At 40.0% G+C, this 72089-nt stretch overlaps 2 protein-coding genes and 1 pseudogene across 2 annotated transcripts; all 3 read left to right on the top strand.

Annotated features, from left to right (window-relative positions):
• The first annotated feature begins 7731 nt into the window (after positions 1–7731).
• LOC147439786 (uncharacterized) lies at positions 7732–8450 on the top strand (annotated as a pseudogene).
• A 36345-nt stretch (positions 8451–44795) lies between these two features.
• LOC147439785 (uncharacterized) lies at positions 44796–45433 on the top strand. Its single transcript, XM_086485551.1, has one exon. The coding sequence runs from the start codon at positions 45000–45002 to the stop codon at positions 45426–45428; it is 429 nt and encodes a 142-aa protein (XP_086341677.1). The 5' UTR covers positions 44796–44999; the 3' UTR covers positions 45429–45433.
• An 18-nt stretch (positions 45434–45451) lies between these two features.
• LOC147439784 (uncharacterized) lies at positions 45452–45899 on the top strand. Its single transcript, XM_086485552.1, has one exon. The coding sequence runs from the start codon at positions 45452–45454 to the stop codon at positions 45746–45748; it is 297 nt and encodes a 98-aa protein (XP_086341678.1). The 3' UTR covers positions 45749–45899.
• Positions 45900–72089: the final 26190 nt, after the last annotated feature.

Here is a 72089-nt window from a genome sequence, read left to right as displayed (position 1 = left end):
TGTTTCTCTCCCTTTTGACCCAAATTTGCTCATTTTTTTCCAAAATTGTACTTGGGGTATGTTTTCTTGTGTATTCACTACTACTCATCTGTAAAGTTTCTCGTTAAGTTGTCAATATGGGTACATGGATCACAATCCATGTTTGGAGCCCAAATTGACTTCTCTTGGTACCATCAGATTCAACATGATTAGTAGGTCCTATGGTATCATTTTTTTTGAAAATGGACCTGTGGATTGAAAATTATGTCAATTTTGGCACTTACTCAGCATACTTGGTACTTCTGGGCTTTTGGTTTGGTTTTTTGTATCCAAATTCAGTTTTGAAAATACCACTAAACTCCTTGTGATGTCCTCTACCTATGGTGAAAATATGGTATCAGGCTGTGACAAAGGAACATGGATCGCAATCCATGTATCTATGTGTCAGATTGCATTGAACTTGGCACAGAGTTTCCCCTTGGTCTCCTGATCCCTGCTAAATGGCTTTTGTGAGATTTGGACTTGTTTAGGTCAGGCAAAAGCCTAGGTCTAATTTAGGGTCTTCCTCTTTTAACAGTTTTTTGCCCTTTCCACCCACTTTTTGAACTTTTTTGACCAAAATTCTTTGGGGACTTTTGTTCACAATGGTCTATGCTAGATGCTGGAAAAGTTTGTGTCCAAAAATTCATCAGGGGTACATGGATTGCGATCCATGTTCCACCACTTTTGGACTTGATCTTTGGTGTGCTGATAGCTTATGATGTTTATTGCTTGCTCCATAAATCTTTTTGAATTTGGATCAGTTTTGCCCTACACAAAATTGACTTCTACAGTCTGCTGTGATAGTTTGACAATGTTCTGTTTTTTGTTCTTTCAATCACTTTTTGCAAATTTTTTGCATATAGTTCTTTTGGGAAAAGTGTTTGTCTACGTCTCAGCTACCTACTGCTCACTTCTCAGCCAAAAAAAATTCAAAATTTTTTCATGAGGTACATGGATCGCGATCTATGTTCCATCACATATGAATACGAAATTTGGCTTCATGATTACCTGCAGTGTCAGTAATCTATTCTGGACACCACTTCTTTTTGAATTTATACAATTTTTTCCCAGTAAGTAAGTTTTTCTGACTACTTTGCGATTTTTGACTAGTTTCTGTATTTGGCTATTTTGCCCAAATTTTTTCAATTTTTTGCTATGGTCCCTTTTGGCAAAGTTGTTCCACTAGTTATCTGGACTGTACTTTTTTTCCCAAAACTGTTCTCTAGGGTACATGGATCGTGACCCATGTTCCTCCACAAAATCCGGCCAAACTTCTTAGATTGCTTCTAGAGAGTATGTTGATGCCTTTGATCTACAAATTTTTGAATTTGGATCACTTGTAAGGTCTCTACCATCAAATATTCATAATTTCAGAGTTATGGTCATTTCCACCAAAATATGGTTTTCACCCTTTTTTCTCTGAATCTTTTAGCCCAAATTTGATGGTGGTAGTTCCTACTTACCCTACTCCTAAGTACTGCTATGAAACATGAAAGAAAAACAAAGAAGTGATACAAAATAAAGTCAAAACAAAAAACGGCACAACACTCTAAAATCATAGAGTAAATTGAAGAATAAAATGCTTTTGGCTATCTCACTCACAACTCATTGGACGTCTACAACATAACTTTTTGGTACTCAAATATTGTCAATACTCAGGGAAGTGACTCGGATGGGGCACGGAAACTCTTTGAGATTGTCAATTTCAAGAAGTGAACCTTAACAAGAGAACATGAACAACTCTACAAGCAAACCAACACTCAATGATCAGGGAAATTTGCCTATGTCCTTTCTCACATCTCTAGGTCATCACACCATTTTGGCACTCGAACGGACTGGAAATGCAATGAAACTTTAGGAGGATCTCTAGGAAATCTAGGGGCACTATCCTACCAAGTCTGGTCGCAATCCAACAAGGTACAAAAATCACGATCCATCATGAAAAAGATCATGAAAATTGCAACAAAACTATCTAGAAAGGTCACCCTATGGTCTAGAAACACTCTCCTATGGTCAAAACAACTAAGATAAATAATTTAAGCAATCAAATTGAAGATTAGTCTCACTAACACGTAGTCGCGAACCTCAAGGAAACTGAAAATGCTTACACTTGAATTAAAGAGCAAAGAGAGAGGAACACAATGCGGCTAAAAGCAAGGGATGGTGGTACAAAATTGGTTGTCCTTGACAGTACCTTTTGATGGTACTTTGACAAATCTTTGCAATGCGATTTATCCAAGTCATAAAAGAATTTAGTTATCATTGGATACATCTTTAAAAGAGGAACATCAAAATAGAATGTCGGACAAGTTTTGACACAAACTACAAAAATTTTACCACTCCCTACTTTTTCAGTGGTACCAATAAGATGGAAAGAAAATTGGTCCTTTTTTTGTACCGCCATCCCTTGCTTTCAGCCATGCACATTTTAGAATTGAAAACTGATTACCCAATCGCTAGAAAAGTTGATTACAAGTTGGAACAGCTTTGTAGTTGGAGCGTACGTACAACAGAGCTCTTGACCTTTATACCTGAGGATTTCTAAATGGCTAGTGACTGGCTCACATGGACCTTTACAATTATGATGACATCATTACAACTCAGGGAATTGACCTGCTACTCTGAAATCAAGATTTGCCTAGAGTATCACTACACTAGCTCACCAAAATAATTGACTACAAATGTGGGGTCCGGCTAAGTGTACGGCCAGGTGGATGCCCGTTCAATCTGTCTCTTAATATATGCCAAAATGGTTGGTGGATACTTTGCATGATAGTAAATTGGACGCATCTATGTCTAGTCATACTCGTTTAGGTTCTCGCTATGCATCTTATGTGTCAGATTGTTATGCTTTGACTGTGTCTAGTTTATCTGATGTGGAGGAGACTCTGTCTTTTGATGAAGCACATAATTCACAAAATTGAATGGTTGCCATGCAATTAGAATATGATGCACTTACAAAAAATGACACATGGACTATATTTAATTTATGTCCTAGGAAGAAGGTTGTTGGTACAAAGTGGGTCTACAAGTTGAAACATAAGCCATATGATGAGATTAATCGCTACAAGGCTTGACTTGCTTCAAAAGGTTATGCACAACAGAAAGGAATAGATTATGAAGTGACTTTATCTCCCACTTGTCGTATGATTATTGTTTCATTTTCTAAGTCCGACATTGATATTTCTTTCTTGAACGGTGATATATTTAGAGGAACTTCATGTAGCACATCTTTGCAGTTTTCTCAAGAAAGGACAAGAAGACAAAGTGTGCAAATGTAAGAAAGCTCTCTATGGGATGATACAATATCCTTGTTTTTGGTATGCAAACACTCATGCTGATTTGGTTAAAGGAGGCTTTTGTAATAGTCCAACAGAAAGCACTTTGTCTGTCAAGCATGATGGTGATCTAATTCTCATTGGCATTCTATATATAGATGATTTGCTAAAGTTACTAGCCTGCATGAGACACATATTACTCAATTTAAGGCTGGTTTGAATGCTACTTTCAAGATGAAAGACTTGGGACTTTGCATCATTACTTGGGCATAAAATTTTAGGTTCATAGAGACATTACTATGTAATTTTGGACTTGAAGATTACAAACCTATTACTATTCCCATGGAAACAAGTTTAAAATTGAGTCTTCATGATGCTGGTGATCCTACCGATATTGTCACCCTTATTGTCACATTATCTATGTATACAATACGACGCCCACTATTTAGTATATAGTCTTACATGTCAATAGATTTATGCATAGCCCAAGGTGTAAGCATTAACATGCTGTGAACATGACTTTTTCTACTTGAGTTGCACTTTACATCTTGGCTTGGTTTATCCCAAGCGGGGATCATTGCCTCAGATTGGGCTAGTTTCTATGACACATGAGTGTCCCCTATGAGTTTTTGTTCCATGCTTGGTAGCTCATGCATATAACGGTTGGTCAAGAATCAGCTATTTTAGAAAGTTCCAGTAGCGAAGTTGAGTATAGGGTAGTCTTCATAGCTATGGTTGAGTGTGTATGGCTCAAACACCTTATTGACAAAATGGTGCCAACATTGTCTACATTGAAAATCAAAGTGCATTGGCAAATGCAGGGGAACCATTTTTCATGGTTGCACGAAGCACATTGAGGTGTATTATGAGTAAGTTAGAGAGAGACTCTCAATAGGAGAGATCAGCTAGGCTTATGTGAGAATACAGTACAATCTTGTAGATCTATTCACGATTGCATTTCCTCATAAGAAGTTCAAAGCTTTTTGCAAAGCTTTGTGCTTGCTTTTCTTTGTGGATTGATCATGGCCTCAGGGCATGACACTTCCCTATAAACTATGTGCCAGCTCTAATTCATTTCATCTCTCCAAAGGGAGATTTGATACCATATATGTGTGGCAGTGATGTGTGTGAACACACTTGAGACTGTTGGGACATTTCCCCCCTCACTAGGAGGTTTTCCACGTCGTGCATTGTATATATGCCCATAATCATAGGGCTAACGTATGTTTCCATTTTGTGCACTAAGAAATATACTTTCTTATGTGGTCCTTGAGCTTCTTCATCCTCTCCAAGATGTGTATGTTTTCCTGCAACCCTATTTCCAATAGGTGGATGGATCACAAGCGTCATGAAATTTATGCTCATTTGACAACCGTGCATCCCACCACTTGGGGTTCATTCAAGGCCCTACATTATATATTGCTTAGAAACTTCCAACGTGCAAGTAGATTCTCAACCCTATATGCATCCTATTTTGATTTTCCTTTGATATATCTTTTAGCTTGTATTCAAGCACAAGACGTAATAATCTACCTTAGCTAGTTTAACATACTATAGAGGCATTATGAAGGTGCTTATGCTTAGCCTTTTATGACTAGATTGAAAATAACCATTTAATTTGTTAAAAGCTCATGAGTAGATCAAAGTAGGCACAAGTGAATTAGTAGGAGAATAAAATTTTCAAGAGCTATTTGTGGTGAGAGTTGTTAGACTCTCAATACATATCTGCAAGCGGTCTTTTGTTTTTTTATCTTACTAAAAATTGTTTTCTAAACAAGAATTGCTTATATATGTGATCTAGAGCGTTCTTTTAGTAAGGGATGGCTTTAAATCTACATTGGCAAAAGTAGCCTTTTGTTTTTTTATCTCACTAAAACTCTATGCTCATGAAGAGCTTGCCATTTGGAAGTCTATCTCTTGCATTGCAATTTTTGCAAGGCATCAAGCTCATGAAGAGCTTGCCATTTGGAAGTCTATCTCTTGCATTGCAATTTTTGCAAGGCATGTCCAACTTGGCCAAGCAAAAACATCCTCTAGGTTGTTTTCTTTGGATGTAGAAAGTGGGATCCTTGCAACTTGAAGCTACGGGGGAAGTGAATCATTTTTTGGTAGCTAAACATATGTATGCATATGAACATAGGAGACATTACATGTAAGAATTTTCCGTATATAAAAAATGTTATAGGAGATCTATCTCAAATCTTATGTACTCTTTAAAGTACCAGAAGCTTTTTAAAGCTTCCTATCTCGTATGTAGTGTCTTAGCATGTAGTGATTGTAGGACATGTCTAACAAGGGCAAGGCTAGGAAGCAAACGCCTCTTTTGACTGAATGAGAAGTGAGGATTTCTTTCTACGTCTCTTCTAGATGCAATCTTCTATGCTTGCAACTTGAAGGAGTGTGGCCTTATGCTAGAAGTTAACCTTGTCTACAAGCACATTAATGAATAGATTGTTAGTCACTCATAGGAAACATATTGACACGTATGAGAAATGCGATGTTTCATGGAGTTTCATATTCAATTTGCTATCCATCCTCTTTGAATGAAAACAAAGTGAGGATTTCTTTCTAGATCTATTCTAGATGCAACAATCTATGATTACAACTTGAAGGCATGTCACATGCTACAAGTTAACCTTGGCTACAAACACATTTATGATCAATTTTTGGTCACACTTCATATGGGGGGAAAAATTCGCACGTATGAGAACTAAAATGCCTCATGAGTTTTCTATTCGGTTTGTGATTTGTTAAGTTGGAATGCAAGTGATATATGCAATGGCGCTAGTGCAGGAAATACAAGGTTCTTTCCAACAAATGTGGAGTGAAGGTTTTTCTCTTGTGGGGTTTAACATCCCAGAGGTGCACCTTTCAAAATCCTCTATATCATGTGTGATTATAGCTTCGTAGAAAAAATGTCTTTACATAGTTTTGGATTGAAATAATACTACCCCTCTTTCTTTATGACTTTTCTAAAATTTGAATAAAAATGTGCCTCGTGTAAGTGTAAATATGCAAGTGACATGAACTATAATATACACTCCTATTGAGTGAATTTGGTATACCTACATACCTTCAAGATGCACCCCCCAATGTTTACCTCTAAGCATTTATCCATAAAACATGCATTCAAAGCTTGTTCTAAAAAACTCTCCTTACTTACATGCTATTCATGAGGCGATAAAATAATATCTCTTGCATGTTGAACGCAGCGGGGATATACAAGACTTTGACATAAGCAAACAAAATTATGATAAGATTTTTGGTTAAAGTCTCTTGGAGAGCACAATGTCATTGGAAATGCTTTGGTCAACATGTATGTTGCAACTAGTGTACTTTTAACTTATGTTTTTTAATGAGCTTCCTATTTGAGCCGTGACCTTTGGAGTGCAAGCGATGTATACAAGGTAGGGAGACTACATGGAACATCATGCCTGAGGTTGACTTAACTTAACGTGATAATTATATGAAGTCAAAAGGAACTGGCCTAGAAGGACATATATGCCAGTCTTTTTTTGAGGTGGTTATTAAGGGGAATCTCATTGGATTCCCTTACGGCTTTAAGAGAAAAAGGAACAAAGGTGGCATGTGGAGAGAGGAGATAGATGTACAGGTCGGAGCAAAGAGAGAGAGATAGAGATAGATAGATAGAGAGAGAGATGGCTTTAATTGCACCCACTATTGTTCAACCCTTAAAGACATGTGGGTGTGGGTGAGTGGACACAATCTTGTAAAACTAGTCGAATCGAAGCTTTGAACGACAAAAGAAAAACAAAAACGTGATAATTTATGATGACATCGTTAATCCAAGGCTCATGCTTCAGTCAACATGTATTTAAAATCTATTGTACTTTTGAAAACACAAAACATTACGGTGATGAGAGTGTTAGCTATAGGCTCTTAGAAAATGACAACCTAAGGCGTTATGGAAATAATTGACTTGGGCAAATAGACTTATCAAGCGATTCAAAGTCAACTATGCCTTACGGAGGTAAAGCTACAAATCACTCGAATACTTTAGCATCCGTGTATAGAACCTTTGATTTGGGATGTTGCATCTTGGACGATACTTATTGAAGAGTATGCTTAGCAACATGGGTGGGGTCGACAATCTCTAGATGTTTTTCATCGGTCTCTCAAAATGCAAATTAGTCTTAGCTTGCATGTAGCTAGCATGGGTGTCCTTGTGTGTGGTTGTTTAGAGTGTGCGGTGTGTATGTGTGATCATGTATTTGCCCCTTTCTATTTCTGTCAATTTGTAAGCCACTTGGATCGTGATCCATGTATCCTTTTTTATTTTTTTGACAGAAACCGGGATAGACTAGCCCACATGTCTTAACAACTGGTTTGAATCACTAGTGGTCCAAAACTCTCGAGTTTGCACACCTAAACTTCACCAAATCCCATGAACACACTCATTATACTTTTGGGAGACATATTAGAGTGGCACGTGTCAGACTTTGCAATTAAGAACTAAGTATAATTATAACACAAACTGCCTAATTGCATTAATGCATGCTGGCAATATTGAACATGGTAGAGTGGATACAACTTACAAGGCATGCTGATAATACTGACGATTACAATGATACATTAACGTAATGATACAATGATCCCCATACGATTATAAGGTAGTTAAAATGCATGGTGAAATTATAAAATCATCAGGCAAGCAAGCGAGAGACTTGCAGGTGGAACTGAAGGAAAGCAGCTAGGCGCCGCCGCCAGTGGAGGTACTGGAGGAGGTAGCGTTGGTGGAGGACTCTGCAGTGGTGTTGAAGCTGGCGGCTTTTGCAGCGGCCCTATTGCAACGCCCGTAGCTTCTTTGGCAGCCAGAGCCGCAGTATGCGCTACCAGAGCCGCAATAACCAAACTGGCTGCAGCACTGCCCGGCGTTGCAGTAGCCCTTGCCACCCTGCGGCAAATTTCCGCAGCAGGGCTGCGAGCAGGCTTGGCAGTCCACCATATCCAGCTGCGTCATCATTATCACAGTGGTCGAAGCCACAAGCAGCAGCACAACAGCTGCGTGCACATCATAGAGGGCCATATTGGCTTACTTATTAAGAATTAAGCCCTAGTAAGTATCTGCTGCAGATCGCTAGGGCTCGCTGGTATTAATTAAATCACGGTTTCTGATTCTATAACTAGCCGCTTGAGCACCCTTTATGTACCCTGCTTCTCACTCTACATGCAGAGTTATCCAATTTGTAGTGAGATTGATGTGAACGTTGCAGCTAATTATAGAGCGGCTCCACATTCTCCATGTAAAGTATGCATCCTAGGGTCCATACATGACCTCCTTTTACAAAACTAAGCTTTCCATCATCCAATCAATCAAGTACCCATTTACATTATTATGCAGAGTTTCTAGTATAGTGAAACACCACTGCTAATGTAGAGCTCTCAAATATTTGATCAAGAGACCCATGACAACACTTATATCTCCACTTACTTGAAAGAACTCCCCCCCATCTTGGATGTGATAGAGTTCAAGGAAAGAAACATCACCAAGGTGGAGGAGTCTATCCATATTCGAGAGGGAGAGCTTGATCCCTTGCTGTGCACAATAACCATGGCCACCTATAAGATAAACATTAAGGAATATTTGTTGCTATAGGATATACAAAATCTAAGAGATCACTACTGCCTTGGTATTTTGGCAAAGTAAACAGAGCATGGAAAATATTTTGTGGACTGCAACACACTATGCCCATTGTCATTGCTTGATATAGAATGTGAAAAGCTTATTGATCAGCCCCATGTTGGACAGCATGTACTAAATGTTGTTCAAATCTCTGAAGAGCAAAGGATGCACACAGAAGAGGAGCTCAAACAAATTTAGAAAATATTAAAGATTGAACACATAGGAAAAGAAATTCCAAGAGAGAGAAGAGAAATTAAACCAAGCTTTTTCATTGACCTCTGGAAAGAGGACCTGTTGGAAGATGATAAAAATCTTGTTGGACCTGTTTGCGTCGCTATACGCGTGGATATACACGTCGATATACGCGTGGAAAATAAAGCCTTTCCACGTGTACATCGACGCACACTGCGACGCGTATATCGATGCGTATAACGACGCTCGCTAATTACGTCGATATACACGTGGAAAGGCATGGCCGTCGATATATACGCATCGATATCTTCATGTAGTGTTGTAGTGGGAATGCCTTTCTAGCTGTCATAGTCTGGAACTCGTCTGCATCCATTGGTCAGTTTCCCTTATCCAAGATCTTGATGATTCCATGAGGTTTCATAGAGAAAGATGACCCCTGATGTTTATGGTTCATGGCTAGAGCCATTTCGTGCCTGGTTCCCTGCAAGGCTAGGGGTCGAAGGAGGCCGAGACACCCCTTTATTGAGAGGATGTGATGTACCATGAGCGGGAGCATAGGTAGAGCGGTATTTTTCTAGTTCACCAAAGGGGTATTCCCACTGACAGGTCGAAGGGAACTAGGGGATTTAACAAAGATTTTCTCCCGAGGGACCATGGTCTTACTATCGGGGTAAGATGGGATTAATTCCCTTGATGATTGGGAGATGGTTGGTCAATTCTTGGAGAAATGCCCCAATTTGTTACAGTGAAAGCATGCCCCTGCAAGAGACCCCCATTTGAGATACAACACCTTTCTGCCAATGGACAGAATATTGTTGTCAATGGTTTTAGGGAACTGGTTCTTGGTGTTCCAAAGTAGGCAACCTTTATTCCAATTGGGTGAATTACTAGTGGGGGAGTACAGAACTTGCCCTGATGTAGCAGTTATGTTGTTGATACAGGGCCATAGAAAAGAAGGTAAATAAATGTGTCAACCAAAACCAGGCGGTACTGAGATAGCAATGCTTCTTTTGATCATCTTTATAGGCTTCTAGTCCAAGACATGCAAGACTTGGCCAAACAGGATTACAATTGGCTTAGATAGGAAGGCGACCTGATTTGGAGGGTTTAGAAACAGGACCTCAAAAATCCCCTGCCCTGAATATAAAATTTTCTCTATAGCCCGAGAACCAAACCCCTGGTCTGTAGTTTGAGCTATGTCAGAGATTAGTGGAAGATGACCAGTAAAGAACAAAACAACCACCTGTGACATAAAAACAGAAACCTGTTGCCATATTGTCTTGGTGTCGCGAGAAACCTGATGATCCCACTTAACTTGAGGATCGATCAATGGTGATGTGGTCCTTCAAAATTTTAAACAAATCAGGGGCATCAAAATCCACGGTGGTATCTACTCGGTCATGCACAAGACTCCGTGCTTCTTCCGTGGGGTCAACTTTGAAGGCTAATGGGAGAGCATACACGGCCATTGTAGCGCACAGAGCCCGTGGAAACCAAACCGTTTGATCTCGCAGTTGGGGAGGGTAATCACCAACTTGTGATCTCGTAATGCCTGAAAGACCTGTAGTAGATGTTCTCTATGCTCTGCCTCATCCTTGGAGAAAACAATGATGTCGTGAAAGAAAGTGCCAACAAATAGTCTGTACTCTCAAAAAATCGTGTCCATCATCCAATTAAATGTCGCAGGAGCATTGGTTAGGCCAAAAGATTTGTACTCTCTCGAAGAATCTTGTCCATCATCTGGTTAAATGTCGCAGGAGCATTGGTTTGCGTGAGGTTTTCTTGAGCTGGGGTGTTCTTGAATGTTGAGACACTTTTACTGATACAAGTTGTTGGAGTATCCCCTTTTGGTATCCTTGTCATAGGCCATGTGTCTAGAGGAAAACCTTTGCTTTTGGCGGTCACATGACATTTTGTTACGTCACTCTTATGCCTAGTGGTTACTTTTTTCCCTTTATGCACTGATTTTGTACTGTCGGGTTTTTGAGAGTTTGCTCCCCATACAAAGTAGACTCTGCTAGATTTTTTCCAGAAGCCGACCATATGTGTTCTTGCCACATTTGAGTACCTATAGTAGTGACTTTGCTACTCTTTGTCTTGAGGTTCTTCAGATATTTTAGGGGAAACTCTGTCAAAAATTTCCCACCATTTTTTCCATGAATCCTTGGTAATTTTGTCTTTGCCTTCTTTGCCTTCTTCTTGGGATACATTCAATACTGCGATTAGTAACACTGCACCAGGTGCATATATGACAAGTGGCCATAATCGCCATAGGCAAAGAGGTGGACGTAGTTGTAGCCACGATCATTCACAGGATCGTAAGGATTGCCAGAATTGTAGCAAGAGTCGAGGTCGTGACTACAAAAATGTAGAATTCCATCATTGCAGCAAGAAAGTCCATTTATAGAAATATTGTCGTGTTTTGCAGCATGAAAAGGACAAAGCTATCTGACGCTCCACAAAGTAGTTTTAGGATAGAGGAGATTAATGTGGTTGAATCTCCATTTGCAAAATTTATTCTTGACATGCAACAGTCATCAGATGTGCTTCTTTTCACCTTTGATTTGAGTGTAGATGCTTATTGGCTCTTGATGTGTGTTATGCACAAAATTGGATCATTGATTTGGGTGCCAGTTTCCATGTTACTTCCCATAGGGAGTGGTTCTCCACAAATACTGATGTGCATGGTTCAGTCAGGCTTAAAGATTCCTGTGAGCTTGATAAATGCAGTACGGGAGATGTCAAGTTATGCATGACAAATGACATTGAATCTATGCATCGTAAAGTTAAACATATTCCTAACTTGACTAAGAGTTTGGTATCAGTTGGTCAGCTTGATGCTCTAGAACTCAAATTTAGGAATTCTGGGAAAAATTCACTAAAATGGGACAATTCTTCTTGTCTCTAGCTTTTAAAGAGAGGGGAACTCGGTCCAAGATGCACACTTTTCTGTCTCCAAATCTTGAATGAAATGTAGTGTTTGGATGATGCACTCACAAGTGTTATTTGTGGCCACCACTTTATATGCAAACATGCAACATCTGTCAGACATATATTACATTTGAAGCTCAAAGGCTCGGTTCCACTTCATGCTTCTAGAAAGATCCTTCTTTGGTAGCTTGGAGGTATCTTGGAAGTGCATTTGTCATGAGTGGCTTGGTGCAAGAGGAGCAGCCTTGCCTGCTAACGTCTCTATTGGTAAAGGCGTCACCTTTTGCAACAATCCCCTGTGGGTTGACCAATTTTGATATCTGCCATTGTTGGAACTTCTTTGACTACGACTACACATGATTTCTCGATGAATCTTCTCCCAACTTGAGGCAGCTTAAGTTAATCCACTTTGTGTCAGCAAAAGAAAAAGAAGGGACGTGTTTTCATGAGGCTAGCATCGAAATAATCAAACAAATCTTCAATTTTAAGGCCATGCTTCTCCCAAAACAAACATTGTAACAAACATTTTCTTGAGGGTGAAAATCTAGGCTACAGATCCATGCAAATGTATCAGTTTCAAGCTTCTGGCTATTCTACTTGTCTCAAACATGGAGGCTAGCATGTTGGGTTGTGGGTTGATGCACCTTGCCAATGTTCAAACCTCAAACTTGAGGGTAAGGTAGAGGGCTCTAAAGTCTAGCAGAGAATCACTTGTGTCTAACATGGAGGTTAGTGTTCTCTATTGTGGGTTGAGGCTCCTTGACAATGCTCAAGCCTCAAACTTGAGGGTGATGCACAAGGCTCTAAATTCTAGACGAGAACTACTTGTGTCAACCATGAAGGGTAGAGAGTTGGGTTGTGGTTTGAGGTTCTTTCCCAATGCTCAAGGCTCAAACTTGAGGGCCGAGCACAAGGCTCATCAAAATTTAAAAACATTGTGGTGGTGCCATCATGCTCCAAACATATACCGAAACATGACAAAACTCAAATTTTGAAATGAATAATGACAAAATTGAAAGGGAAGGTTGGTTGAGCTGCCTTCAAGGCTCAAATTGCACTTTAATTTGAATTTCCACTTTAATTTGAACATGGAGTGGCTTCAAGCTGACGACCGTCAGGAGATCTGACGTTTAATGGATGATCGTCTGACAAGCTCAAGCCATGAAGGGGAGCAGCCTGCCTCTGTGGAGAGGCTATTGCAAGCGCTCAAATGAGATCATGAAGAGTGTGAGCCCTCAGGAGAAGGTGAGGTCATGTAGGCTCTGAACTTGTAGGAGGAGCGACGGGACGACATCCTGAGGATATTTTGAATAAAAGCTCCCTTCTTTCTAATGCTGGCATCATACACACCACCAATGCAATAAACTAACACCGGGGCAAGCCTTGTTTGCTTGGATCTGTGGTTCATCGCGCTTCAGCTTCTTCTACTTCTCCTCAACGGGTGAAGTGCTGGCGGTGCCCACCTCAACGAAGGTGGCATCCTTAAAGTCGATGAGGTCCAACCATATCATCATCACGCTTCCAAAAGGTGTCGCTTCCGGATCAACTAACTGCTTCCACCTTCACTGAGGAGGGCGCCGCCAGCTCCTCACGTGATGCTGCTTCCAGATCATCAGTCCGCTTCTGCCAAGATTATTTCATGCCGCAAACGCACCGCCTAAGATGAGTTGATTAGGCATCAACCATGGCCTCAAGATGGATGTGTGAGGCATTGACTACCTCATCCACACATGTGCTCTCCCACACCTTCCCCCTCGCCTCCAGGATCGTAGCTCCACCGTATGGACCTTGATCCAAACTTGCGCTGTTTGAAATCGTCCCTAACTCTTCATTACCACCACCACCAACTTGTCAAATGTAACTTGTTATCACTCATCACATGTGACCATCATCAAAATCGAGGCCCTTATGTATTGTTAAACCCTTTTCTTCTTGGACTTTTGAGAAAGGTCATTTAAATGGCCCTTCTCAGACGTCTTATGTAGCAGCTCCTTTGAGTTGAGATAGCTTCTTCACGTGCATAGCAAGATGAGTCATGACAACTTGGTCTAGTCTATAGCATGTCTCTTTACCCAGCACTAATTGTTGCTAGCTATGCGGCTTATGGGGATCACTATTGTCTAGTGCTTAATATCCTAGATTAACAGCACGTCTTCTCTCAACACCAATCAGTTGAGTGCCATCACCAGAACACCATTTCATACCAACACCATAGTCTTCTAAAAGCGACAATAAAACTTAGTGACACCAAGAATAAGTATTGGGTCAAGAAGGAAACATCTAGAGAAGAGCACCTCTAGATAGAAAATTCGAGAAGATCTCTACCCTTTGGTAAAATGTTTTGAGCTAGCACCACCCCATGAGGGTGGTTTTCAGGCCTTATAATATCTTAACTTAAACCAATCAAGTTTGGGATTGGTACCTATTAGCAAGCATGGAGGCTCGATCTTAAGTTCGAGCCTCCCTGCTTGTTCATGCTCATTGTGTATGTAAATGAGGGGCCTATTGGATCTAAACCTATTTGAAAGCATGGAGACCTTGGGATCTAAACCTATTACCAAGCATGAAGGCTCGAACTTAAGTTCGAGCCTACATGCATGTTCATGCTCATTATGTATATAATGAGAGGAAAGCATGGAGATTCCATGCTTGTTCCTGCTCATTATTTATGTAACTGAGAGGGAAACATGGAGGCTTGTGGGATATGTGCCACCCAATAAACATGGAGGCTCAAACTTAAGTTCGAACCTCATGCTCATTATGTATGTAAATGAGGGGGGAGCTTGCCTCATGCCTGGCCTCATGCCCATCACATACTTGAATGAGGGGGAGGCTTTTTCTTAGGGCTTTAGATGATTCTTTAAATAATATCTCTCTATTAAGGCTCAAAATTCATACAGTTTGCAAGAAAAATGGAGCTCATTTGCAAACTTCTAAAAGTCAAGGACTTGCATTTTCCATATTTTGACCCCTAAAGTAGGAGAATGATATCCTTTGTTCTTCCAAAAGACCCCTTACTTGTGAGCAGTCAAACTTTAGCATGTCAAGTTTTGACTGAATTAAAGCTATTTTTCATGTAGCAATGAACAATATTGGTAAAATGATTCCAAAATGTACTAGAAGTTTCTTTCTATGCATAAAAAGAGGATAATTCAATTATACTAAGTAGAGGATCCTATTACATGGTTGGCTCTTGTATATTGCCAAAATACCTCCAATTAGATGAACCATTTCAAAAAATGGGTCTTGAATTTTTCCCATTATTCCTAAATAACTGGTCTTCAGTAGGCTATACTACTGTTTTTGGCAATGGTGCTTCGATGATGCGTAAGGCAAATATGGTCTGCAAGATTTTTATTTGTATGCACCTTTCCTAGCTTTAGCTGTCCCTCTTCCAAAAGAGTGCGTATGAAGTGATATCTCACCTCAATGTGGTTTTTCCTTTAATGAAAGGCCATGTTATTCGCAAGATGGATAGCGCTTTGGCTATCACTGTACAAAAAACAATTGTCTTGTTTTCTTGTTTGTTATTCAATCTGTAAATTTTTCATCAAGATCATTTTTTCAACACCCTTCTGTATGAAAAAATGTAAGAAAATTTCGAATAAATTAATTTCTAATCTTGAACCCATGTGATAGGCATTTTTTTTGTAGTGAACCCCCTAAGGTACTAGTATAGACCACTTGGGCCATTATGGCCTTCAAGTGGGAGATTGTAATGGTGCAGGCCATACTCGCTGGGTGCCGTCCATTACTAACCTTATTCATTCTATCATACAAAGAGAATAAGGGGTTGTGGATAGTTGAATCCACTCAGAGCTCCACAACACCTTGTGCCCTACTGCACTGCACTCTGCACTTGCACTCGCACACACACACTCTACATGGCATCTCACAAGGCGGCATGAGAGTAGACGAGGCCAGCCCAAATTTTCCAAAACCAAGGAAGTGTTTTTTGTCATTGTGATAAATCCAAGTATGAAACTACTACTCATTCGACCTCTACCTTCCTCACTGTCTATTGCAAATGATAGGGCCACCATCGCTGTACGGGATCACATTTTTGTTTTTTTGGTTCTTTTACACTCAAGTTGGTGCCCTAGGTTGGGCACCCTACCAAACTAAGGGGTACAGCCTATAGCAAGGAGAAATGGAATTTCATAAATTTGATAAGCATCTACGGCGGTAAGATCAACGTGGTACCCTTGAAGCTTTGCAGCTTCTACATGGACAATTTCCAGTGCTTTGAATTATAGGAAACCAAAATTTTGACTCCTTGGGTGGTATTGTGTGTCTTATGTTTGCTGGTTGACAGCCATGGTTACAAGCAACCATTCAAGGTTAGGTAGCACTATCTCAAGTATGGATAGATCAAGGCCATGCATGGAGGGTGAAAGCCCTTAGATCCGCATGTAGTGGGCGAGATAAGGCAAATCATAGTGTCAGCAAGTTGCCAAAATCCGAAGACAAGGTGCCACAGTGCAAGCATAGCAGATGATAAATTGTTGATAAGAGGTTGGCAATGGCAACGATTACATGTAAACAAGTGTTGAGCCAGCCACATATGCTTTATTCATAAGTTTAAGCTAGATATTGATTGTTGAAATGATATGCTTCCAATATGGTGTAATACTCAGCAAGGTTGTCAATCAACAAGCTTCTCAATTTTCTTTAAACTTTGTCTTGATTGTTTTGACTATAGAATACGACCCCGTACAAGCCTACCCACAAGCAAGGCATTTGTAGACAATTAAAATGTTAATGTACTCACAATTTTTGAAGCTTTTCCCTCCACAAAGAACATGCACCGCACTTAAATTTTTATGTAATAATAAGGCTTTCATGAGAACAAATCCATAACTACATATATGCATTGGGTACATGGTCACTACGAAGAGCAGGTAATATAAATACATGAGACGCATTGGAAGAACATTGACATCCACAACTATGAGCTATGACTTTTGATGCCAAGGGAGGTGATTCTAGAAAATTGGTAAGTACGTTAAATTTAAGTTTCAAATTTTTAATTTATTCAATCTTGCAAAAAAAAAAATAGGATGCCAACTTGCTAAGCAAAGGTTGTCTTGTTCAAGCAGAGCTGGCAGTTCGATAAAGTTTTGTAGATAAGCTTCCTAAGCTATCTCTTTCAATATTGGACAATCTTATGATTCTTAATAAGATGCATGATTTGGCAAGGCTGATTATCTATAAAAAAGATTGACAAGTTCAATTTCTTTTGTTTTAACACAAGTGTGCCAACAGGAGCATCTGTTAGCTGTAAGCATTTAGAATCCATTTTGTCTCATCTTTCCCATGGACTTTTGTAAATCAAGGCTTCACTTTAGGACATATTGCATAGAAGTTTCCAGAGTTCAGAATAGGCTATACGCATATGAAATCAATTGGGGAAACTTTGCAACATAGATGCATGATTTTTTTAATAAGGTAGTATGAACCAAGCCATGAGGGCATGCAGGGTACATACAATAGCTCTAAGCTTCTAAACATACATGACTATCAGAAAGATTTAAGCAAAGACCATTACCCATAGAAGAGTGACTAGGTTAAATAATTTAAATTTTTTCTTGTTTTTCAATATTTTGAACATTGCTTTGTATTAGATCCCCATTGTCCAAAGCAAATTGCTTTGACAAAGTTCACAAGAAGCAAGGCTCCTAATCAATGCCGTTGTACTATCCATTTACTTTGGATCAAGGGCACTAGCATAGAAGTTTGGAAAATTTGCAATGTCAGGATATAAGTTCACATTTTACATATGGAAACATCAAACTGTGATGTATCCCTTCCAATACACATTGTGCAAGGCATGTAGGGTATGGCTCAAATTGTTGAAAATGTCATTGAATTAAAGGGTTTATCACTCTCTTTTTTTGATATGCATGCATGGTGTGCAAGTACGGTGAGATTCATTTCAATAAATCATTGTTGATGCTTCCACTGTAACAGTAATTACTTTGCTCAAAAAGAGTTGCAGTTGATATGTTTGATTGTGATGTATGTATATTTCTACAATGGCCTCAAGGGGTGAATCTTTAAGAAACTATTCATATAACGTACGTCAAAGGGTATTAAAAAAACCTCTTTGCTTACATGCTTAAGGTAATGAAATGATCCCTTTTTCTTCAAAAACTTACGTGTTTTTCTCTAAAATCAATCACCAAACCCTTCTATGAAAAATTTAAGATTTTAGCAATCAAAAAACCCATTCATTTGAACTCACGTGATAGCTTATATGTCTAAGAGGTGAACCCCAATAGATGATGACATACACTTTTACATCATTGGCTTTATGCACAAGGTGCAACCAATACAAATGACAATTTTTATGGATAGCAAGTAGAAATTTCCTCACAATCAAACCACTAATTTTGGGGATGATGTGAATAAATAAAGAGAGCCTCAAAATAGGAAATCTAGTATGACTACCTTCTTTGGGGTGTTGGGAATCTTTAGACTGCGTAAAATCATGTAATGGTGTCTACATAGCTCATGTCCATGGACACGTGCTATAAAAACATGTTGCCATGTTTTCTATACAAGGCTACATTGAATGTCTTTCATGTTATAGAAAAATCTAAAAATGAAAGCTCTAACAAATTTTAATAAATTTGCTAAAAAAATAACCATGCCTCCATTTTCATGCTATGCTACAGGATGATACAAATAACGTTCCACCATTACATGCTTTTACCCTTTTGTTTAGCTCAATGGGGCGATATAAATGTTGAAAATCTATTTTTGAATAGAATTCCAACTTGAGAGGATCTATTTTTATGTGGGAATCTTCCTCTTTTGTTAAATGGGGAGATATGATTACTTCAAGATCCATTTGTGAATAGAATTACAACATGAGAGGATCTATTCTTTAATTTATCACACTATTTGAGCCTATTGGAGTGGTATTTCCAAGGGTATGACCCAGCTAATGCCAATTCACTCCATGAGTGTTGATGATCATTGATTGGCCTCTTCATAAGTATACTTTCAAGGAAATAAGACCTCAATCTACCACGGGGTAGTGGATAGGTTCAGCTTTACAAGTTGATTACAAACACTTTGGGACTCACTAGATTGTGTGATCACTGTTAACCACTAGTTCAAGTAGTTTCCATGTAGAATCTAGTCAAGGGGTTTGGAGTGCAAAATTTCACAAAGGGGTTTTGGTTTCTAGGGAGACACCCATGGTTATCAGTTAAATAATCATCGATTTTCACTAATATCTCATGTAGTGTTTAACAGGTTAAAGAAATACTGGTTCTTTTTAGACTAGAGTTTTTGGTAATGTTCCTTCCTCCACTACAAGAGGTACTTAATGTTAGCGACACTCGCAGTGAAACGCTCAAATGCGAAAAACCACGGCGTCGCTAAGTTACAAGTATCTTAGCGACGCTCATAGTGACGCCTATAGCAACGCCGTCAGGGGTAAAAAAAATAACCGAGAGCGTCCGAAAACTCAGATCTCAGATCTTAGTTTTCGACAAGCGCTCAAGCAAGCAAGGTAACGCGCGCTCTCCCTCTCTCTCTCTTTCTTCTCCACACACACACACACACACACGAGGAGAGGAAGGAGAGCCATGTATACTCCTTCCCTCTCCTCACTGTCATGTTCCCTTCCCTCTTTCTCTCTCCCTCTCTCTCACACATACACACACACATTGAGAGAGGAAAACAGAGAGAGACACAGAGAGAGAGAGAGAGAGAGAGAGAGAGAGAGAGAAGAAGAAGAAGAAGAAGAGAGTCTTAACATCGTAGGAAACTATCCCAAGAGACCTTAAAGATCTAGTCGACGAGGAGTTGAGCTCAAGACCTGTTATTCATGATGGAAATGGCATATATAACCAATCTATCACACTTGGGTTATAGAAAATTTATACCATTTTTCTCCTTTTATTGGCGTGCACACACACACACGCACACACACACCCGAGAAGAAGAGAGTTTAATTTAACGTCATAGGAAACTAATTCAAGAGACCTAAAGATCTAACCGACGAGGAGTTGAACTCAAGACCTCTTATTCAAGAGGGAAATGGCATAACCAATCTACCACACTTGGGTGATATAAAGGTTATATCATTTTTCTCTTTTTATTGGCACACGCCCACACACACACACCAGAAGAAGAGAGTTTTAACGTTGTAGGAAACTATCCCAAAAGATGTTAAAGATTAGGTTAGATGTAGACTTACATTAAATTAAATTTAGGTTTATTTAAGTTAAATTAGATTAGATTTAGGTTTATTTTTAGTTAGATTTACGTTTGATTAGATTTAGGTTTATTTACGTTAGATTTAGATTTACGTTATATTAGATTAGATAAATAGGTTTATTTACGTTAGATTTAGATTTACATTATATTAGATTAGATTTAGGTTTATTTACTTTATTTACCTGTTATTGAAGAGGGAAATAGCATAACCAATCTACCACACTTGGGTGATAGAAAGGTTATACCATTTTCCTCTTTTTATCGTTTAAGATAAGGTTAAATTTAGATTTACGTTAGATTAGATTTAGGTTTATTTAAGTTAGATTAGATTAGATTTAGGTTTATTTTGAGTACACCGAAGGATTATACTGCCTACGCGTTTGAGACGCTGCATCGGGGATAATCCCGTCTTGATGCAAACTCTTGCTGTGTCACTTTGCTGCCACCACCTGTCTGGATTGGTCATCCTCTCCTCCTTGATACCAGAGATGAAGCTTGGATGAGGAGACGCATGCGCGACTACATGAGGGGAGGAGTGGAGGGGTATCAGGGAGTGTTGGGGTATAAAGCCCAATGTGGTCGCCCAGGTAAGTGGGCGGGCCGCCAGGTATGTACACATATTCTTTTGTAAAAACCTAGTAAGAACTCACTATGCTCTACACATTACAGTAGAGCGAGTTCACCATATCATCCTGCTCTTCTTCTCGCACTCTCTCTCGCGTCGCACTTTCGCTCGTACTCCTTCAACTGGTATCAGAGCTCAGATCGAGGCTCGGGGCAGCATTTGAAGGTAGCCAGTCACCTGCTCAGATTGGAGTGAGATTCGACAGGCGAAGATACGGCCCCAAATCCTGTGGGATCGCCCGAAGGGCTTGGTGTTCTCAGATTTTCATTCTGAGGTCATCTCGGCCACCGTTTGGCTTCGACAAAGTTTTGTGCAGGCCAATTTCAACTACGTGGTCTCGGCGGGTGCAGATCGGACTCTGCAAATTTGGGGTTTCGGCCTACGAATACAGATGCTGGGGATATCGGCACTCCCAGAGTGCTGATTTGTGGCTGTCTATACATCGAAGGACGGCTCACAGTTCTTGGAGGCGTGTCATGTACGACACGGGCGCATCTACACACAGATTGTAGGCGATATCCACTAGTTCATTAGGTAGCTTCTGTTTGCTGCTTGATATTCCAGATTTCATCCTGACATTGCAGGTACTTCCACATGGGATGTATTGTCAGAGATGATGTATGTCTGTTGAGGGTTTGCTGGCTGTGAGTCACGCAGCAAACAACCGCCGTAGCGGTTACAACATATAGTGAGAAATTTGTGGATATATGACTTTGTGGGAAGTCTATGTACTGTCAGATATATTGCAGCCTTTGTTGAGGGTCGAGTGAGGTTTTATTGAGCTGGGGGATTCTCGAATGTTGAGATCCTTTCGGTGATACAGGTCTTGGAGCGATCCCTGGAGCACCCTTAGATAGGCAGCTAGGATGTATTGACTGTGAGTTAGACAGTTGGGATTGCATCTTTGCTTTACTGCCGTTGAGGCATTGTCGCAGTCTATGCTTACAAGATAGTGACAGGACAGTCAGAGACAGTACAGGTGCAGGACAGGTTTACCCACGTCTTACAGTGTTAGAGAGACAGTGGTTTTTTGAGCTGTTTTTTGGTCTCTTTTTTCAGTACACCAGAGCCATTTTACAAAGGAGACTCTGTCAAAATTTCTGCAGAATTTGAAGCTTTCTTGGTTCATTTGACAGGTTGCTATTGGTTCAGAGGTCAGTTTACAGGGGAATCTCTCCCGAAATTTTCCTAGGAAAGTAAACTATTGTGAAGCGTAGCTATGGCTGGATCAGAGGACACTGCTCTTCACAATATCAAGAATCTGGATGGAACCAATTTCCCATTGTGGAAGAAGCAGATTTGGCACGTGTTGGTACAAAAGAAGCAGATAAAACCTATAAAGCTCAAGGGGATAAAACCAGAAGATATGGACGAAGATGAATGGAGCGAAATGGATGAATTGGCACTTTCTACCATTATGCTGACTTTGGCAGAAAGCGTTTACTTCAATGTAGCAGACGAGATGTCGGCTTATCAAGCATGGTTAAAGCTGAGCGATCTTTATGAGAAGCAGAGTGCAGCTTCACAAGTATATTGGCTTAAGAAGCTTGTTGACTTGAAGATGAAAGAAGGGACACCTATGTCCAATCATCTGAATGAATTCAACACCATCTAGAGTCAGTTGTCAGCTCAAGGTGTCAAGTTCGATGAACCTGTTAGAGCTATGTTCCTATTGATCACATTGCCGAAAATTTGGGACACTTTTCGCACAGCTTTGAGTAATTCTGCACCTCCAGATGGTTTGACCATAGCAGGTGTAGAAGGCAGTCTGCTTACTGAAGAAACCAACAGAAAGACAATGGACAAAGGCAAAGGAACAGCCTTAGTTGTCAGGGGAAGGACCAAAGAAAAGTACAAAGGTGGAAAGAGGGATCAGTCTCGTAGCAAGTCACGCAGTGCTAAAGGCAAGAGTGACATAGAATGCTACCATTGTGGCAAGAAGGGTCACATGAAAAGAGACTACAGAGAATGGAAAGCAGAAAAAGGCAAAGAGAAAGCAGAAGACCATGGTGAGAAGAACAAGTTCTCAGTGAAGATTCAAGAAATAAATGTGACAAACACTGTTGCAGAGGATGACAGTCTAGTGTCAGGAGACATCTACTTCTTGAAGAATACAATGGACTCAGCTCTTCTTACAGCATCTGATGGGAATGCACTGAGTAACTGGATTATAGACTCAGGTGCACCACTTTTGGACAGAACATGTGGAAGATATCCAAGGGTTCTATGACAGTAGCACATGGAGTAAAGTCTGGAGGACTTTACATGATTTATGTATCAAATGTCTCTAAAAATGTAATCAATGTAACCAAGCAATTGAAGGTTTCTTTGTGGCATAGCCGATTAGGACATATGTCCAAGAAGGGAATGGAAATCTTGTCTTGTTCTAGTTATTTGCCTGGCTTTTCATTTAATGATTTTGAATTCTGTGAACATTGTCTGTATGGTAAGCAAACACGGGATCCACATAAGCATAGAGGAAGTAAAAGAGATACACAGTTGGCACTTGTTCATAGTGATTTGTGTGGACCTATGCCTAACCTATCTCTAGGGGGAGCTTCTTACTTTATGACATTTATAGATGATTACTCGAGGAAAGTATGGGTTTACTTTCTCAAGAACAAGGATGAAGCGTTTAGTGTTTTCAAAACGTTTGTGACACTTGTGGAGAATCAGAGTGGCAAGAAGCTTAAATTCTTACGCACTGAAAATGGTGGAGAGTATGTTTCAAAGGCCTTTCAGGACTTTTGTAAGTCAAAAGGTATAAAACGTGAACTTACTGCTCCTTACAATCCTCCTCAAAATGGTATTGCTGAGAGGATGAATAGGACCATACAAGAGAAGGTCAGAAGTATGTTGTCTAATGCACAACTACCAAATGGGTTTTGGGCTGAAGCTGTATCAACAGCTGTTCATCTCATAAATAGATCTCCTAGCAAGGTTTTGCAGAAGGATTCAGTGGCACAGATGGTATGGTCAGGCAAAATGCCCTCATACAAGCATCTCAGAGTCTTTGTCTGTGAGGCATATACTCATGTTCCAAAGTAATCTAGGAACAAACTTGAGCCAAAGAGTAGAAAGTGCATCTTTCTAGGCTATGGTAATTCTGGTGAGATGGGGTACAGACTTTGGGATCCCGAATCCAGAAAGGTTATCCGCAGCAATGATGTTAACTTTAATGAAGCCAAATATCATTCTAAACCAGAGAGGGTTGAGGAGATTAGAAGAGTTGTCTTCCAAGAAGATGGACCTGCACGTGCAAGACAAAATGTCAGGGCTCAAGAGGAGCAAGGACAGGATAGAGTGGAACCACTGGTTGTGGCTGAGCCTGAGCCACCTATTGTGCGTAGATCTGGACGTATCACGCGATCTCCTGATAGGTTTGCTCCATCTATGAACTATGTCATGTTGACTGATTGCAATGAGCCTTCATGTTACAAGGAAGCAGTGCAAATGAAGGACTCCGGGAATTGGCAATTGGCCATGCAGTCAGAGATGACAGCTCTGCATAAAAACCAGACATGGAAGCTAGTTAAATTACCACAGGGCAAAAAGGCTCTACCTTGTAAATGGGTTTACAAGTATAAGATCACCGCTCATGATAGTCAGCCAAAGTACAAAGCAAGGCTTTTTGCCAAGGGCTTTAAGCAAGAACAAGGCATTGACTTTGATGAAGTCTTCTCTCCGGTGGTCAAGATGACTACATTGAGATGCTTTCTTGCATTGGTTGCCATATTAGATTTGGTGTTGCACCAAATGAATGTCAAGACAGCGTTCTTGCATGGTGATTTAGATGTGGAAATTTACATGCAGCAGCCAGAAGGGTTTGTTGAGAAAGGCAAGGAAGATTTGGTATGCCAGTTGTTAAAGAGTCTTTATGTCTCAAAACAATCACCGAGGGCATGGTACCATAAGTTCCACAAGTTTACGCTTTCTCAAGGCTACAAACGTAGTGAGTTCGATCACTGTCTATATACAAAGAAGGCTAAGGATGGTAGTTGGCTGATACTTATTTTAGATGTGGATGACATGTTGATTGCTGGCAAGCACTTGGAAGAAATTTCAGCTTTGAAGTCAAAGATGGCAAAATCGTTTGACATGAAAGACATGGGTGAGGCAAGTCATATACTTGGTATGCACATTGAGAGAGAGAGATCAAAGAAGTTGATTTGGTTATCTCAAATAGAGTATATTGACAAGGTTTTGCAGCGTTTCAATATGGAGAAGGGAAAGGCATTGAGTGTTCCATTGGAACCATATGTGAAACTTAGCAAACAAGATTGTCCGGTGTCTGAGGAAGAACAGGCTGAAATGGATAAGATTCCATATGCGTCTGCATTGGGTAGTTTGATGTATGCAATGATTGATACTCGCCCAAACATTGCATTTGAAGTGGGAGTAGTAAGTCGATACATGTCAAACCCAGGCAAGAAACATTGGGAGGCAGTGAAAGGAATAATGAGATACCTGAAAGCTACAAAGAGTATGCGCATATGCTATGGGAGTCCGGAGCTAAGTGTAAAGGGTTTTACAGACTCAGATTATGCAGGTGACTTAGACAACTAAAGGTCTACGTCAGGGCATGTCTTTACATTGGCTGGTGGAGCAGTATCATGGCGTTCTAGATTAAAAGATTGTGTTACTCAGTCTACACTAAAGGCTGAATATGTTGCAGCATCAGAGGCATGCAAAGAATCAATTTGGCTTAATCGACTAGTAACAGATTTGGGAATCAAAGAAGAGATGCATGTGTTATATTGTGATAGTCAAAGTGCTATACAATTGGCTCGCAATCCAGTTTATCACTCAAAGACAAAGCATGTGGATGTGAAGTATCATTTCATTAGGGAAATGCTCGAGGATAAGCAACTTCAGCTTGTCAAAGTTCACACCACAGACAATCCTGCTGATCTACTTACAAAAGGACTTCCCTCAGAGAGCTTTGCGCATTTTCTCAAGCATTTAGGTGTAGGGTAGTACATCACTTCTCTACATCTCTTGTATATTAGCTTGTATAGTAGCTTCTCTCACACTTAAAGTACCACATTAGACTTTAAGTGGGAGGTTGTTGGGGTATAAAGCCCAATGTGGTCGCCCAGGTAAGTGGGCGGGCCGCCAGGTATGTACACATATTCTTTTGTAAAAACCTAATAAGAACTCACTATGCTCTACACATTACAGTAGAGCGAGTTCACCATATCGTCGTGCTCTTCTTCTCGCACTCTCTCTCACCTCGCACTTCCACTCGTACTCCTTCAGGGAGGATAGGACGACTACTCTAGATAGGCGGTGGCAACAAAGTGACGCAACAAGAGTTTGCATTAGACGGGATTATCCCATCACCTGGGGAGTGGGGGCTGGGCCAGCTTCGAGGAGGATTTTGTCTCATCACCTGTGTCATGGGTCGACGGGGTGGAGAGGTGAGAGTATTAAACTCTTGCATTGAAGTATTTGTATATGTGAGGCCCATTCACATCTACACAGCTAGTAGCCCCATTGGTGTGTCTTTTACCCTTCAATGGAGCGAATCAGCACATGTTCAATTAGGTTAGATTTAAGATAATATTTTGGATTGAGTTTTTATATTAGAGTCTACCTTCGAGATTACGGTAAAAAAATTAGAGTTAGACGAACGGTGAAAAGATCTACTGTGAAATGATGTTAAGATGCTGTGAAATGCTACAGCTAGAGAAGAGGCAAAGGGGTTTTTTCCACTACATGCACTATCATGTATACGTGGGTGTGTAGATTTCTTGTACCCACAAATATAGGCATTGATCATTAAAGACAAGATTATAACCCGGTGGTTCTGATCTCCGTGCACCTCTAGACCGAGGTGTGCAGGGATTGGACATGACTAGAGACTGTGAGGTAGTTTACAGTGTGAACAAGCATGGTTCGAATTGTAATCCATCCCCAAGTTTCGCAAGATCTTTCTTGCTTCCTCTCGGGAATCTGGCATCACATTATTAGCTGGTAGTATGTGCTCTTTGAGCAATCTACACAACATAAAAATACGGTACAATTGTGTAAAAATCTATCAGATCATTATACATTTAGAGTTTTATTAAAGTAAACTAATTGTAATAGATCACCTGAAAAGCGCTGTGACTCTAGTGTCACCTCCATCCAAAATTTGCCTGCAAGTTGAGAAGAACTAGGAGCGCTTTCAATCTAGACACACGTGCTCCATCATACAATGGCATATCGGCTTCACTTTTCATATCATCATAGATAAGCCTTTCTGAATCCATGATCGTCATGATCATTTCATCAATCTCGGGCTCAAACATTGCCTCATTGGGAATGTGGTTTGCATGATCATCCCCCGAGCTGTCAGAGGCTACATTTTGTGGCCTCACATATGCTGCTTGACCAAAGCGCCTGCGAACACGTCTATTGGGTTGCAAGATTGCTTCCTATTGGCCAGCGTCAGAGTCCAACGAGTTATAATTGGCAACAACTCGATCTATAATTGATGGATCGAACTCGCCAAATTCGCGAATGTGCTGCAAAGAAAAGCGTCTTGTCCATCACACAGCATGCTTGCATTGATTACAAGGACATAAGATTCTCGTTGAGAGATAGGTGTTTCGGTTGGATGGCCCCACATCCTCGTCACTACTCATAACGAGGGTAAAAATCTTATAACCTGGACAACGAATTTAATCTTCTATTGGCATTCTTCGTCTTTTATCTCTCTCTCTTTCTCTTTGTTCACATTGTAAACTACCTCACATTCTCTAGTCATGTCCAATCCCCGCACACCTCGGTCTAGAGGTGCATGAAGATCAGAACCACCGGGTTATAATCTCGTCTTTATTGGTCAATGCCTATATTTGTGGGTACAAGAAATTTGCACACTCACGTCTACATGATAGTGCATGTAGTGGACAAAACCCCTTTGCCTCTTCTCTAGCTGAAGCATTTCAGAGCATCTTAACATCTTTTCACAGTAGATCTTTTCACCATTTGTCTAACACTAATTTTTTTACCGTAATCTCAAAGGTAGACTCTAATATAAAAAATCAATCCAAAATCTTATCTTAAATCTAACCTAATTGAACATGTGGTGATTCGCTCCATTGAAGGGTAAAAGACATACCAATGGGGCTACTAGCTGTGTAGATGTGAATGGGCCTCACATATACAAATACTTCAATGCAAGAGTTTAATACTCTCACCTCTCCACCCCGTCGATCCATGACCCAAGTGATGGGACAAAATCCTCCTCGAAGCTGACCCAGCTGCCACTCCCCAGGTGATGGGATAATCCCGTCTTGATGCAAACTCTTGCTGCTTCACTTTGCTGCCACCACCTGTCTAGATTGGTCGTCTTATCGGACATACAATTGATGAGGTAGGCGTATCACTTTGGCATGTCCCTCTCGTGAACTATAGCAACCCTGTCCAATGAATGCTCATCATCCAGGCCTCTAGATGACCCCGACGCAGTGTTCGGGTCGCTTCTCAGCATCTCCGACGCAGTGGCCGGGACACTACTCTCAAACGCGTTGTCGTGTTGTGACACGTACATAGTGGGAACGCATGCTACAAGATCTATCTTGTATTTTTTTTAGAAAATTAATATATTACCTATAGTGTACATATGCATATTTAAGTATAATAATAAGCCTTCTATCTCATCCTATTATTTTTCTCAAGGGTAACATATCCTTACTTTACCATCAGAAAATACTATGGGAAAAACATCAATAGCTCCGTCTCTTTAACTTGGGGCAAAAAGCATTGATTCTTTATTTCTACTATTTCATTATCATCTCACACCCTAGCTAGATCCTATATCTAGGGTAAACTCCAATATATATATATTCTATGTATTTTTTATACTTTTCTTATATTTCTTTTTAAATAGCTACTAGGAGAGAATCAAATCCTAGTGGGACACTACGTGGCATGATTTCAAAGATACACTTATTTTAATGCATTATTACAAGCATGATTACAAAACTTTGTTAAGGAGCAATGTCATGCTTTCATATGGCATGAGGTGTCCTTTGGAATTAAATGAAAGTCTAGGCTAAGGAGCCCACATGAAGACTTTTGCTGCCATAAATGGACCCTATTTTGATGAATTTTTTACACAAGGTTCCAATCCGAATTGGAAAACGATTTTTAAATAAAAATCGTAGCTAATGAGCTGAAGTTTTTGCCCATATTTTTACTTTTTTATTTGGAGCCACGGTTGAGGAGATATGATCAAAATACTGGACCCCAGTCTGCCCACATCATGCAGGGACAGCTCATTTCCAACTTTTCCAATTCCTATTCACACTAGCTCCTCTCTTCTTGTGTAAACCCTTGTGGGTTCCCTTCACCTATAAAAGGGGACCTCTTCTTCCTTGGAAGGAACTCAAGCATTCAAGCCATTGATGAGAGGAATTCTTGAGGGAGTGAGTAGTAATGCCTAATTGTACTTAGCCATTAACATAAGCCCAAGCCTACACTTTTTCCTAGAAGAAGACTAGCCATTCTTGCAACAAGCTACCCTTGGAAGATCAACTCTAATCAAAGAAGGTCTTACACTTGGTGTATCAATCAAAGTGGAATTCTCCACTCTTCTTCTCTCTCCATCAATAATGGTGTCGAAGGGTTTGTCAAGTAAGATGTGTTCTACATTGATGTTTTCTTGATTTCTTGTTGTTTTCTTTTTCATCTCTAATCCAACATATATATATATATATATCTAATCTCATCTCTTTAACCAAATCTATCTCTTTCACTCTTAGTAATTCATCCACTCTACAAATTTTAGGTTCTCCTTGCTACAGGTACATCTCTCCCCGCAGTATCCTTATTGCCTACGGGCAAGAATAGGGCTTGGGAGGGAAACTTCTTATCTCTTCTCTTCTCTTCTCTCATATCTACATTTCTCACATACTATCGTAGATGAATAACCCACATGATGATAATTTCTATCGCTTTCACTCTGTACGATCTATTAGAATTAACGTATGGATTAGCCGTAAAATACACTTTCAACAATGTATAGTGTTTCTCTTTGGCCCAGAAAGGCTCAATGAAATACTTCTATCACCGGATCCCATCATACTACCTCTCATAGACTATAACTTTTCTTTTGATGTAAGCGTAGTTATCTTGCTATGAACCAAGAGGATTTGTACACACAATTAATCCCAATCACTAGACAAAATATATATATTATGGTAAGCACAAAACTACAATTCCAAAGAACAATTCGTAGCCTATTTGGTCAGCCAAGATTGAATGCCATTAACTCATCCATTAACCCTTTCATATTACCCATGATACGATATGACCATAGCCTTGATGTTTTCATCTTCGTATTGTTTTGACATTCTCTTTTGCGTTCTTTCTTTGTGTGTGTGAGTGCAAGAGAGAAAGAGTGAGTTTTCTTTGATTGCACTTCTTTCCAAACCCTAGTCTTCATGGCATCTATGGTTTAACTCCTTCATATAGCTTTTGTTGAGTTCTCCCACAAACTCTCACAGCCATAAGCCCGGTGCTTTCCTGGCAAGACCGTAAATTTCTCGACAGCGTACGCAGTATAATCCTTCGGTGTACTCAAAATAAACCTAAATCTAATCTAATCTAACCTAAATAAACCTAAATCTAATCTAACATAAATCTAAATCGAACCTTATCTTAAACGATAAAAAGAGGAAACTGGTATAACCTTTCTATCACCCAAGTGTGGTAGATTGGTTATGCCATTTCCCTCTTCAATTGCTGGTAAATAACGTAAATAAACCCAAATCTAATCTAATATAACGTAAATCTAAATCTAACATAAATAAACCTAAATAAACCTAAATCTAATCTAATATAACGTAAATAAACCTAAATATAATCAAACGTAAATCTAACTAAAATAAACCTAAATCTAATCTAATTTAACTTAAATAAACCTAAATCTAATCTAACATAAGTATACATCTAACCTAATATTTAACGTCTTTTGGGATAGTTTCCTATGACGTTAAAACTCTCTTCTTCTCGTGTGTGTGTGTGGGTGTGTGTGTGTGCCAATAAAAAGAGAAAAATGGTATAACCTTTCTATCATCCAAGTCTGGTAGATTCGTTATGCCATTTCCCTCTTGAATAACAGGTCTTGAGTTCAACTTCTCATCGGCTAGATCTTTAAGGTCTCTTGAATTAGTTTCCTACGACGTTAAATTAAACTCTCTTCTTTTCGGGTGTGTGTGTGTGGGTGTGTATGCACGCCAATAGAAGCAGAAAAATGGTATAACTTTTCTATCGCCCAAGTGTGATAGATTGGTTATGCCATTTCCCTCATGAATAACAGGTCTTGAGTTCAACTCCTCGTCGACTAGATCTTTAAGGTCTCTTGGGATAGTTTTCTACGACGTTAAGACTCTCTTCTTCTTCTTCTTCTTCTCTCTCTCTCTCTCTCTCTCTCTCTCTCTCTCAATGTGTGTGTGCATTCTTTGTTTATGCATGTGTGTGTGCATTTTTTGTTTATGCATGTGCTCTCTGTCTCTCTCTCAAAAACACAATGTGTGTGTGTGTGTGTGTGTCAGAGAGAGGGAGAGAGAAACAGGGGAAGGGAACATGAGAGTGAGGAGAGGGAAGGAGCATATCTGGCTCTCCTTCCTCTCCTCGTGTGTGTGTGTGTGTGTGTGTGTGTGTGTGTGTGTGTGTGTGTGTGTGAAGAAGAAAGAGAGAGAGGGAGAGCGCGCGTTACCTTTGCTTGCTTGAGCGCGCGCCGAAAACTGAGATCTGAGATCTAAGTTTTCGGACGCTCTCGGCTATTTTTTAACCCCTGATGGCGTTGCTGTGAGCGTCGCTAAGTTACTTATAACTTATCGACGCTCATAGCGACGCCTATAGCGACACCGTGGGTTTTCACATTTGAGCGTTGCACTCAGGGATTTAATATTTACGTAATTACCATAGAGAGAGAGAGAGAGAGAGAGAGAGAGAGAGAGAGAGAGAGAGAGAGAGAGAGAGAGAGAGAGAGAGAAAGAGAGAGAGAGAGATAGTTCTATTATCGTCCTGGGAGGTCAAATATGACCTATGGGACCAAATGAACATGTCACGTGGTGTGAGTGGAGTTCATAAGTGACTCTCGATGCTCAAAAATGGCTGAAATGAGCGTCGCAATAGAGAGTCCACATCGTGGTTGGGAGAGGAAGGTATGTAGGGAGAGATCATGGCTGAATATATGGGGAAAAGAGGACCTAATGTGGTCAAAAGCTGAGCACTCAAGTAGTGTGTGGTACTCACTCTCTCGCACTTGACGAGGGCATAAGGTGCAAAGTCGATGACACTCCTCGCCAGGCCCCCAACGTCCTGTCTCGCAGCGTAGAGAATGGGAGCTAAGACGAATGGAGGCAATGGTGCGGATCGCACTCAACGGGATGGGCTCAAGGATGTAGGAATGGGTTCGGTTACCTCGTTCCGAGAAGAAGAGAGATTTGTAGTTTGGGGCAACGTGTGTGGTGTAATGGTTGAAGCGAGAACCTCTGGATTTCTCCCAAGCCGTGATACATTGGCGTTGTAAGAAGGCCTCATTAACTTGGGAGTCGATCGACGCATCCTTGACCAAGTGACATGCATCCCATCTTCCAAACCATTTCTTAATATCAAACATCCACCCCAAACTTAGTATTTTGCTCTTGCATGTCTTTTGAACCATTTGAATTGCTTCATATGCGATTCTAGGAAGTCGATGCAAAGGGCTACGTTGTGTCTTACGCATGTACTCCACAACCCTTTGCATGCCCAAGACCTCAATGGGAAGCAATCCGGACTCAAGAAGTAAGAGCATGTAAGGTGTTTGTGTCTTGACTTGGAGAAAGTTGGTGAGAAAACGCTTTTGGACATTCTCAAACTCTTTCCAAGTAGACTTCCCGATGCTTCCACCCCACACCTCCACTCCATAAAGAAGCACCGGTGTCACCAATGTGTCAAAGAGGTACTTTTTGAGAGCCCAACACTTGATCTCTCCTGCATTGCACATGTTCTCAAATGCATAATAGGCCCTCTTTCCGGCTTCCAAGCGACGCATTGCACAATCCTTCCATTTATGATTGGATGGAACCTCAAGGCCAAGGTACTTGAAGTGATCTACCACTTCAATTTTCTCATTGTTATATACAATGCATGGATTTTCATCATTGAGGGTCTTTACAAGCATAACCTTGGTTTTGGATCCATTCACGATCAGCCCGCTATGTAGGCAAAAGCGTTCCAAGACACTCATAAGATTTTGTGCATCTTCTAAGGTATGTGCCAAGAGCACTACATCATCAGCATAAAGCAAAAGCATGATCACCGCATTTCCAATCTTAATCTCTTCTATGCCTTCTTGCTGCATAAAGTCAAGAACCATGCATTCCAATTCATCAATGAGTAGCCCAAAGAGGGTTGGGGAAAGTGGGCATCCTTGTTTGACACCAATAGTGCTTGCAAAAAATTCTGAAATTCCATCTCCCATACGTAATCGACATATCACTTTTTGGTAGATGCGAAAGACTGCATGCATAAATTCTCTCGGCACTTGAAGGCTTTGCATACGTCTCCAAAGATTTCCTCGCGGTACCATGTCAAAAGCTTTCTTGAAATCCACAAAGCAACAATACAACTTTTTTCCTTTCAATCGAGACGCTTCCATAAGAACTCGAAGAGTGACAAGGTGATCAATAGTGCTATGATGCTTTCGAAAACCTGCTTGGCCAAGTGCACGTTTTCCATTCTTTTCAGCCCATTCACTTATCTTCATCTCCATTATACATCCAAATAACTTTGCCATTAAAGAACCAACCATTATAGTGCGATAGTTGTTCACATTGCTTACATCTCCTCCTTTGTGCAAAGGTTTGATCCAATTTGCACTCCAATCATGAGGCATGCCATACTGAAGTGCAAGGTTAAACATATCGCATATCCAATATCATGTTTTCTTGCTTGTCCATTTAATCATTTCAGCCTTGACACCTTGAAGGTCACTTGCCTTACGAGTAGCAAGTTTCTCAAGCGTGCGGCATACATCTTCAATGGTAAAGAAGGGAGACATAAACGGAAGGGAGCTACAACACTCCATTTTATCAACATTGGGAGAGAGAGAGAGAGAGAGAGAGAGAGAGAGAAAGAGAGAGAGAGAGAGAGAGAGAGAGAGAGAGAGAGAGAGAGATGAACATCTTTGTAGGTACGTGGAGAGGAGAGAGGGAGTCGTGTGAGAGAGAGATCAATGACTATCTTCATTGTGGAGCTACGTAGTGTCGCCACAATTATAATGACTGCTTGCACACAAAAAACAAACATCATTTGATACAGTTACAACCATAAATAGCTCGTAGATGCGTTAGCACATGTGCTCCAATTTGCAAGGAATGCTTGGCATTGTTGTGTAGCTCTCTCCGAGCCAGTTGTGATGGTGCACTTGAATCTCCAATGCAACAAGGAGGCAAGAAGATGCGTTAGGATGAAGTGCCACTGCACCCTGACTTCTACAAGTAGAATAACTACTCATTATAAATGATGTTTTTAACCATCATCCGCATCATATCCTAACTATCAAGAAATAAGACTTTGATATGGAAAATTGAGTTATGTCGTGTTGTTGACCCATGGGTCAACACTCCCCCCCTCCGAATTCATGTCCTCTCTGACATCACCTCATTGTCAATGTCGGTGCGGTCTTTGTTGTTGTTTTTCTTTCTTGTGATTTATGTCCTTCATACCCATCTATTGTTGTCATTAAAGGGCTATTGCTAGATCTAAATTCAAAAGAAGCCAATCTTGTTCATCTTTACTCTTATCATCATCGATAGATAAACTGCAAATGCATCGATTGAAAGTTGTTTAGTAACTTGATCACAACCTCTTTTTGTTTCCATAAATATGATCACTTTACTTCCATCCATCATTCTCTTTAGTAAATCTGGCAATTTTCCGAATGATGGATGGAAGTAAAGTGATCATATTTATGGAAACAAAAAGAGGTTGTGATCAAGTTACTAAACAACTTCAAATGGATGAAATAAAATCGTTTTGATTTGAGATTCAAAACCCATGTTTGCTAGGGGCTTTTTAATTCTTTTCCTTCTTCGTATCACTGGTGCCGATATTTTTCTCCATTTCTTTCAATTTAATAGTGCAGACATAAGCACTAGATGTTCAGTTAAAATAAATAAATAACTTTTCAATATATTAGAAAAAAAATCACTAAGAAAGCAATCAAATCTACACAATATGAGATTTGCAATGCACTCTAGTCAATTCCACATATCGACCACATATGTTCTGAGAGAACATACACATTGCAATGCACTCTCTACATGACATTATGGAAACAAAAATAATATGAAATTGTCAATGTAATTATAAATATAATCTTATATATCCTCTGCCATCTGAAAACAATAAGACACAACTATTTTCACATGCTACAAAGAATCATCAACATTTACATTGAAATGATGATAATTATTTGCAAAACACACATGAAAGAAATAATGTCGATGATTGAACATCTCATGCACTAACAATCTTTTAAATATAATACATAATTCACTCCCTATATAAACCAATGCATAAAACAAGGCAATGAAATATTCAATACAATTACACAATTAAGCAATGAGGACTACTTGTACCCAATCAAGGATTGTAGCCCCCTTATGCATCCAATTCAATATGTAAAAGCTACTTTCACCCAATTAAGGATTATAGATCTCATATTGTGCAGTGGAAATGTTCAAATCTATGATGTGAAAAAATGCAAGACTTCAAGGATCTTTATATACTCAGTACACTAGTACAGGACATCCGACCCTTGACTATCAACTCGTTATTTAAATATACTCATCTTCTAAAACCAACTACAGCCCTTTTATGGACCAATGGCTTCGTCACAATGAGCATGACTCTCCAAATTCTCAATTGTTTTTGTTTAGTACCTTTATGTTCGGTGAAGGATTTAAATATTTCTAGAAGTGGTTACCGAATTAAGAATCACATTCGGCCCAAAAAAAGGACGTGTGACTCTGTAACCTTACGTCAATTCACAAGGAGATGACTATACCCGGCGCTCGGATATACTCCCCAGGGATTTGCCTAGTTAAAATACCAAAGTAAGAAGAGGTTTACTATATACAGTCAGGCCCGCCGGGCTTTTCCATTTTCCCGGCGGGCCCGCCGATAAAACACTACAGCCCGACGGGGATCGCAGGGAAAATGGAAAAGCCCGATGGGCCTAGCGGCTCTATTGGTTTTTGTAGGTCACCATCAAGATCACGTTAACAATTAATGTGATCACGTTATTTTCTTGTGTAAATACTAGAGTTATTAACGTAATCACATGATTGTGATTACGTCAATGAATTCCCTGGTCGCACTACGAGCAGCGCTAATATTAAGTACCTCTTGTAGTGATTGTAGACAAGGTTATATGCAAGCTCTATACCAAACCTTAGAATTTTCATCAAATTCTAAGGTTGAGGTACATGGATCGCGATCCATGTTCAACCACATCTGGACTTGATCTCTTGGTAGCTTGTTGAACTCTACGTCCACAAGCTAAGTCTCAAAGCTTTTTGGATTTGGACTTGTTTTGACAGGTCACATGCCCAATACAAGGTCTGCACTACGGTTCTCAGTATGTCACATGTTTCTCTCCCTTTTGACCCAAATTTGCTCAATTTTTTTCAAAATTGTACTTAGGGTATGTTTTCTTGTGTATTCACTACTACTCATCTGTAAAGTTTCTCGTTAAGTTGTCAATATGGGTACATGGATCACAATCCATGTTTGGAGCCCAAATTGACTTCTCTTGGTACCATCAGATTCAACATGATTAGTAGGTCCTATGGTATCATCTTTTTTGAAAATGGACCTGTGGATTGAAAATTATGTCTATTTTGGCACTTACTCAGCATACTTGGTACTTCTGGGCTTTTGGTTTGGTTTTTTGTATCCAAATTCAGTTTTGAAAATACCACTAAACTCCTTGTGATGTCCTCTACCTATGGTGCAAATATGGTATCAGGCTGTGACAAAGGAACATGGATCGCAATCCATGTATCTATGTGTCAGATTGCATTGAAACTTGGCACAGAGTTTTCCCTTGGTCTCCTGATCCCTGCTAAATGGCTTTTGTGAGATTTGGACTTGTTTAGGTCAGGCAAAAGCCTAGGTCTAATTTAGGGTCTTCCTCTTTTAACAGTTTTTTGCCCTTTCCACCCACTTTTTGAACTTTTTTGACCAAAATTCTTTGGGGACTTTTGTTCACAATGGTCTATGCTAGATGCTGGAAAAGTTTGTGTCCAAAAATTCATCAGGGGTACATGGATTGCGATCCATGTGCCACCGCTTTTGGACTTGATATTTGGTGTGCTGATAGCTTATGATGTTTATTGCTTGCTCCATAAATCTTTTTGAATTTGGATCAGTTTTGCCCTACACAAAATTGACTTCTACAGTCTGCTGTGATAGTTTGACAATGTTCTGTTTTTTGTTCTTTCAATCACTTTTTGCAAATTTTTTGCATAATAGTTCTTTTGGGAAAAGTGTTTGTCTACGTCTCAGCTACCTACTGCTCACTTCTCAGCGAAAAAAGAATTCAAAATTTTTTCATGAGGTACATGGATCGCGATCCATGTTCCATCACATCTGAATACGAAATTTGGCTTCATGATTACCTGCAGTGTCAGTAATCTATTCTGGACACCACTTCTTTTTGAATTTATACATTTTTTTCCCAGTAAGTGAGATTTTTTGACTACTTTGCGATTTTTGACTAGTTTCTATATTTGCCTATTTTGGCCAAATTTTTTCAATTTTTTGCTATGGTCCCTTTTGGCAAAGTTGTTCCACTAGTTATCTGGACTGTACTTGTCAGATATCGGCCACAAATGTCGAAAGGTACATGGAGCACGATCCATGTTTGGCAGCATTTTTTCATGAATTTTGTTCCCTTGGTTCTCTATGCCGTGTAGAAGCCAAATCTCAACCCTTCTAGAATTTGGATCCCAAAAAAGTTAAAAAATCTCAAATTTTGCATCTTAACTGCTTGTTTTGTTATTTTTGCCCTAACAATCAATTTTGATGTGATTTATGAGTTTTTCTTTCAAGAAAACATGATGAGAGCAATGTCCCACTGATGCACAATGTAACTGGTCATTTTTTCCCAAAACTGTTCTCTAGGGTACATGGATCGTGATCCATGTTCCTCCACAAAATCCGGCCAAACTTCTTAGATTGCTTCTAGAGAGTATGTTGATGCCTTTGATCCACAAATTTTTGAATTTGGATCACTTGTAAGGTCTCTACCATCAAATATTCAGAATTTCAGAGTTATGGTCATTTCCACCAAAATATGGTTTTCACCCTTTTTTCTCTGAATCTTTTAGCCCAAATTTGATGGTGGTAGTTCCTACTTACCCTACTCCTAAGTATTGCAATGAAACATGAAAGAAAAACAAAGAAATGATACAAAATAAAGTCAAAACAAAAAACGGTACAACACTCTAAAAGCATAGAGTAAATTGAAGAATAAAATGCTTTTGGCTATCTCACTCACAACTCGTTGGACGTCTAGAACATAACTTTTTGGTACTCAAATATTGTCAATACTCAGGGAAGTGACTCGGATGGGGCACGGAAACTCTTTGAGATTGTCAATTTCAAGAAGTGAACCTTAACAAGAGAACATGAACAACTCTACAAGAAAACCAACACTCAAGAAGTGAACCTTAACAAGAGAACATGAACAATTTCAAGAAGTGAACCTTAACAAGAGAACATGAACAACTCTACAAGAAAACCAACACTCAATGATCAGGGAAATTTGCCTATGTCCTTTCTCACATCTCTAGGTCATCACACCATTTTGGCACTCGAACGGACTGGAAATGCAATGAAACTTTAGGAGGATCTCTAGGACATCTAGGGGCACTATCCTACCAAGTCTGGTCGCAATCCAACAAGGTACCAAAATCACGATCCATCATGAAAAAGATCATGAAAATTGGAACAAAACTATCTAGAAAGGTCACCCTATGGTCTAGAAACACTCTCCTATGGTCAAAACAACTAAGAAAAATAATTTAAGCAATAAAATTGAACATTAGTCTCACTAACAAATAGTCGCGAACCTCAATGAAACTGAAAATGCTTACACTTGAACTAAAGAGCAAAGAGAGAGGAACACAATGCGGCTAAAAGCAAGGGATGGTGGTACAAAATTGGTTGTCCTTGACAGTACCTTTTGATGTTACTTTGACAAATCTTTGCAATGCGATTTATCCAAGTCATAAAAGAATTTAGTTATCATATTATATATCATTGGATACATCTTTAAAAGAGGAACATCAAAATAGAATGTCGGAAAAGTTTTGACACAAACTACAAAAATTTTACCACTCCCTACTTTTTCAGTGGCACCAATAAGATGGAAAGAAAATTGGTCCTTTTTTTGTACCACCATCCCCTGCTTTCAGCCATGCACATTTTAGAATTGAAAACTGATTACCCAATCGCTAGAAAAGTTGATTACAAGTTGGAACAGCTTTGTAGTTGGAGCATACGTACAACAGAGCTCTTGACCTTTATACCTGAGGATTTCTAAATGTCTAGTGGCTGGCTCACATGGACCTTTACAATTATGATGACATCATTACAACTCAGGGAATTGACCTGCTACTCTGAAATCAAGATTTACCTAGAGTATCACTACACTAGCTCACCAAAATAATTGACTACAAATGTGGTGTCCCGCTAAGTGTACGGCCAGGTGGATGCCCGTTCAATCTGTCTCTTAATATATGCCAAAATGGTTGGTGGATACTTTGCATGATAGTAAATTGGACGCATCTATGTCTAGTCATACTCATTTAGGTTCTCACTATGCATCTTATGTGTCAGATTGGTGGATACTTTGCATGATAGTAAATTGGACGCATCTATGTCTAGTCATACTCGTTTAGGTTCTCACTATGCATCTTATGTGTCAGATTGTTATGCTTTGACTGTGTCTAGTTTATCTGATGTGGAGGAGACTTTGTCTTTTGATGGAGCACATAATTCAAAAAATTGAATGGTTGCCATGCAATTAGAATATGATGCACTTACAAAAAATGACACATGGACTATATGTAATTTATGTCCTAGGAAGAAGGTTGTTGGTACAAAGTGGGTCTACAAGTTGAAACATGAGCCATATGATGAGATTAATCGCTACAAGGCTTGACTTGCTTCAAAAGGTTATGCACAACAGAAAGGAATAGATTATGAAGTGACTTTATCTCCCACTTGTCGTATGATTATTGTTTCATTTTCTATGTCCAACATTGATATTTCTTTCTTGAACGGTGATATATTTGAGGAACTTCATGTAGCACATCTTTGCAGTTTTCTCAAGAAAGGACAAGAAGACAAAGTGTGCAAATGTAAGAAAGCTCTTTATGGGATGATACAATATCCTTGTTTTCGGTATGCGAACACAGAAAGTCCAACAGAAAGCACTTTGTCTGTCAAGCATGATGGTGATCTAATTCTCATTGGCATTCTATATATAGATGATTTGCTAAAGTTACTAGCCTTGATGAGACATATATTACTCAATTTAAGGATGGTTTGAATGCTACTTTCAAGATGAAAGACTTGGGACTTTGCATCATTACTTGGGCATAAAATTTTAGATTCATAGAGACATTACGATGTAATTTTGGACTTGAATACTACAAACCTATTACTATTCCCATGGAAACAAGTTTAAAATTTAGTCTTCATGATGCTAGTGATCCTACCGATATTGTCACCCTTTATTGTCACATTATTTATGTATACAATACGACGCCCTCTATTTAGTATATAGTCTTACATGTCAATAGATTTATGCATAGCCCAAGGTGTAAGCATTAACATGCTGTGAACATGACTTTTTCTACTTGAGTGGCACTTTACATCTTGGCTTGGTTTATCCCAAGCGGGGATCATTGCCTCAGATTGGGCTAGTTTCTATGACACATGAGTGTCCACTATGAGTTTTTGTTCCATGCTTGGTAGCTCATGCATATAATGGTTGGTCAAGAATCAGCTATTTTAGAAAGTTCCAGTAGCGAAGTTGAGTATAGGGTAGTCTTCGTAGCTATGGTTGAGTGTGTATGGCTCAAACACCTTATTGACAAAATGGTGCCAACATCGTCTACACTGAAAATCAAAGTGCATTGGCAAATGCAGGGGAACCATTTTTCATGGTTGCACAAAGGACATTGAGGTGTATTATCAGTAAGTTAGAGAGAGACTCTCAATAGGAGAGATCAGCTAGGCTTATGTGAGAATACAATACAATCTTGTAGATCTATTCACGATGGCATTTCCTCATAAGAAGTTCAAAGCTTTTTGGAAAGCTTTGTGCTTGCTTTTCTTTGTGGATCGATCATGGCCTCAGGGCATGACACTTCCCTATACACTATGTGCCAGCTCTAATTCATTTCATATCTCCAAAGGGAGATTTGATACCATATATGTGTGTGGCAGTGATGTGTGTGAACACACTTGAGACTGTTGGGACATTTTCCCCTCACTAGGAGGTTTTTCCCGTCGTGCATTGTATATATGCCCATCATCATAGGGCTAACGTATCTTTCCATTTTGTGCACTAAGAAATATACTTTCTTATGTGGTCCTTGAGCTTCTTCATCCTCTCCAAGATGTGTATGTTTTCCTGCAACCCTATTTCCAATAGGTGGATGGATCACAAGCGTCATGAAATTTATGCTCATTTGACAACCGTGGATCCCACCACTTGGGGTTCATTCAAGGCCCTACAATATATATTGCTTAGAAACTTCCAACGTGCAAGTAGATTCTCAACCCTATATGAACCCTATTTTGATTTTCCTTTGATATATCTTTTAGCTTGTATTCAAGCACAAGACGTAATAATCTACCTTAGCTAGTTTAACATACTATAGAGGCATTATGAAGGTGCTTATGCTTAGCCTTTTATGACTAGATTGAAAATCACCATTTAATTTGTTAAAAGCTCATGAGTGGATCAAAGTAGGCACAAATGAATTAGTAGGAGAATAAAATTTTCAAGAGCTATTTGTGGTGAGAGTTGTTAGACTCTCAATACATATCTGCAAGCTGTCTTTTGTTTTTTTATCTTACTAAAAATTGTTTTCTAAAGAAGAATTGCTAATATATGTGATCTAGAGCGTTCTTTTAGTAAGGGATGGCTTTAAATCTACATTGGCAAAAGTAGCCTTTTGTTTTTTATCTCACTAAAACTCTATGCTCATGAAGAGCTTGCCATTTGGAAGTCTATCTCTTGCATTGCAATTTTTGCAAGGCATCAAGCTCATGAAGAGCTTGCCATTTGGAAGTCTATCTCTTGCATTGCAATTTTTGCAAGGCATGTCCAACTTGGGCAAGCAAAAACATCCTCTAGGTTGTTTTCTTTGGATGTAGAAAGTGGGATCCTTGCAACTTGAAGCTACGGGGGAAGTGAATCATTTTTGGTAGCTAAACATATGTATGCATATGAACATAGGAGACATTACATGTAAGAATTTTCCGTATATAAAAAATGTTATAGGAGATCTATCTCAAATCTTATGTACTCTTTAAAGTACCAGAAGCTTTTTAAAGCTTCCTATCTCGTATGTAGTGTCTTAGCATGTAGTGATTGTAGGACATGTCTAACAAGGGCAAGGCTAGGAAGAAAACGCCTCTTTTGACTGAATGAGAAGTGAGGATTTCTTTCTACATCTCTTCTAGATGCAATCTTCTATGCTTGCAACTTGAAGGAGTGTGGCCTTATGCTAGAAGTTAACCTTGTCTACAAGCACATTAATGAATAGATTGTTAGTCACTCATAGGAAACATATTGACACGTATGAGAAATGTGATGTTTCATGGAGTTTCATATTCACTTTGCTATCCATCCTCTTTGAATGAAAACAAAGTGAGGATTTCTTTCTAGATCTATTCTAGATGCAGCAATCTATGATTACAACTTGAAGGCATGTCACATGCTACAAGTTAACCTTGGCTACAAACACATTTATGATCAATTTTTGGTCACACTTCATATGGGGGAAAAAATTCGCACGTATGAGAACTAAAATGCCTCATGAGTTTTCTATTCAGTTTGTGATTTGTTAAGTTGGAATGCAAGTGATATATGCAATGGGGCTAGTGCAGGAAATACAAGGTTCTTTCCAACAAATGTGAAGTGAAGGTTTTTCTCTTGTGGGGTTTAACATCCCAGAGGTGCACCTTTCAAAATCCTCTATATCATGTGTGATTATAGATTAGTAGAAAAAATGTCTTTACAGAGTTTTGGATTGAAATAATACTACCCCTCTTTCTTTATGACTTTTCTAAAATTTGAATAAAAATGCACCTCGTGTAAGTGTAAATATGCAAGTGACATGAACTATAATATACACTCCTATTGAGTGAATTTGGTATACCTACATACCTTCAAGATGCACCTCCCAATGTTTACCTCTAAGCATTTATCCATAAAACATGCATTCAAAGCTTGTTCTAAAAAACTCTCCTTACTTACATGATTCATGAGGCGATTTAAAATAATATCTCTTTCACACACACAAAGATTTTTCTCTAAATGCAATCACCTATGCTTGCATGTTGAACGCAGCGGGGATATACAAGACGTTGACATAAGCAAACAAAATTATGATAAGATTTTTGGTTAAAGTCTCTTGGAGAGCACAATGTCATTGGAAATGCTTTGGTCAACATGTATGTTGCAACTAGTGTACTTTTAACTTATGTTTTTTAATGAGCTTCCTATTTGAGCCGTGACCTTTGGAGTGCAAGCGATGTATACAAGGTAGGGAGACTACATGGAACATCATGCCTGAGGTTGACTTAACTTAACGTGATAATTATATGAAGTCAAAAGGAACTGGCCTAGAAGGACATATATGCTTTTTTTGAGGTGGTTATTAAGGGGAATCTCATTGGATTCCCTTACGGCTTTAAGAGAAAAAGGAACAAAGGTGGCATGTGGAGAGAGGAGATAGATGTACAGGTCGGAGCAAGGAGAGAGAGAGAGAGAGAGAGATAGAGATAGATAGATAGAGAGAGAGAGGGCTTTAATTGCACCCACTATTGTTCAACCCTTAAAGACATGTGGGTGTGGGTGAGTGGACACAATCTTGTAAAACTAGTTGAATCGAAGCTTTGAACGACAAAAGAAAAACAAAAACGTGATAATTTATGATGACATCGTTAATCCAAGGCTCATGCTTCAGTCAACATGTATTTAAAATCTATTGTACTTTTGAAAACACAAAACATTACGGTGATGAGAGTGTTAGCTATAGGCTCTTAGAAAATGACGACCTAAGGCGTTATGGAAATAATTGACTTGGGCAAATAGACTTATCAAGCGATTCAAAGTCAACTATGCCTTACGGAGGTAAAGCTACAAATCACTCGAATATTTTAGCATCCGTGTATAGAACCTTTGATTTGGGATTTTGCATCTTGGACGATACTTATTGAAGAATATGCTTAGCAACATGGGTGGGGTCGAGAATCTCTAGATGTTTTTCATCGGTCTCTCAAAATGCAAATTAGTCTTAGCTTGCATGTAGCTAGCATGGGTGTCCTTGTGTGTGGTTGTTTAGAGTGTGCGGTGTGTATGTGTGATCATGTATTTGCCCCTTTCTATTTCTGTCAATTTGTAAGCCACTTGGATCGTGATCCATGTATCCTTTTTTATTTTTATGACAGAAACTGGGATAGACTAGCCCACATGTCTAACAACTGGTTTGAATCACTAGTGGTCCAAAACTCTCGAGTTTGCACACCTAAACTTCACCAAATCCCATGAACACACTCATTATACTTTTGGGAGACATATTAGAGTGGCACGTGTCAGACTTTGCAATTAAGAACTAAGTATAATTATAACACAAACTGCCTAATTGCATTAATGCATGCTGGCAATATTGAACATGGTAGAGTGGATACAACTTACAAGGCATGCTGATAATACTGACGATTACAATGATACATTAACGTAATGATACAATGATCCCCATACGATTATAAGGTAGTTAAAATGCATGGTGAAATTAAAATCATCAGGCAAGCAAGCGAGAGACTTGCAGGTGGAACTGAAGGAAAGCAGCTAGGCGCCGCCGCCAGTGGAGGTACTGGAGGAGGTAGCGTTGGTGGAGGACTCTGCAGTGGTGTTGAAGCTGGCGGCTTTTGCAGCGGCCCTATTGCAACGCCCGTAGCTGCTTTGGCAGCCAGAGCCGCAGTATGCGCTACCAGAGCCGCAATAACCAAACTGGCTGCAGCACTGCCCGGGGTTGCAGTAGCCCTTGCCACCCTGCGGCAAATTTCCGCAGCAGGGCTGCGAGCAGGCTTGGCAGTCCACCATATCCAGCTGCGTCATCATTATTACAGTGGTCGAAGCCACAAGCAGCAGCACAACAGCTGCGTGCACATCATAGAGGGCCATATTGGCTTACTTATTAAGAATTAAGCCCTAGTAAGTATCTGCTGCAGATGATGACGATGACGCAGCTGGATATGGTGGACTGTCAAGCCTGCTCGAAGCCCTGCTGCGGAAATTTTCCACAGGGAGGCAACGGCTTCTGCAACTCCGACCAGTGCTGCAGCCAGTTTGGTTATTGCGGCTCTGGTACTGCATACTGCGGCGCTGGCTGCCAAAGCAATTACGGGCGTTGCAATAGGGCCGCCTCAAAAGCCGCCACCTTTGCCACCACTGCAGAGTGCTCCACCAACGCTACCTCCGCGACCAACGTAACCTCCTCCACCACCTCCACTGGCGGGGGCGCCTAGCTGCTTTCTTTCAGTTACTCGCCTCCATTTGCAAGTCTCTCGCTTGCTTACCCGCTGTCTGCTATGCGTTTATAGTTTCACTATGCATTTTAATTACGCGGGAATGCCTTAATGTACCACTGCAAATATCGCTTGTACAATTTTGCCGGCATGTATTCATGGACCTACTGTTATACTCGTTCTAGGAATTTCGTTAAGTTTCGGGGTGCCAGCCAAGACGTTTTGGACCTACTCTTGGTTCAATCTAGTTGGTAGGCCTATCAGTTGGTCTGTCCCAGTCGGTCATTGAAAAAAATTACGAAGGAACAAATACATCATCACTCACTCTCTCTCTCTCTCTCTCTCACACACACACACACACACACACACACACACACACACACACACACGTATATATGGAGCTCAAAACAACCACACACAAGGACGCTCAACATGCAAACATAAGTGATGGTATGAAAACCGTCATAACATATTTGTCACAAGAAACACAACAATACTTAGTTGCCCTACCTTGTTGTAAACATCACTTGCACTCCAAGAGATCACACGTTAAATAAGAAGCTCGTGCTTCAAAGGTACACCAAATATAACATACATGTTGACCAAAGCATTTCCAACCACATTGTTTTCCTCCAAGACCCTCTAGCTAAAAATCTCACCATAACTTTGTTTACCGATGTAGCATCTTGTATATCCGATGTGTTCAAGATGCAAGCATTGGTGATTGCACCTAGAGGAAAACCTTTCTTTGGGGACTTGTGGTTGGGGGGGGGGGGGGGGGGGGGGGGGATTTTATCTCATAAAAAAAGTTTACAAAATTACGTTCACAAAAGGATTTTCATTGTTATTGGAAAAAAACCCATCTGTTTCTTTTTTAAAAAAATGAGCCTTTTTTAGTGCCTCATGAACATCATGTAAGTAAAGGGATTTTTTAACACAAGTCTTCCTATGCATGTTGTATGGATAAATGCTTAGAGGTAAAACCCCCCAAGACTAAAACCTGCACTACACATTTGAAGAAATTAATTATTAGGAAAAATTTGGACTCTCAAAGGGGCCCTGTAAGGATTTTGACTTTCTCTCTCTTGTCCAAAACGTGTGCATGATAAAAAAATGTAGAAATGAAATCAATTTTTTTTGGACCTTTTGGATTTAGAATGTACTCATCGCGATCTATCCATTGATATATAGCATGTTATCTTATTCTTTATATTCTAGAAGATTTCATTTTTGATGTGATAATTCTATCTTATAAATGGAATCTGTCTCCGCATTTCAACTTCAGCGGGGAGGCCATAACTTCTACAAATCAACTCCAAATTTGTCAAAGTTTGGGGATTTAGCACTTAGTTTCTAAGATCTTTCCAATGATATGTTGGTTGATTAGGGTTTTTATAAAGCATTTATGTACTTCACCGGGTTGCTCACTTTGGACAAGAGAGGCAAAGTCAAACCTCCTTTTAGGGCCCATTTCAGAGTCCAAATTTTCTCTAATGCTTGTATTTCATATACCAACCTTGTAGTGCATATCACTTGCATTCCAATGGGCCACACATGAATAGAGAAATCATGAGAACATTCTCTTGAAAGTATATCGCACCTCTTGTAAGTGTCAACAAAAGCAATGTTATATGTGTTTGTAACCAAGGTATCTTTCTTCCGTATGTGTGACTAATAATCTGATCATAATTGTGTTTGTAATGCAAGGGTAACATCTAGTATAACATCACATGCCTTCGAGTTGCAAGTATAGATTAGTGCATCTAGAGATCTAGAAAGGAATTGTTAGGCCTGGGGCTAAAGGGGGTGCAATATGTAATCATGTTAATGTATAACGTGAGTTCGAAAGGAGGGGTTTTAAAATACAAAATTTTTAGACAATTTAACAGAGATACATTAGAATAAGGGACTTCTATATTCAAGTTTGGAAACAAATCCTAAAATAAGGGGTCATTTTATTCATTCAGACATATTAGAAGAGGGCTCTTCTTAATACCCCACAAACGTACGTTATATAGGGATATTGAATGGTGAACCCCCCGAGGCTTGGGGTAAGACGGGCGAGGGGCAAGGTCCGGGACACACTTGCGGTATAGGGTACATATTTAGTAGGCAAGGGCCTATATTAGGCATGGTTGGGTAAAGACATGCATGTGCTAGTCCCCAAGTCCTCATATTGGTATTAGAGCTCAGAGGAGCATGGCAACCATAGAGGAGGGGGAGAATTGGCATGGAGCTTCTCTCTCTCTCTCTCTCTCTCTCTCTCTCTCTCTCTCTCTCTCTCTCTTTGTTGAAATGTGTATTTATATTACTTTAGATGAGATCCTATCTGAGGTCATAAGAGCCTCATAAACTGGATACACTTGTCTCACATCTTGTAGTTTGAGATACTAACACAGTCTTCCCACAATTTGTTAAAAATAATTTCCCAAGGTATAGTGACCTTACATAGGGAGACTTTTTCAAAGCAAGCATAATGCCTTAATGTACCACGCCAATTATTGCTTCTCCTTGTAAGTTATGAGGATGGCTTTTACGTTGTATCCACTCTACCTTGTACAATATTGTTATCATGTATTCATGTACCTACTGTTATACTTGTTCTAGGACTTTTGTTAAGTTTCGGGGTGCCAGCCAAGACGTTTTGGACCTACGCTTGGTTCAATCTAGTTGGTAGGCCTATCAGTTGGTTTGTCCCACTCCGCCACCTTGGATAGTGGTTTCCAAATTGAAAAAAATATGAAGGAACAAATACATCATGACACACACACACACACATGTATGGAGCTCAAAACAACCACACACAAGGACGCTCAACATGCATAGATAAGTGATTCTATAAAAACCGTCATAACGTATTTGTTGAAAGAAACCCAACAATACTTAGTTTCCCTACCTTGTTGTGCACATCACTTGCACTCATGTTAAATAGGAAGCTCGTGCTTTAAAGGTACACCAAATATAACATACATGTTGACTAAAGCATTTCCAACCACATTGTTTTCCTCCAAGACCCTCTAACTAAAAATCTCATCATAACTTTGTTTACTGCTGTAGCATCTTGTATATCCGATTTTTGAACACAAGTCTTCCTTTGCATGTTGTATGGATAAATTCTTAGAGGTAAAACCCCCCAAGACAAAAACCTGCACTACACATTTGAAGAAAATAATTATTAGGAAAAATTTGGACTCTCAAAGGGGCCCTATAAGGACTTTGACATTCTCTCTCTTGTCCAAAACGGGTGCAGGGTAAAAAATTTAGAAATGAAATCAAAATTTACCGGACCTTTTGGATTTAGAATGTACTCATCGAGATCTATCCATTGATATATACCATGTTATCTTATTCCTTATATTCTAGAATATTTCATTTTTTGATGTGACAATTCTATCTTGTAAATGGAATCTCTCCCCACATTTCAACTTCAGCGGGGAGGCCATAACTTCTACAAATCAACTCCAAATTTGTCGGAGTTTGGGGATTTAGCACCTAATTTCTAAGAGCTTTCCAATGATATGTTGGTTGATAGGGTTTTTATAAAGCGTTTATGTACTTCACCAAGTTGCCGACTTTGGACAAGAGAGACAAAGTCAAACCTCCTTTTAGGGCCCCTTTGAGAGTCCAAATTTTCCCTAATGCTTGTATTTCATACACCAACCTTGTAGTGCATATCACTTGAATTCCAAAAACCCACACATGGATAGAAAAATCATGAGAACATTCTCTTGAAAGTACATCGCATCTCTTGTAAGTGTCAACAAAAGCAATGCTATATGTGTTTGTAACCAAGGCATCTTTTCTCCATATGTGTGACTAACAATATGATCATAATTGTGATTGTAATGCAACGGTAGCTTCTAGTATAACATCACATGCCTTCAAGTTGCAAGTATAGATTATTGTATCTAGAGATCTAGAAAGAGAAAGAGATTGTTAGGCCTGGGGCTCGGAGGGTGCAATATGTAATCATGTTAATGTATAATGTGAGTTCGAAAGGAGGGGTTTTAAAATACAAAATTTTTAGACAATTTAACAAAGGTACATCAGAATAAGGGATTTCTATATTCAATTTGGGAAAAAATCCTAAAATAAAGGGTCATTTTATTCATTCCGACATTTTAAAAGAGGGTTCTTTTTAATACTCCCACGAACGCACGTTATATAGGGGTATTGAACGGTGAACCCCTGAGCCCTGGGGTAAGATGGGCCAGGGCCAAGGTCTGGGACACACTTGCAGTATAGGGTACATATTTAGTAGGCAAGGGCCTATATTAGGCATGGTTGGGTGAAGAGTTGCATGTGCTAGTCCCCAAGTCCTCATATTGGTATTAGAGCTCAGAGGAGCATGGCAGCCATGGAGGAGGGGGAGAGGTGGCGTGGAGATTCTCTCTCTCTCTCTCTCTCTCTCTCTCTCTCTCTCTCTCTCTCTCTCTCTCTCTCTCTCTCTCTCTCTCTCTCTCTCTCTCTCTCTCTTTGTTGAAATCTGTATTTACATTACTTTACATGAGATCCTATCTGAGGTCATAAGAGCCTCATAAACTGGATAGAGTTGTCTTGCATCTTGTCGTTCGAGATACTAACACAGTCTTTCCACATTTAAAATAAAATAAAATCCCAAGGTATAGTGACCTTACATAGGGAGACTTTTTCAAAGCAAGCATAACTCCTGGAAATCCAAAGAAAGAACATGAACCAAACTTTGAGTGACTGCATATAGAAATTCAAGGTTGCATCGAGAAATTTGCACAATCCAAAAGTTAAAGAAAAGGCAAACAACTTGACAGGAGTTCAAGGCTGTACATGTGAATTATCCAAAACCACCAGTCCCTTACTTTTTTGCAGTTCCAAAAAGTATGTTTGATAGTCTCCCCGGCTTTACAAGTTGGGCATCTTCCATCGAAGGTGGCCTTTTTCAGCAGCAGCTCTCCACAAGTAAGAGAGGCAGTAAGCAGTGTCCATAGGAACACCTTATGTTTGTGTGAGCAAGGCAGACTCCAAATTGCTGCAAGTCTCTGAATCCACCTGTGTTGAGTCCTTGTAATTTTCCAATATCGATTACATCTGGTAGAGACATCAATATCTGGTGTGAGTAGACTGTAAAACTATACTGTAGTTGAAGTCCACCAACACTTTGAGGAAGTTTCCAATCTCTAAATCTCTCCCATAGGTTTTTTGTAAGAGGGCACTTGCAATTTGAAGATATGTGAGTATGCAAATCAGCCCAAGTTCTTCTGAAAGCGGTGGACAATCTGTATTGTCTCCTAGCTTTAAAAAAGGGGACAGACAATTCCTGAGAGTCCAACATTTGTCCAATACAAGTGATACCTTTCCTGAACATCCTAATGGTAGGCTTCTTGATAATCAAATCAAGTGGATGTTTGAACAGAAAGATAAAAAAAACATTCTATTTATCGAGAGAGTTGCCAGTGTGTCTCAGCCTGCCCTACCAAATCAGATGAGAGCATGTAAATTTCCAAGAGAGAATGAGCATCTGACTCGTGTGACAAGCGGTTTTAATAGGAGCATGAGAAAATAGCTTGTCCCAGTCACACAAGTTCCGTACTCCATGAAAGTACACAACAGACATAGAGATAATATCCCACATACATCTGGACCAAGTAGTGTCCCTCTTAAACATATGTTTTACCATAGTAGCTCTTCTAGCATGGGCATGTGCGTGGAGATCTAAGACTTCTAAGTCTCCTTTAAGTTTCGGATAGGTGACGAAATCCTAGCTCATGAAGGCACAGGTCTTTCCTTGGTTACCCCACAAGAACCTTTTCAATAAAGAGATAACTCTCCTAAGATGTGATTTCCTCTAGCCAAGCAAGGGTAAGTAATACAATAAGTATGGAACAAGAATTTCCTTGACTATTCTAAGCCTGACATGCAAATGCCACTCATCACAATACCAAGTAGCAATTTTTGTTTTTAGTCTAGTCAACACTCATTGTACTAGCTTCTTATTGATTGTCTGCACACCAATAGGATATCCTAGATATCTTACAACTTGATCTTCAAGAGCTCTTTTCCCTGCCCACACCAGCTGATTGAATTCTTTAGCATTAGCATCAATGAGCAGTGATTTCTGCAAGTTCAGGTTCATACCAGCTGCAAGGGAGAATACTGCAAGATATGACATGCATCTAGTGAGATTAAGGTTATTTGACTACAAAAATGTCAGAGTATCATCTGCAAACCCAAGAGCCACTAGTTGTGTCACGGGAACCGAATAAAAGAGATAGACAGCAAAACAGAGAAAGAAATCTTTGTATTGATAGTGTTTGATACAACAGAGGAGCAAAATATATATGGGCGCACTCCGTTGTACGGAGCTCGAACCTCCCGACCACCCCCGAGCTTCAGTTCGCTTGCATGCAGCGTCTCACTCGCACTCGCACTCGCACTCGCACTCGCAGAAGAAGAGATCGGTGAATGATCCCCAAACGCACCATCCGTCGTGCTTTTATCCTTCTTTTCCTCGAAAAGCCTGCACGATTTTCGTACCAAGTATACCTGCGAGAATAATTTAAGAACGTGATCGCTAAGCGATCCGTAAAGGTTAGATTTCTATCATGACACTTTGCACAGATCCTGTTTCACACATTGATTTCTGCATCGCCTACAAAATAGCCAAAAGAACATACTCGTGCAACCAATTCAACATGATAATCAAAGTAAAAAAAAAACAATTATATACCTTCATAATCTCAATTGCCATACTCTATCATGAAGAAACAATCCACTTCTTGGTTGATAGCAGGGAGAACTGTATGATGTTGTATGTCTGTCTGTCCCTGTGTACACTACACTGCTGCTGCTTTCTGTTTGTTTTCATCATAACTTATACAAACAAACTCAGAACAAAGCGATCCAGGTACTCAAAACGACGGGAATAGGTCTGGTCTACAAGGTAGCGTAGACAGAATTGCAAAAAACGTCTCTGTTTGGCTAAAAACGCAACTTTTAGGTCGCGACTCATAAAACCTCTATTTTTGGGTATCCACTACTTTTACAACTTATTTTAAGCCTACCCATGCATTTTAAGCTAAAACACATAAATATAAAATATTGATATTAATAAAAATCTTAATTTTACTGTTCATAGACAGACTATCTGTTATTCATTAATCTTTATCAAATCCGTCTTTAGTGTATTATTAAAAAAAAAGAATATATGTTCTCTCTTAAGATTTCAACTCATTCGTATCAGCTCTATTTAATAGACTATTCAACAATCTTTCAAATCGTGCTAACGAAAGATATGCCCTACTACATTCTTTTCGACTTTAAGAACTTCAAATATTAGTCCTATTCCATTCTCCCCTTATCAAAATTAACTCTGTCCTCAGAGTTGGTCTAAAGAGAGAAAAATTCTCTTTGCAAAACACTAAGATCAACCCATGATGCATCCTCTACTGGATAGTTCTGCCACTTAACCAAAACTTCCACAATGTCTCTATTTCTCATATGTTTAAAACGCCTATCTAGTACTAAGTCTGATTCTACAGTCAATGGTCCGTCATCTTTCAACTTAGAGTTGTCCTGTAAAACATGATGCACATTAGGAACATACTTTTTCAATAAACTCACATAGAATACATGATGCACTTTAACATGAGAAGGCAATTCCAATTTGTAAGCTAATGAACCAATGCGCTTCAAAATTTTAAATGGACCAACAAATCGTGGAGACAATCTTCTATCATTTCCAAGAATCAAATGAGACTTCTCAGGAATAACCGTTAAAAAACCATATCACCAGTTTCATACTCCACAACACGATGTTTCTTGTCATAATACAGTTTATGTCTCTTTTGAGATTCTCTAATATTCCCCCTGATTTTGGCCAACTCGTTATCCATTTTCTCAAGCATCTCACGTGACAGTTCTACCTTATTCCTCGAGCTAAGAAAATTTATAGGTGTGGGACAATTATAGCCATACATTGCCTCAAACGGAGTCATCCTAATAGATGAATGATATGAACTGTTGTATGCAAATTCAAGCAAAGGCAAATATTCATTCCAATTAGATTGGTTTTCATTGACATACATTCGTAACATATCTTCTAAAATACGATTCACCCTCTCCGTTTCCGCATCGTTTTGAGGATGGAAAGCATTAGACATGCGTAACTGGGTACTTATAGAGTCAAAAGTCGCTCTCCAGAAATGAGAAGTGAACTTAGAATCTCTGTCAGACACTATGCTCTTGGGCATGCCATGCAAACGAAATATCTCTTTCATAAACAAGTATGCAATGGTCAATGCAGTATAAATTATTTTTACAGGAAAGAAGTGAGCTTGTGTTGTGAATCTATCTACCACCAGAAAGATCGAATCATACCCTCCACAAGTAGTAGGAAGTCTAATGATAAAGTCCATGGATATACACTCCCACTTCTGTAAAGGAATGTCTAAGGGTTGAAGGTCACCAGGCATCCTCTTATGCTCAATCTTAACTTGTTGACATTGAAAGCACTCACACACATAATTCTTAACATCCAATTTCATATGCAGCCAAAAGAATAAGGTTTTAATCTTTTCATATGTCTTATTTAATCCAAGATGACCACAAAAAGGTGAATTATGACACTCATGCAGAATTTGACTCTTAAAAGCAGAATTTGCAGGAATACACAAGCGGTCATAATAATACAGATTTTCCTTATACAAGTGATATCTGTTCTCATACCTCTCACCAATATTCTCACTCAAGAATTTCAAAATAGGCATATAAAAAGAATCATTTTCAACTTCAGCATGCATATCATCAATCAAATTGGATCGCACAACAGTCAAAAAATTACCCATGGGCATACGACTCAATGCATCTGCAACTTTATTTTCTTTTTCACACAAATACTTCAAATCAAAGTCATACTCAGCCAGTAAAATCACATCTTCTTTGTCTGTTATTTAACAAAGGAGTGATGAAAATATACTTCACACGTTTTGATGATCAAGTCATCCAATTACACATTTTACGCCAATGCATTTAATCCAAACCAACATATAAACAACACAACAACAGCAAGCAAAATTCCACGTCAAAATATGTATAATCCTCATTTCAATTTCCTAACTCATATATGCAACCCACCTCCTTCTTGTGTCAAAACACAACCTAATTGTTAACCACTAGCGTCACAGGACACAACAAATGTTTTTCCCATCTCAGGAACTTTTAAAACATAATTTTCGCGCTATTTTAGCCTTCAAGGTCTCAAAGCAGTCTCACAGCTAGAAGTCCACACAAAACCCTGTTTTCTTGGTCAATTCGGTCAAAGGACTTGGTATCTTAGAGAAATCTTTAATGTGTGCTCTCTCATATTGTGCTAGACCCATAAAGATTCTTACATCTCTTACTAACATAGTCTTAACTTTATCAAGATCAATGTGAATCCCCTCTTTAGAAATCACTCTTCCCAAATACACAATCTGATCCTTTGCAAAACAATACTTACTTGCTTTGGCATAAATTTATGTTCACGCAAAACCTCAAATGTTTTCTTTAAGTGCAATGCACGATCTTCTTCATTCGTAGAATACACAAAAAATATTATCCAAGAATACCAGAATGAAGTCATCAAGATACGAGTGAAAAATATTATTCATTAAGCAGATGAAAGTTTGTTGGTGCATTAGTCAAACCAAAAGCAAGAACTCTAAATTCATTATGTTCATAACGTGTACGAAAAGAAAATCTTTAGAATTTCCTCGACCTTAATGCGGATTTGATGGTAGCCAGAACGAAGATCAACCTTTGAAAATATTGTGGACCCACTCAAATGACTAAGCAGTTCATCTATGTGAGGAAGAGGATATTTGTTCTTAATGGTCTTTTTGTTTAATCCCCTATAGTCGATGCATAACCTATATATACCATTTTTTCTTTTGGATAACACAGGACTACCCAAGGAGATACACTAGGTTTAATGAAACCCTTTTTCAAAAGATCATCAAGTTGTATCTTGAGCTCTTTAAGCTCATCAATATCGAACCTTTATGGAGATCTGGAATAAGGTGTCGCTTCTGGATATAGATCTATGGCATGTCTACCGCTCTAGGCGGAGGTTATACCAGGAAGATCGTCCGGAACACATCCTTAAATTCATGTAAGAGATCCTCTATAAATTCTCGATTTGTCTTTTGTTTATCCCCAGATTCTCTTTAATCTCATTAGCAACACAAGAGTTCAACTCTCACACTCTTTTCTAAGTCACCTTATCAATTCCATTGCCAAAACTAGATTTAGAATCTCTTTCTTTCCACAAAGAGTGTGACTTATCATCATCAAATAATTAAAGATATATATTTTTTTCTTAACAATCAATCAAAACATGATTTTCAATGATCTAGTTGATACCAATGATAACGTCATGCATATCAATGTTTATGTTATAGAAATCATCTTTATGATTTCGACTCTTCAAAGAAAAAAAAAACAAATTTTCTACTAACTCTTTCGTGGAACTATTATTACCACTAGTTAAGTCCACAAGTCTTTTAACTTCTCGATTTAATTTCAAGTTTAATTTCTCAATCAATTTAGACGATAAGAAGCAATGAATACTATCCAAATCAATTAAGAAATTCAAATTTTAATCTCAACTTCTACGCATAAATTCGATCTCACAGAAGCTTTCAAAGGACGTATCAAAGACATAAAACATCACAAAGAAGAGGTAGATGACTTACCTTTATCGTACCCATCGCCAAAAGTCTCCAATTGAGCCATCTTGGTACGTATTGTCTTATCGGTCACCTTGCTCGAGCATTCGAAAGTCTCGTGGTCGTGTTCTCGATATTGAAAGTATAATCCAAATCTTTGAGTTCTTCAATCCACGCTTCTAAATCTTCGCATATCTTTCTTATGCCATCAAACTCTTTAAGCTTAGCCTTCGTTAAGAATGATTTGGTTGTCGCTTCTCCCATATCGTCATCGTTTCTTTTGGCGGTACCCCAACGCCGCCACCATGATTATTGTTTCCAGGTGGATTAGCATGGTTTTCACCTTCATGTTGGCCATCAAGGTCTACATAGATATCAAGCTCTCGTGCTGCTTTGCCCCGCAGAGCCTCAGCACGCTCCCGATTTGCAATTTTCATATCTTCTTATAGTCGCCGAATCAAGTCTTCTTGCTCCTTCATCCTCCTCTCGTATCCTTCCATGTCCAGAATCAACCGCTTGCTCTGATATCAATTGTCACGGGAACCGAATAACAGAAATAGACAGCAAAACAGAGGACGAAATCTTTGTATTGATAGTGTTTGATACAACAGAGGAGCAAAATATATATGGGCGCACTCCGTTGTACGGAGCTCGAACCTCCCGACCACCCCCGAGCTTCAGTTCGCTTGCATGCAGCGTCTCACTCGCACTCGCACTCGCAGAAGAAGAGATCGGTGAATGATCCCCAAACGCACCATCCGTCGTGTTTTTATCCTTCTTTTCCTCGAAAAGCCTGCACGATTTTCGTACCAAGTATACCTGCGAGAATAATTTAAGAACGTGATCGCTAAGCGATCCGTAAAGGTTAGATTTCTATCATGACACTTTGCACAGATCCTGTTTCACACATTGATTTCTGCATCGCCTACAAAATAGCCAAAAGAACATACTCGTGCAACCAATTCAACATGATAATCAAAGTAAAAAAAAAAACAATTATATACCTTCATAATCTCAATTGCCATACTCTATCATGAAGAAACAATCCACTTCTTGGTTGATAGCAGGGAGAACTGTATGATGTTGTATGTCTGTCTGTCCCTGTGTACACTACACTGCTGCTGCTTTCTGTTTGTTTTCATCATAACTTATACAAACAAACTCAGAACAGAGCGATCCAGGTACTCAAAACGACGGGAATAGGTCTGGTCTACAAGGTAGCGTGGACAGAATTGCAAAAAACGTCTCTGTTTGGCTAAAAACGTAACTTTTAGGTCGCGACTCATAAAACCTCTATTTTTGGGTATCCACTACTTTTACAACTTATTTTAAGCCTACCCATGCATTTTAAGCTAAAACACATAAATATAAAATATTGATATTAATAAAAATCTCAATTTTACTGTTCATAGACAGACTATCTGTTATTCATTAATCTTTATCAAACCCGTCTTTAGTGTATTATTAAAAAAAAAGAATATATGTTTTCTCTTAAGATTTCAACTCATTCGTATCAGCTCTATTTAATAGACTATTCAACAATCTTTCAAATCGTGCTAACGAAAGATATGCCCTGCTACATTCTTTTCGACTTTAAGAACTTCAAATATTAGTCCTATTACAAGTTGCTTCTTGGGAAATTGAAGACCTTTGATTCTCCCTAATGCATCTTGTTTATCTAGAAAAGAAAACAAGGGATGTGTGCTGACTGCAAAGAAAAGAAGACTTAAGGGGCACCCTTGCCTGACTGATCTTTGTGTAGAAACACGGGCTGTTAGTCTACCATTAACAATAATCCTAAAAGAAGCATGCTCTCCTAACATAAAAATACATGAGCTTATTTTTTCTCCCAACCCCATTTTGTCCATAATAGCATGTACAAAGTCCCACGCAACAATATCAAAGGCTTTAGCATAGTCCAATTGCAACATAACCATATTCTGATCAGTTTTGATAGCATACTCAGTGCCCAATTGCACAACAAGAATTAATATTGTCCAGAATGGAGCTTCCTCCAATGAACCCTGTTTGATTAATATGGATATGTTTTTGAAGTAGAGGGGAGACTCTGATGGCTACTACCTTTGCCAACACTATGTAGAGAAGGCCCATCACAATGATGGGCCTCCATTGAGACAGATGAGTACAAAACTTTTGCATAGGGATAAGCTTGATGATCCCTTCCTTTAAAATCGCATCCATAAGAAGCATCTACGGGTTTGTTAAGAATGTTGTCATAGTGATCCAGACATTTGCATAATGTTCTGGCAGTCCCCACTGACCTCATACCCATCCTCTCTTATGAGTTTAGTGATTGCTTCTCTGTTATGCTTTGCTTTCAGCTTAAGAAAGAACCCTTTTGAGGTGTCATTTACATCTGCAAGTTCCCTAACTCTACATCTAAAACTACATTTAGCAACCTCCTGCTTAGCTAGGGAAAGCAAGGTGCCCTTTACATCCTCAATTTCTTTACATGTTTGGACAATAGTATGGCATGTATGCACTACATCCAAGAATGGCTGAAGTTTTCGAGTTAGAACACACAGTTTTTGCCTTTTTATTGCTGCAAATTGCTTACCATTAACCCTGATGTATTTTTGCATTTCAGAGCAAAAACAGAGCCATGTGCAAATGGGGTCAAGCTGCATACTTTTAACACAGTGTATTCTTCTTAAAACGTCATCAAAAAGGAATTTTTTATGGAGCAACATATTGTTAACAATTAAAGGTCTGGATTTACCATCTTTACCAGACATGGCAATAGCATTCGAAAGATCCATACAGAAGGGAAAATGGTCAGACATGCTGAATTACACCTGAACCTGCATTTTACAATGTGCAAGAATCCATACATCATTCATAAAGTATAATCTACCCAATCGGGACCAAGAGGACATGTAGGACTTAGAATGAAAGGTGAAGCCTTTATTGTTATAGCAAGTCAACCAAGCATCAAATAAGTGTAGTTTAGTTTCCAACTCCTCCCAATAGGAAGCCTCCTCTGTGTTCATAATAGTAGAGATAGAAGTAGTGTCCGTGCTTCTAGGCACCATAATGAAATATCCTCCTGAGATTCCATTCCCTAGAGGCAGGAGTTTTAGCCAGTTCCATAGGAAAAGTGTCTAAGACATGCCATTTGGAGCATAAATGTTCACCATATGAAGGGGTCCCCATAGGGAATCCAACCTAAAGACAGAGCACCTATCAGAGGGGTGATCCAACAGCCACTAAGGGTGGAGGGAGTTCCTAATGGAGTTAAAGACCCCAGAATACTCATCTCTCTTCACTCCATAGAAGCAAGTATAGCCTTTAAAGTAAAAAGTAGTGCTAGCTCTCTTATGACACTTACGTTCCTATATAAGAGCTACATCAGATCTTGGCCTGTAATCCAATTATGAAGCATAGCCAGTCTGGTAGGGTCATTCAAACCCTTAGAATTGAACTTTGCAATCATCATTGAGGAGTATTCATCACGACTTGGGTGTTACCTAGTTCTCGAGACTCCTCATGATTGTCCACCATGTTGATTTCAAGATTGATAGGAGGGGCATCCTTACTTTACAAGTCCTTTTCCGTAGTGTTGGAGGCTTCTCTAATAGCTGCAATGGTGTTGGGGGAAGGCATATCTTGCAAGATACCAAAAACATTAGGAGTCATATATCTAGAAGATTGTTCACGCAATTGGACACTACAACAAAAAAAGGTGTCATTGACGCAGATATCGACGCAGTGCGTTGCTATGTGCGTTGATATCCACGTCCCTGTGAACCAGTCGCTATTTGCGACGCAGATAGCGACGACCATAACATAATTTTTTTTTCTTGGGCAGAGGGCAGATAGCTTGGCATGTGCCCAATTAAAAGATGGACACAGCCACAGCCAGACTTCCTGCCCTCTGCCCAAGAAAGCGAGCATCACCAAAATCAACCATGCTCCCGCGCGCAAAAATTTCGGCAGAGTTCCCTTTGTTTTTACATAAACTTTTCAAAAAAACCATATCATGTATACGCCTCCTACATGCTATCCATGTAGGATCTCACATGATATTTAAGGCCAATGAAAGAAAAGTACCGTACTAACTGAAAAGCATAATCATAACGAACCATAACCATAACTTAAAAGCATAACCATAACGAACCATAAACTAAATTAACAATAGCCATAAGCATAACCAGAAAGTTAAACATAACCATTAACAAAATCTGAACCATAACTATGTCTATACAAGAATAGGAGAAATAACCATGTCTATACAATGACAATGACAATAATCATAACCATAAGGGAAACAATAACTGTCTGTACAAAAAAGAGACACAGAAGCGTTCCTATGTCTCACAAAGCATATATATGAAATCCGGTCCACTAATGACTAGGCGTCGCAACCTGCACATAGGACAACTCACAGAATTAGTATTGATATTACTTCACATATACTTACTTAATTAAATCAACTCACACATATTAACGTCTCACCTCAAGCGATCAGCGAGACTGTAAGGCCTCCCAGTCTACAGGCTCTCCTAAAGCTTCAAGATCATTCAGTACTTCATAAATACCTCTGCGATATCCATCTGAATCCTCCGGGCATGTTGGAGCTCAATGCATCACAAGATTCTGCGTTTATACAAAAATCAAAGTAATAAGAATACATGATTCATCGCGTTTTAAAAAATGCCATAGTTAAGATTGGATTAGAAACTCACAAACTCATAGCGAAAGGTGTCGAAGCCTCCGCTACCAAGTTGAGATGTCCCCCTAGTCATCTGTCGTACCTGCGCAGCCTCACGCTGTTGTCTGAACCGCGTGTCCGCTGTCCGCTCATCCTCCCTGATATGTAGCCACGTCTTGTGTGGGATGCCCGAAGGCTTCGGCGAGCCGGTCCTGAACGCCTTCCGAGATGCATCTCGTCGATGTTTCACGGTGTCCCGTGCAACACCTTTGATCCACCTCCTCAGAACAACGGAAGAACCTGGAGCACAGTAATCCAGGTTGCTAGTGCTTTCATTTGTTTCTCTAGCACTGGCCCTGCTCTTTTGCATGAAACTAACCATTACCCCACTGTCAAACGTGTTTCTTCTACTGTAAATTTGTTGTGTTTGGAAATGCTTTCCATGCGACCACAGTGCCATGTATGTATGATACTTCCAGTCACATCCAATAGCCAGCTCTTCCTCTTCTAGAGATATGGGTTCTCCGATCTGTCGAGCTGCTCTCACTGTCTTGTCCAACCATGCCATTGTAGGGAATTCGAGTAGAGAAGCGAGGTAGTCTGGCAAGGGTAAGTCTCTAGTCGTTCGACTTCGCCTGTACTCCTGTCGCTCCCTGTTGCGTCTCTCTTTTTTTCTTTATACCTTTCAAGCCATTTTTGCATCGGCGTTGAATTTAGTATACAGAACTTCATGATCTTTTCTCGCATGGCCAGGTTCATTTTCTTCGGCACCCCTTGCCCTTGCGGCTCCTCTCCCACCAGTCTTGCATCCTCCTCATCGCTCCACAGTCGAGGCATTTCTGGGTCAGAAAGGGATAGAGATTCGGTCGTCAATACAAGAGCCTCTTGCACCAGCCATCCTTCTGCCATGCTCCCCTCTGGACGTGATTTTTGGCGAACAAAACCCTTAAGTGATTTCATGAACCGCATTTGGATAGTTAGGCAGCTCGTGGGTAGATACTTCTCAATCATACAAACTGCCTCAATGGAGTTAGCCCTTGCGACTGCAATAGATTCCTCCCGTATCTCCTTGGAAGAGATCCACCGCACTAGCTCTGAAATCTTCTATATGCAGGTCCGCACTTCCTCCATTAAACACCCCTTGATCGCAATTGGAAGAATGAATTGCAGGAACTTGTGCCAGTCGTCCGATTTCAATCCTGACAGTTGATCGTCACAGGTGAATGCTGTCTTGAGACATCGCATATATCCTGTTGGCGTCCTGAACTCTGAAAGCACCCTTTTCACTTGTCGCTCTTCGTTTTTTAGCAATACCCATGGCGCTCCTGGAAGTTTTGTTTGGCTAGCTGCATTGGTGAAAGGCCATAGCTCTGGCATCTTTCCAACTGACTGCAAATCATCTCGTGAAGCTCGATTGTCTTTTATTCCCATGATTGTCTTCCAGAGGAGCTCTCCCACATTCTTGAATATATGCATTGGATCCAGCAAATGGTTAATTAGTAGATCACCCCAGTACGGCAACGTATGGAGAATGGACAAACGTTTCATTCCTGGAACAGGTTGCCCCTCATGTTTCTCCCATCGGCGACGCCACTCTTGTACATGCATAGGACGACATTCGACGCGACCAAGCTGACCTTCACGCAAGTGATGGCCATCTGGAAGATAACGGTGGTGGCCTTGATAAATTATCTTTTGAAGAGAGGCAGAATAGCACACATCCAAAGACTGTCCGCAAATTGGACATGCATTGTATCCCGAAGTTGTTAGCCCTGCATATATTAAAGCATGAATCAAGCCAAGGCAAAGGGCTTGCGAATAGGGAGAATTTTGTAAATCAATAACCATTACCAGAAGCTTCTCTGTATCCTAGCCAATCATGCATAGTCCACATAAGAAGTCCATGGATCCTTGCATGCTGTTGTCCTACTGATATAACCGCATCTGCTATGTCGATCCCATGCCATAACTCCTGGAGCTTGTCAACTAGTAGAGCTAGATAAACATTTATGTTTTTTGCCTTGAACTTATCAGGTACAATCAAGCTTAATATCAAATGACCCTTCTTGATGGCAAGCCACGGCGGGAGGTTGTAACTAATAAGGCACACAGGCCAAGTGCTCCATGACGAGCTTCTCAAGCCAAATGGATTGACTCCATCCATTGCCATGCCCAAACGCAAATTGCGTGGTTCAATCTTAAAATGTGGCTAGGTATCTTCAATGTGCCTCCAAGCCTTTGAATCAACCGGCACCCTAAATGTTGCGTCAGTGGATCTATTCGTAGAATGCCACCGCATCAACTTTGCAATGGAACCACAACGAAACATGCTTTTTATCCTAGGAATAATAGGGAAATGCCGCAACACTTTAGCTGGAACTGTCTCGCCAACTGCATCTTGTTTGTAGCGCATTGCTTCGCACTTAGGACACGATAGACAATCTGCGAATTCATTGCGAAAAAGAATGCAATCATTTGGACATGCATGAATCTTGTTGTAGTCCAAGCCAACTGAGGTTAGAAGTTGCTTTGCGTCTGGCTTGGAGGGGGGCATTTCATTGCCAGCCGGGAGAAGTTGCTCCCGCAATAACCTGTTTAAGCCACATTAACTTAAAAAGCTCTCCAAGCACATCACCGTTGCAATCAGAAAATCTCTTTTGTAAATTACGTAACTAAACAAAGCATTCATAGATTGGTTGACGTGCCAACTTCCTCAACATGTCTTCAGGAGATAGGCGCACGGCTTCTGGTGCTGCTTCGTTCGCGTTCTCCTCGCTAGTCTGGAAGAAGGCATCCAGCATCTCCTCCATGCCGTCGTCTTCTGTCTGTAAGCCCTTTTGTGTGTCCATCTGTGGCTCTATATTGGTCGGACCTTCACACATAATCTTTTTTCTCTCTCTCTCAGATGTAGGTGCTATGTCGCAGAAATCAATGCCCATTCCGTAGGAGTCATATCGCAGATTCTGTACGGTTTCTCTAGCAAAATCTCCGTACTTGTGCACATGCTCATTACATATCCTATGCTTGCGCAGGATTTGATACTTGCAGAGTGTGCACGAGCATGCAATCTTTTCCTCCATGTTAGTTGATGACGTTGCCATCTACAATGATTATGAATGTTGTTTTAATATATATATATATATATATATATATATATATATATATATATATATATATACTCCTCACAATGTAAACTACCTCGCATTCTCTAGTCTTGCCCAATCTCCGTACACCTCGGTCCAGAGGTGTACGGAGATCAGGACCACCGGGTCAAAATCTCGTCTTTATTGGTCAAATCCTATATGGGTAGACACATACGTGCACTCCCACGTGTACATAGCAATGCATGTAGCAGGCAAAACCCCTTTGCCTCTTTTAGTTCCATAGTTTCTTCTCTGTCTACTTACCCTATCTCTCGTTCTTTCTCTCTCGATCTCGCTCTCTCTCTCTCTCTCTCTCTCTCTCTCTCTCTCTCTCTCTCTCTCTCTCTCTCTCTCTCTCTCTCGCTATCTCTCTTTCTCTCTCTATTTTCCTATTTTCCTCTCTCTCTCTCTCTCTCTCTGTCTCGCTCTCCACTTCCCTATATATCTCTCTCTCTCTCTCTCTCTCTCTCTCTCTCTCTCTCTCTCTCTCTCTCTCGCTCTCTACTTACCTCTCTCTCTCTCTCTCTCTCTCTCTCTCTCTCTCTCTCTCTCTCTCTCTCTCTCTCTCTCTCTCTCTCTCTCTACTTCCCTATCTCTCTACTGATCGAATGAGCGACTGAGCTAGGGAGATCTAGACGCCCACGACTGCGGAGGACTACACAACATCGACAGAGGCTGCATGAGAGGATCTAGCTAGGTCACTTTGGCTTGACATGCACAACGCCCGGTCAGACTACTGACCATGGAGGAGATTGATGAGATCCGCCAACGACAGATGCTGGATCTCCTATGATCTACCTATCCCACCTAGCTGGTTTAGCCGTTTAGTCCACACCCAGCAGTTTAGGATTCTATAATATTTTATTTTGTCATCTTCTTACTCTGACTTTGTATCAGATCCATCACATTGTAACTTTCTTGTCTCATGTCTCATAGGTCACTTTCGCCTTTCGAAGACGTTAATATAACATTTCATTTCATTTCTCTCTTTAATTTTAATTTCCTAAGCATACATTAACACTAGGTTGGTAATGGGACACTTTTATGTCCTGTGAAGTGACCATTTTCCTTGAATTATGTCAAGAGTTTCAAAATGGATTTTGAGGTGCTATCTGTCTAGAAAGTTGTCTCATGAGCTGAAAAAAACTTGACATTTTTTTGGAATATCAATTTCATCTTTAACCTTGTCCTTGCACAACATTTCATAACCTAAACTGTGTGAAAAAAATGGGTCCTGTTTTTGGCTTTTTTCAACTTTTTGCAACCATACCACTCTAGAATTCATGTTTGTGAGGTCTATAATGCTAGAGAACTATCTTTGGTAGTCCTCAACATGTCCTGATGCTTCTAGGGAGAAATAAATGTTAAAGTTGTAAGCTATGACCAAATTACAAAAATTGACAAATCCTGCTTTTTAGCCAATTTTAGCTCTTCTATGATTTTTTTGGTGGCTTTCATGATATCCAAATGGAGTTTTGATTTTTTATGTCGCATAATGTAACATAAAGCACATACACACACATTTCTCTCTCTCTCTCTCTCTCTCTCTCTCTCTCTCTCTCTCTCTCTCTCTCTCTCTCTCTCTCTTTCTTAGACACACACACCGCTCTCTCTCTCTCTCTCTCTCTCTCTCTCTCTCTCTCTCTCTCTCTCTCTCTTTCCTACACACACACACACACACAATGTAGAGAGAGAGAGAGGGGGGGGTTGGGGGGGGCGGAGATGGACATAACACCTGCGCAGCAGGTTTCGGCCAACATCTGAGCAGGCAAAAATGGCCCCTGTGCGCGGGTTTCGCTTTTTTCCCCCAAATTTTTTTGCGTCGCTATATGCGTGGATATACACGTCGATATACGCGTGGCAAATAAAGCCTTTCCACGCGTATATCGACGCACACTGCGATGCGTAGATCGATGCGTATAGCGACGCTCGCTAGTTACGTCGATATACACGTGGAAAGGCATGGCCATCGATATCTACGCATCGATATCTTCATGTAGTGTTGTAGTGGGAATGCCTTTCTAGCTGTCATAGTCTGGAACTTGTCTGCATCCATTGGTCATTTTCCCTTATCCAAGCTCTTGATGATTCCATGAGGTTTCATAGAGAAAGACGACCCCTAATGTTCATGGTTCATGGCTAGAGCCATTTCGTGCCTGGTTCCCTGCATGGCTAGGGGTCGGAGGAGGCCGAGACACCCCTTTATTGAGAAGATGTGATGTACCATGAGCGGGAGCATAGGTAGAGAGGTATTTTTCTAGTTCACCAAAGGGGTATTCCCACTGACAGGTCGAAGGGAACTAGGGGATTTAACAAAGATTTTCTCCCGAGGGACCATGGTCTTACTATCGGGGTAAGATGGGATTAATTCCCTTGATGATTGAGAGATGGTTGGTCAGTTCTTGGAGAAATGCCCCAATTTTTTACAGTGAAAGCATGCCCCTGCAAGAGACCCCCATTTGAGATACAACACCTTTCTGCCAATGGACAGAATATTGATGTCAATGGTTTTAGGGAACTGGTTCTTGGTGTTCCAAAGTAGGCAACCTTTATTCCAATTGGGTGAATTAATAGTGGGGGAGTACAGAACTTGCCCTGATGTAGCAGTTATGTTGTTGATACAGGGCCATAGAAAAGAAGGTAAATAAATGTGTTCAACCAAAACCAGGCGGTACTGAGATAGCAATGCTTCTTTTGATCATCTTTATAGGCTTCTAGTCCAAGACATGCAAGACCTAGCCAAACAGGATTACAATTGGCTTAGATAGGAAGGCGACCTGATTTGGAGGGTTTAGAAACAGGACCTCAAAAATCCCCTGCCCTGAATATAAAATTTTCTCTATAGCCCGAGAACCAAACCCCTGGTCTATAGTTTGAGCTATGTCAGAGATTAGTGGAAGATGACCAGTAAAGAACAAAACAACCATTTGTGACTTAAAAACAGAAACCTGCTGCCATATTGTCTTGGTGTCGCGAGAAACCTGATGATCCCACTTAACTTGAGGATCGATCAATGGTGATGTGGTCCTTCAAAATTTTAAACAAATCAGGGGCATCAAAATCCGCGGTGGTATCTACTCAGTCATGCACAAGACTCCGTGCTTCTTCCGTGGGGTCAACTTTGAAGGCTAATGGGAGAGCATACACGGCCATTGTAGCGCGTAGAGCCCGTGGAAACCAAACCGTTTGATCTCGCAGTTGGGGAGGGCAACGAGGCCCCGCAAAAGGCCCTTGCCAACAAGTCGGTCCTCATCAGCGCATCACCGTGAATAGGGAGATAGGGCAGGGAGGGTCACCATCACTCACACCATTTATCTATTCTTCTTCTTTCTCTCTCTCTCTCTCTCTCTCTCTCTCTCTCTTTCATGGCCCATTACTAACCTTATTCATTCAATAATACAAAGAGAATAAGGGGCTGTGGATAGTTGAATCCACTTAGTGCTCCACCACACCTCGTGTCCTGCTGCACTTGCACTCACTTCGCATCATGCCTTACAAGTAATTAGAGGTTCGATTTTGCACGGGTGTACTACTGTGATGATTGAGTCGACGACTCTACAACGACAAGGGCATTGTCAATAGCAGTACAAGAGAAGTCTAGATTGCAGATTTGAGCTTAGGCATGTATATTAAGTTTGTATAGAGCTTAAAGCAAGCCATAGCTAAGTTTTGCATAGACACAATAGGAACAAAAAGTGTTACAGCTCGTTTTTTATTTTTGTGGCTCTCAAAGCAGTGATTTTTGCATATCTCCACCATATGAAGTCAGATAGATATGATCCAAGAGTCTATCCTACGGTTTTGGCATGGCACGTTGTCGGCGCACTATTTATATCAGATTTTTGCAATTTTGAACATTGAATTTTTTGCAGCAGCTTGCATCAATCTTGGCATATTAAAGCTTGGTATTGCAGAGCATGATGCAATTTGAATCTCTAGCCATGTATGGCAGACTATGGTGCTGTTTGAGAGAGATTTTCAGCCATGTGTGTGCATAGAGAGAGAGAGAGAGAGAGAGAGAGAGAGAGAGAGAGAGATCGAGAGAGAGAGAGAGAGAGAGAGAGAGAGAGAGAGAGAGAGAGAGAGAGAGAGAGAGAGAGAGAGAGAGTCAACAACACACATAGATCGAGAAAGAGAGACACATTTTTTTTTAGCACAGTATTAGAAGGCGTGGATTCAGCATCGACATTGCAAGTGGCATTAAATGAGTTTTGGAGATTTGATTTGTAGATCACTTTTTGATCCAGGCATGGCATTCTACATCAAATTATAGGTGGAGTTTTATAGGTTTACTGATACGCACAGGTACAGTGGCTTCCAGATAATTTTGATAGTCACCTTGGTAGAGTTTCTTTGTGGATAGTTATTTGTTGACAAATGCATACTTTCTGAGCACACCGTCCCATTGATCTCTTTTGAGAGCAAATAGCCTTGTAGGGATTTGTCTATTATATGTAGTAATTTACAGGGGCCTATTTGTGCGCGATTTTTCATATATATTGAGTTGCAGTTACTACCTATTGTTCTTCATGTCGAGTCATTTTTAAAGCTAATTTGGTAGTTTCCTTGATCAGTTTTGAGACTCGGATCGGAAGAATCCTTTATGAGATTGTGGCCAGTCTTGAGTCTGCGCAGTCTTTGGAGGGTCGTTTGCGTGAGGTTTTCTTGAGCTGGGGTGTTCTTGAATGTTGAGACACTTTTACTGATACAAGTTGTTGGAGTATCCCCTTTTGGTATCCTTGTCATAGGCCATGTGTCTAGAGGAAAACCTTTGCTTTTGGCATTGAGTTGGCGGTCACATGACATCTTGTTACGTCAGTCTTATGCCTAGTGGTTACTTTTTTCCCTTTATGCACTGATTTTGTACTGTCGGGTTTTTGAGAGTTTGCTCCCCATACAAAGTAGACTCTGCTAGATTTTTCCCAGAAGTCGACCATATGTGTTCTTGCCACATTTGAGTACCTATAGTAGTGACTTTGCTACTCTTTGTCTTGAGGTTCTTCAGATATTTTAGGGGAAACTGTGTCAAAAATTTCCCACCATTTTTTCCATGAATCCTTGGTAATTTTTTCTTGAATTATGGCTGCTAGTAGTGCTTCAAAAAGGGAAGACTACTACATAAATAAGTTCGATGGAAAAAAATTCACGATTTGAAAGCAACATATGCTTGACGTTTTGGTCAACAAGGGCCTGGCAGCGCCATTAGAAGAGCATAGAGAGAATGCTTACACTGATGATCAACGGAAAGAGTTTGATGTGTGTGCTATGGTCACGATTAGATTATATCCTCGCAAGACCATATTCTTCACGATTTGGACAAGACTACAACACGAGAGCATTGGGACTCTCTATGTGTAGCTTGAGTAGGAAAGAGTGCTTCTAACAAAGTCTTTTTAATGAAGAAACTTATGTGGCTGAATATGAAGGAAGGTAGCAATGCTAGTGCACACTTGATGAGTTCAATAGAACATTTTCTCAGCTTACATCAAAAGGGTTGGATTTTGATGATGAAATAGAGGCCATTTTCTTGTTATTCTCTTTGCCTTCTTCTTGGGATACATTCAATACTGCGATTAGTAACACTGCACCAGGTGCATATATGACAAGTGGCCATAATCGCCATAGGCAAAGAGGTGGACGTAGTTGTAGCCACGATCATTCACAGGATCGTAAGGATTTCCAGAATTGTAGCAAGAGTCGAGGTCGTGACTACAAAAATGTAGAATGCTATCATTGCAACAAGAAAGTCCATTTAAAGAAATATTGTCGTGTTTTGCAGCATGAAAAGGACAAAGCTATCTGACGCTCCACAAAGTAGTTTTAGGATAGAGGAGATTAATGTGGTTGAATCTCCATTTGCAAAATTTATTCTTGACATGCAACAATCATCAGATGTGCTTTTTTCACCTTTGATTTGAGTGTAGATGCTTATTGGCTCTTGATGTGTGTTATGCACAAAATTGGATCATTGATTTGGGTGCCGGTTTCCATGTTACTTCCCATAGGGAGTGGTTCTCCACAAATACTGATGTGCATGGTTCATTCAGGCTTAAATATTCCTGTGAGCTTGATAAATGCAGTACGGGAGATGTCAAGTTATGCATGACAAATGACATTGAATCTATGCATCATAAAGTTAAACATATTCCTAACTTGACTGAGAGTTTGGTGTCAGTTGGTCAGCTTGATGCTCTAGAACTCAAATTTAGGAATTCTGGGAAAAATTCACTAAAATGGGACAATTCTTCTTGTCTCTAGCTTTTAAAGAGAGGGGAAATCGGTCCAAGATGCACACTTTTTTGTCTCCAAATCTTGAATGAAATGTAGTGTTTGCATGATGCACTCGCAAGTGTTATTTGTGGCCACCACTTTATATGCAAACATGCAACATCTGTCAGACATAAATTACATTTGAAGCTCAAAGGCTCGGTTCCACTTCATGCTTCTAGAAAGATCCTTCTTTGGCAGCTTGGAGGTATCTTGGTAGTGCAGTTGTCATGAGTGGCTTGGTGCAAGAGGAGTAGCCTTGCTTGCTAACGTCTCTATTGGTACAGGCGTCGCCTTTTGCAATAATCCCCTGTGGGTTGACCAATTTTGATATCGGCCATTGTTGGAACTTCTTTGACTACGACTACACATGATTTCTCGATGAATCTTTTCCCGACTTGAGACAGCTTAAGTTAATCCACTTTGTGTCAGCAAAAGAAAAAGAAGGGACGTGTTTTCATGAGGCTAGCATCGAAATAATCAAACAAATCTTCAATTTTAAGGCCATGCTTCTCCCAAAACAAACATTGTAACAAACATTTTCTTGAGGGTGAAAATCTAGGCTACAAATCCATGCAAATGTATCAGTTTCAAGCTTTTGGCTATTCTACTTGTCTCAAACATGGAGGCTAGCATGTTGGGTTGTGGGTTGATGCACCTTGCCAATGTTCAAACCTCAAACTTGAGGGTAAGGTAGAGGGCTCTAAAGTCTAGCAGAGAATCACTTGTGTCTAACATGGTGGTTAGTGTTCTCTATTGTGGGTTGAGGCTCCTTGACAATGCTCAAGCCTCAAACTTGAGGGTGATGCACAAGGCTCTAAAGTCTAGACGAGAACTACTTGTGTCAACCATGAAGGGTAGAGAGTTGGGTTGTGGTTTGAGGTTCTTTCCCAATTCTCAAGGCTCAAACTTGAGGGCCGGGCACAAGGCTCTAAAATACAGAGGAGCACCACTTCTCTAATGTGACTCATCAAAATTTAAAAACATTGTGGTGGTGCCATCGTGCTCCAAACATATACGAAAACATGACAAAACTCAAATTTTGAAATGAATAATGACAAAATTGAAAGGGAAGGTTGGTCGAGCTGTCTTCAAGGCTCAAATTGCACTTTAATTTGAATTTTCACTTTAATTTGAACGTGGAGCGGCTTCAAGCTGACGACCGTCAGGAGATCTGATGTCTAATGGATGACCGTCTGACAAGCTCAAGCCATGAAGGGGAGCAGCCTGCCTCTGTGGAGAGGCTATTGCAAGCGCTCAAATGAGATCATGAAGAGTGTGAGCCCTCAGGAGAAGGTGAGGTCCTGCAGGCTCTGAACTTGCAGGAGGAGCGACGGGACGACATCCTGAGGATATTTTGAATAAAAGCTCCCTTCTTTCTAATGCTGGCATCATACACACCAGCAATGCAATAAACTAACACCGGGGCAAGCCTTGTTTGCTTGGATCTATGGTTCATCGCGCTTCAGCTTCTTCTACTTCTCCTCAACGGGTGAAGTGCTGGCGGTGCCCACCTCAACGAAGGTGGCATCCTTAAAGTCGATGAGGTCCAACCATATCATCATCACGCTTCCAAAAGG

The sequence above is a fragment of the Adiantum capillus-veneris genome, chromosome 16 (assembly GCF_014529385.1).
Source record: "Adiantum capillus-veneris isolate H3 chromosome 16, ASM1452938v2, whole genome shotgun sequence".
Taxonomy (NCBI): Eukaryota; Viridiplantae; Streptophyta; class Polypodiopsida; order Polypodiales; family Pteridaceae; genus Adiantum; species Adiantum capillus-veneris.
This window is presented reverse-complemented; position numbering and strand designations above follow the sequence as displayed.

Coding starts and splice junctions, on each gene's coding strand:
- LOC147439785 (XM_086485551.1), top strand. CDS start 45,000: ATGCATGGTGAAATTAAAATCATCAGGCAAGCAAGCGAGAGACTTGCA.
- LOC147439784 (XM_086485552.1), top strand. CDS start 45,452: ATGATGACGATGACGCAGCTGGATATGGTGGACTGTCAAGCCTGCTCG.